Source organism: Arachis stenosperma, chromosome 1, assembly GCF_014773155.1.
Source record: "Arachis stenosperma cultivar V10309 chromosome 1, arast.V10309.gnm1.PFL2, whole genome shotgun sequence".
Classification (NCBI taxonomy): domain Eukaryota; kingdom Viridiplantae; phylum Streptophyta; class Magnoliopsida; order Fabales; family Fabaceae; genus Arachis; species Arachis stenosperma.
Window position 1 is genome coordinate 97542296 of NC_080377.1, and position 72089 is coordinate 97614384.

Consider the following 72089-nt stretch of genomic DNA (forward strand, 5'->3'; position numbering starts at 1 on the left):
CAAGTTTTGATCCGGCAACAACACCAAGTTTTTGGCGCCGTTGCCGGGGATTGTTTGAGTTTAGACAACTGACGGTTCATCTTGTTGCTTAGATTAGGTATTTTTCTTCATAATTTTTAAGAATGAATTCTAGAGTTTCAAGGTGATGTTTTCATCATCACCAAAGCTGATTGATTCTCATCAATTTAGCTCTTGAATGCAATGTCCTGCTGATCTTTAAATTCTTTAGAGTTGTTCTTGATGATTTCCTTGCTCTGATCTTTAAATTCTCTTGTCTTGAGTGTTTTGTTGTTTCTCATATGCATTCTCAATTTGTTAGTGTCAATAGTATACAAACTTCTAAGTTTGGTGTCTTGCATGCATTGTTTATTTGATCTTAGTGGCATTTTGATTATTCCTCATCATTAAAAATTCAAAAAAAAATTTTATTTGTGTCTTTTCAAGTCAATAATACAGAGAATTGAAGATTCAGAACAAACAGCAGAGGAATCACACAGAAAAAGCTGGGCGTTCAAAACGCCCAGTGAAGAAGGAAAACTGGCATTTAAACGCCAGCCAGGGTACCTGGCTGGGCGTTTAACGCCCAAAAGGGTAGCATTTTGGGCGTTAAACGCCAGAATGGATACCATTCTGGGCGTTTAACGCCAGGATGGCACAAGAGGGAAGATTTTGTTTTTAATTCAAATTTTTTTTTCAAGTTTTCATAATTTTTCAAAATCAAATCTTTTTCAAATCATATCTTTTCAATCATATCTTTTCAAAATCAATTTCTTTCCATTTTTCAAAAATACTTGCTAACAATTAATGATTTGATTCAACATTTCAAGTATGTTTCCTTTTCTGTTGAGAAAGGTTTAATGTCTGAATGATATCTTTTAAATTTCTTGTTAGCCAAGTCATTAATTTTAAAAATCAAATCTTTTTAAATTGTTTTTCAATCATATTTTTTCAATCATATCTTTTTAAAACCATAACTTTTTAATCATATCTTCTTAATCACATCTTTTTCAAAATAGTCTTCACTCATATCTTTTTCATTTCCACTTTCAAAAATCTTTTTCAAAAATCACTTTATTTCTTTTCCAACTTTAATTTTTGAAAATCATTCTTCAATTTTTCAAAATTTCTTCAAAATCTTTTACTTTATTTTCGAAAAATTCTTCCCCTCTTCTCACATCCTTCTATTTAAGGACTAACATTCCTCTATTATTAATAATTCGAATTCTATCCCTCTTGATAAGTTCGAATTCTTCTACCTTCTCCTTCTATTCTTCTTTTCCTCTGACACCTCAAGGAATCTCTATACTGTGACATAGAGGATTCCATATTTTCTTGTTCTCTTCTCTTTCATATGAGTAGGAACAAAGACAAAAGCATTCTTGTTGAGGCTGACCCTGAACCTGAAAGGACCTTGAAGCGAAAGCTAAGAGAAGCTAAAGCACTACTCTCTGTAGAGGACCTAACAGAAATCTTCAAACAAGAGGAAGACATGGCAGCCAAAAACAACAACAATGCCAACAATGCAAGGAAGGTGCTGGGTGACTTTACTGCACCTACTCCTGACTTCTATGGGAGAAGCATCTCTATCCCTGCCATTGTAGCAAACAACTTTGAGCTTAAGCCTCAATTAGTTTCTCTAATGCAACAGAATTGCAAGTTTCATGGACTTCCATTGGAAGATCCTCATCAGTTTTTAGCTGAATTCTTGCAAATCTATGACACTGTCAAGACCAATGGAGTTGACCCTGAGGTCTACAGACTTATGCTATTCCCTTTTGCTGTAAGAGACAGAGCTAGGATATGGTTGGATTCACAACCTAAAGAAAGCCTGAACTCTTGGAAAAAGCTAGTCAATGCCTTCTTGGCAAAGTTCTTTCCACCTCAAAAAGTGAGTAAGCTTAGAGTGGAAGTCCAAACCTTCAGACAGAAGGAAGGTGAATCCCTCTATGAAGCTTGGGAAAGATACAAACAATTGATCAGAAAGTGTCCTTCTGACATGTTTTCTGAATGGAGCATCATAGGTATCTTCTATGATGGTCTGTCTGAACTGTCCAAGATGTTATTGGACAGCTCTGCTGGAGGATCTCTTCATCTGAAGAAGACGCCTGCAGAAGCTCAAGAACTCATTGAAATGGTTGCAAATAACCAATTCATGTACACTTCTGAAAGGAATCCTGTGAACAATGGGACGAATCAGAAGAAATGTGTTCTTGAGATTGATACTCTGAATGCCATATTGGCTCAGAACAAAATATTGACTCAGCAAGTCAATATGATTTCTCAAAGTCTGTTTGGAATGCAAGCTGCACTAGGCAGTACTAAGGACGCTTCATCTGAAGAAGAAGCTTATGATCCTGAGAACCCATCAATGGAAGAGGTGAATTACATGGGAGAACCCTATGGAAACACCTATAATCCTTCATGGAGAAATCATCCAAATCTCTCATGGAAGGATCAACAGAGACCTCAACAAGGTTTCAACAACAATAATGGTGGAAGAAACAGGTTTAGCAATGGCAAGCTTTTTCCATCATCTTCTCAGCAATAGACGGAGAATTCTAAGCAGAGCCACTCTGACTTAGCAACCATGGTCTCTGATCTAATCAAAACCACTCAAAGTTTCATGACTAAAACAAGGTCCTCCATTAGAAACTTGGAGGCACAAGTGGGTCAGCTGAGTAAGAAAGTTACTGAACTCCCTCCTAGTACTCTTCCAAGCAATACAGAAGAGAATCCAAAAGGAGAGTGTAAGGCCATCAACATGGCCGAATTTGGAGAGGAGAAAGAGGCAGTGAGCGCCACTGAGGAAGACCTTAATGGACGTCCACTGGCCTCCAATGAGTTCCCTAATGAGGAACCATGGGAATCTGAGGCTCACACTGAGACCATAGATTTACTTCTGCCATTCATGAGCTCTGATGAGTATTCTTCCTCTGAAGAGGATGAAGATGTCACTGAAGAGCAAGTTGCTAAGTACCTTGGAGCAATCATGAAGCTGAATGACAAGTTATTTGGTAATGAGACTTGGGAGGATGAACCCCCTTTGCTCACCAAAGAACTGGATAACTTGACTAGGCAGAGATACCTCAAAAGAGACAGGACCTTGGGAAGTTCTCAATACCTTGTACCATAGGCACCATGACCTTTGAGAAGGCTCTGTGTGACCTAGGGTCAAGCATAAACCTCATGCCTCTCTCTGTAATGGAGAAGCTAGGGATCTTTGAGGTGCAAGCTGCAAGAATCTCACTAGAGATGGCAGACAATTCAAGAAAACAAGCTTATGGACTTGTAGAGGATGTTCTGGTAAAGGTTGAAGACCATTACATCCCTGTTGATTTCATAGTCCTAGAGACTGGGAAGTGCATGGATGAATCCATCATCCTTGGCAGACCCTTCCTAGCCACAGCAAAGGCTGTGATTGATGTTGACAGAGGAGAATTGATCATTCAAGTGAATGAAGAATCCTTTGTGTTTAAGGCTCAAGGATACCCCTCTGTAACCATGGAGAGGAAACATGAAGAGCTTCCCTCAAAACAGAGTCAAACAGAGCCCCCACAGTCAAACTCTAAGTTTGGTGTTGGGAGGCCACAACCAACTTCTAAGTTTGGTGTTGAACCCCCACATTCAAACTCTAAGTTTGGTGTTGGGAGGTTCCAACATTGCTCTGAACATCTGTGAGGCTCCATGAGAGCCCATTGTCAAGCTACTGACATTAAAGAAGCGCTTGTTGGGAGGCAACCCAATGTTATATTTATCTACTTTCCTTTGTTATTTTATGTTTTCTATAGGTTGATGATCATGGGAAGTCACAAAATTAATTGAAAAAGCAAAAACATCATGAAAAATAGAAAGAAAAATAGCACACCCTGGAGGAAAATTTGCTGGCGTTTAAACACCAGTGAAGTTAGCAAAATGGGCATTTAACGCCCAGTCTGGCACCATTCTGGGCGTTTAACGCCAGAAAGGGGCACCAGACTGGCGTTTAACGCCAGGAATGGGCACCAAGCTGGTGTTAAACGCCAGAAATGGGCAACAGCCCGGCTTTTAACGCCAGGATTGGCAGAAGGAGCATTTTTGCTCGCCACTTGGTGCAGGGATGAATTATCCTTGACACCTTAGGATCTGTGGATCCCACAAGATCCCCACCTACCCCACCACTCTCTCTCTTCTTCACCCATTCACCAATCACCTCAACACCTCTTCCCCAAAAACCCCTCACCTATCAAATCCCACCATTCTCTTCACCACTCACATCCATCCTTCATAAAACCCCACCTACCTCACCATTCAAATTCAAACCACTTTCCCTCCCAAACTTACCCATAATGGCCGAACCTTACCCCTCTCTCCACCCCTATATAAACCCATCTTCACCCCCTCATTTTCACACAACCTAAACACTACTTCTCCCCCTTGGCCGAACCACAAAGCCCCCTCCATCTCCTCTATTTCTTCTTCTTCTACTCTCTTCTTTCTTCTTTTGCTCGAGGACGAGCAAACCTTCTAAGTTTGGTGTGGTAAAAGCATTGCTTTTTGTTTTTCCATAACCATTTATGGCATCTAAGGCCGGAGAAACCTCTAGAAAGAGGAAAGGGAAGGCAAAAGCTTCCACCTCTGAGTCATGGGAGATGGAGAGATTCATCTCAAGGGTGCATCAAGACCACTTCTATGAAGTTGTGGACCTAGAAGGGTCAACTTTGATCAAAGGTTGGACCAAGTCCTCATAGACATTTGTGAAGAGGGCGCTCAATGGAAGAGAGGTTCAAGAGGGAAGCCGGTTCAACTGAGAAGGCATGACCTCAAGCCCGTGGCTAAGGGATGGTTGGAGTTTATCCAACGCTCAATCATTCCCACTAGTAACCGATCCGAAGCTACTATAGACCGGGCTATCATGATTCATAGCATCATGATTGGAGAGGAAGTAGAAGTTCATGAGGTTATATCCCAAGAACTTTATAAGGTGGCAGACAAGTCCTCTACCTTGGCAAGGTTAGCCTTCCCTCATCTCATTTGTCACCTCTGTAATTCAGTTGGAATTAACATAGAGGGAGACATCCTCATTGATGAGGACAAGCCCATCACTAAGAAGAGAATGGAGCAAACAAGAGATCCCACTCATGGACATGAGGAAATTCCTCATCATGAAATCCCTGAGATGCCTCAAGGGATGCACTTTCCTCCACAAAACTATTGGGAGCAAATCAACACCTCCCTAGGAGAATTGAGTTCCAACATGGGACAACTAAGGGTGGAGCACCAAGAACATTCCATCCTCCTCCATGAAATTAGAGAAGATCAAAGAATCATGAGAGAGAAGCAACAAAGGCAAGGAAGAGACATTGAGGAGCTCAAGCACTCCATAAGATCTTCAAGAGGAAGAACAAGCCGCCATCACTAAGGTGGACCCGTTCTTTAATTTCCTTGTTCGTTATTTTCCTGTTTTTCGATTTTTTATGCTTATGTTTATCTATGTTTGTGTCTTATTACATGATCATTAGTGTCTTAGTGTCTATGCCTTAAAGTTATGAATGTCCTATGAATCCATCACCTTTCTTAAATGAAAAATGTTCTTAATTAAAAAAAAGAGAAGAATTGCATGAATTTTGAATTTTATAACAGATTAATTATTTTGATGTGGTAGCAATACTTTGACTTCTGAATGTATGCTTGAACAGTGCATATGTCTTTTGAATTTGTTGTTCATGAATGTTGGCTCTTGAAAGAATGATGAAAAAAAGGAGACATGTTACTGAGGATCTGAAAAATCATAAAAATAATTCTTGAAGCAAGAAAAAGCAGTAAATACAAAAAAAAAGAGAGATTATATGCGAAAAAAAAAAGAGAGAAAGCAAGCAGAAAAAGCCAATAGCCCTTTAAACCAAAAGGCAAGGGTAAAAATAAAGTCGTGATCCAAGGCAAAAAGAGTGTGCTTAAGAACCCTGGACACCTCTAATTGGGGACTCTAGCAAAGCTGAGTCACAATCTAAAAAGGTTCACACAGTTATGTGTCTGTGGCATGTATGTATCCGGTGGTAATACTGGAAGACAGAGTGCTTTGGGCCACGGCCAAGACTCATAAAGTAGCTGTGTTCAAGAATCATCATACTTAACTAGGAGAATCAATAACACTATCTGGATTCTGTGATTTCAGGTATTTTCTGGCTGAAATTGAGGGACCTGAGCAAAAATCTGATTCAGAGGCTGAAAAGGACTGCAGATGTTGTTGGATTCTGACCTCCCTGCACTCGAAGTAAATTTTCTGGAGCTACAGATTCCCAATTGGCGCGCTCTTAATTGCGCTGAAAAGTAGACATCCTGGGCTTTCCCGCAATGTATAATAGTCCATACTTTGCCCGAGATTTGACGGCCCAAACAGGCGTTCCAAGTCAGCTCAAGAATTCTGGCGTTTAACGCCGGAACTGGCACAAGAATGGGAGTTAAATGCCCAAACTGGCACAAAAGCTGGCGTTTAACTCCAAGAAAAGTCTCTACACATGAAAGCTTCAATGCTCAGCCCAAGCACACACCAAGTGGGCCCGGAAGTGGATTTTTATGTAATTTACTCATCTTTGTAAACCCTAAGCTACTAGTTATCTACAAATAGGACCTTTTGCTATTGTATTAGTATAATCTTTTGATCATGTGTTTATGATTGAACCCTCTTTGGGAGGCTGGCCATTCGGCCATGCCTAGACCTTGTTCTTATGTATTTTCAACGGTGGAGTTTCTACACACCATAGATTAAGGTGTGGAGCTCTGTTGTACCTCGAGTATCAATGCAATTACTATTGTTCTTCTATTCAATTCGGCTTATTCTTGTTCTAAGATATCACTTGTTCCTCAACTTGATGAATGTGATGATCCGTGACACTCATCATCATTCTCACCTATGAACGTGTGCCTAACAACCACCTCCGTTCTACCTTAGATTGAATGGATATCTCTTGGATCCCTTAATCGGAATCTTCGTGGTATAAGCTAGAATTGATGGCGGCATTCAAGAGAATCCGGAAGGTCTAAACCTTGTCTGTGGTATTCTGAGTAGGATTCAAGGATTGAATGACTGTGACGATCTTCAAACTCGTGATTGTGGGGCGTTAGTGACAGACGCAAAAGAATCACTGGATTCTATTCCGACATGATCGAGAACCGACAGATGAATAGCCGTGCTGTGACAGAGCGCGTTGAACATTTTTACTGAGAGGATGGGACTGTAGCCATTGACAACAGTGATTGTGTGTTTACTTCCACTTGACTAAAAGCATGTTTTGTCCCCTGCATCTTTAATTCAATAAAAGAAATGTTTGAATGTGAAGAAAGATAGTCCTTGTCTGGTAGAAGTATAATAGAAGTAAGTGGTGGTATGTGTGTAATTATATAATAGCTCACTTTTAGTGAATAAAGAGCTAGGATATCTCCTTCCAAGTGTAAAGTGACCTACTGTCTATGAATTTCAATTAAATAAAAATCCTTGGTTAGAAAGAAAAACAAAAAGAAAGGAAGAAAAGAGATAGCCAAAACGTGACAGAACAAAAAGAAACAAAGCTGGACACCAATAGCTTGAACCTTAAAATATATGCCTGTGGTGTCTTTGTACTAGGATCTGCTTGGATTAGTAAGCTCTTCGGAGTGCATCAACACTTGGTGACTTGGATTAACTAATCCGGGATCATCAGCTGAAAATCCACCATCAAGAGCAACCTAACTACAATGCATTTAGTAACCCAAAGAGGTGCTGGGCATCAATGTTTTAAGAAGAAATGTGAGCCAAGTGTCTATGGTGAATAATGTGTCAAGTATAAAGAAAAGAAAAAGAACTTGCTACACATGACACTCAAATAAAGCTTTTGAACAAAGTAATAGCCAAGGATAAAGGAATAATGAAAGGTCATAGCAGTATGGTACTTGAAGCTTGAAGGAGACTTTCTAAGCCTAAGAGTCAATAAGAAGTGAGTGTTTGCATATTCACACAAAACCCCATGAACTACCAATAACACTCTGCTAGCATGAACATCTTATTCCATTTCATTCTTTCTTCTTAATAGTTCATTTCTTGCTTGGGGACAAGCAAGCTTTAAGTTTGGTGTTGTGATGACAAGTCATCTTAGCCTAGTTTCACTAGTCTTTTTCTTTTGTTTTCACTTGAATTATGCACTTTCTTGAGGTCTAAGCAAGCCAATTTGGGTAGATTCTCATGCTTCCTTTGATTTAATCAACCATAGATGAATTAATGCAATTTCATGAGGTTTTATGCTATAATTGTTGCATATTATGATAGATTGAATATCTCATGATCTTGAGCATAGCTTTGATGTGTTTGGTTGATTAATGATAGGTGAAGAAAGCTTGGAGAAATGTTGAAGCAAGAAGGAATGGCTAGGAGCAAAGAGAGGGCAATGGAATAAGTGAAAATGAACCAGGAAGCAAAAAGCTGGACCAGAAGTTAGCCTCAAACTTTTGCACAAACTTTTGGGTGAAAAGTTAGCCCCAACGTTAGCCTCTAACTTTTGGGCTAACGTTGGCACATGAGAATTTCTCCCTGGGGCACCAAAAGTTTGCGCCAACGTTAGCCTCCAACTTTTGGGCTAACGTTGGCACATGAAGAATACACCCTTGGAGCAAAAGTTTGCGCCAACGTTAGCCTCTAACTTTTGGGCTAACGTTGGCGCATGAAAATCAAAAAGGGAGGAGCAAAAGTTTGCGCCAACGTTAGCCTCCAACTTTTGGGCTAACATTGGCGCCATAAGTATACATAAGGAGGCCAACGTTGGAGCAAAAGTTAGACCCCTAACTTTTGCCCCAACGTGGATAGCAGCAAAGCATGTCTACTGATATGAAAAGTTAGAGTAAAAGTTAGCCTCAAACTTTTACTCAAACTTTTACTCAAACTTTTGCAAAACTCCAACCCGGTTCAATTGGTTCACTTTGATTCCTCTCCAAACTCCAAGAGCAATCAACCAAGGCCTCTCTCAACCCAATTCCACCAAGAGCAAAGGCCCAATTCAAAGCTTGAAGATCATTTGAAGAAAGTGTATAAATAGGATAGAATTCAAGTTATTCGGGGAGCTTCCCTTTTTAGTTTTCATAGAGCTTTCTTTTCGGTTGGCATTGGGAGCTCACTTTTACATTCTAGCATTGTTGTTTTAATTCAAGAGAATTGGGGAGGAGAATTGATCTCTCTTCTTCCTTGTTCTTGCCAAGCACTCTTTACTTTCCTTGCTTCGGATCTTAGGGAGAGAATTGAAGAAATTCTGTTTCAATCTCACTTTGGGATCTTGCTTAATTTTCTGCTTAATTGAATTTTAGTTTCGGTTACTTGCTTCTTCATCTAATCTCTTTGCAATTTACAATTTCCTTGCAATTGTTCTTGTTGGATCTAGGAAGGCATTGAGATCTAGACTTGGTTTTCTAGTCTCTTGGGTCCTGAGATCCGGATTTCCCATTTACCACTCCCTGTTTAATGTTTCCATGCTCATTTACTTTTCTGTTTAAGATCCGGTTTGATCCAAGCCATTCTCTAATTCTCTGCTTGTTGCAATTTTACTTTTCCTTGTTTAATTCCTGCAAATCCAACTCCCAATTCCCTTTACAATTCACGCCATTTATATTTCTTGCATTTTAAGATTTTGCAATTTACATTTCTTGCGTTCTAAGTTTCTGCCATTTAATTTCTTGTTCTTTAAGATTGAGCACTTTAACTCCTGTTCTCTTTAATTTCATGCCAATTATCCATTCCCTTTACTTTCTATGCAATTTAAATTCTGCAAATCACAAATCACTCAACCAAATCTTGATTCGCTTGACTAAATCAACCACTAAACTAAAATTGCTTAATCCTTCAATCCCTGTGGGATCGACCTCACTCCCGTGAGTTATTATTACTTGATGCGACCCGGTGCACTTGCCGGTGAGTTTTGTGTCGGATCGTTTTCCGCACATCAAGTTTTTGGCACCGTTGCCGGGGATTGATTAGATTGACAATGATTAAGTAAGGTGGTAGTTTAGATCAAGCACTTTTTCTTAATTTTTGATTAACCCATTAACTGTTTGATTTTTTGCTTAAATTAACTAAAACTTCAATCCATCAGTAGATTGAAGTGTCACTAGCTGAGTGTGTTTCTTATGCTCTGCTTGTATGTCAGGTACAAGAAGAACCACACCCACTTTTCAGGAACAAGACGAAAGAACTCTTAGGAGGTTAAGAAGAGCTGAAAGAGGGAAAAATATTGTTGGAGAAGAGGAATCAGACGAAGAATTTCAAGAGATGGAGGAACATTCAACGAATCCACTAGGTGGAGCAGACAACAACAATGACAACCCACCCCAGAGGAGAGTTTTGGCCTCCTATACCTTTGCAAATCCTAGACATTGTGGAAGCAGCATTTTGGCTCCAAATGTCAATGCAAACAATTTTGAACTTAAGCCACAACTCATCACTTTGGTTCAGAACAATTGCTCTTTTGGTGGAGGATCACTTGAAGACCCGCACCAACACTTATCCACCTTCTTGAGGATATGTAACACTGTCAAAACTAATGGTGTGCCTCCTGACAGTTACAAACTGATGCTATTCCCATTCTCTCTCAGGGACAAGGCCACTCAATGGTTGGAATCGTTTCCAAGGGACAGCATCAACAACTGGGATGATTTGGTAACCAAGTTCCTTGCCAAGTTTTATCCACCTCAGAGGATTATAAGGCTGAAGGCTGAGGTACAAACATTTACACAAATGGAGGCTGAACCCATTTATGAGGCATGGGAGAGGTACAAGGCTCTAGTCAGAAAATGCCCCCCTGCCATGTTTAATGAATGGGAGAAGCTGCAAAACTTCTATGAAGGCTTAACATTAAAATCCCAGGAAGCTTTGGATCACTCAGCTGGAGGTTCCTTGCAACTCATGAAAACTGCAGAGGAGGCTCAAGAACTCAATGATATGGTGGCTAACAACCAATATTTCTTTGCTCATCAAAGAAACCGCCAACCATCACAAAGAAGAGGAGTAATGGAGCTAGAAGGAGTGGATTCAATCCTGGCTCAAAACAAATTAATGCAGCAGCAAATTCAACAACAATTTGAGCAAATGACCAAGAGGATTGATGGCCTCCAAGTTGCGGCAGTTAACACTAGCCAACCAGCAATCACATGGGGGCAAAATAAAGAAATTCAAGAAGAGCAACAGCAAGAACAAGTCCAGTACATGCATTCTAGTTCAAATGAAGTCTATGGTGATACTTACAACCCCTCATGGAAGAATCACCCCAACCTCAGATGGGGAGACACTCACAACCAAAACCAACAACCATGGCAGAGGAACTCAAACCAAAACAACCCAAGAAACAACCAAAATTACAACCAGCATCAAACCAACCAAAACACTTACAGAAAACCTCAAAACAACTACCCCAACCTCAACCAGTACCAATCCAATAACCAACCCATTAACCAAAATGCCCACCATCCACCACCCACAGCTCACAACCCACCATAAGCACCACCTAAATCCCAAAGACTCACAAACCTGGAGACCTTGATAGACAAAATGATGAAATACCAGGAAATGACAACCAAAAACCATGAGGCTTCCATGAAGAGCCTAGAGAGGCAGATCGGGCAAATCTCCAAGCAAATTTCTGTTGAGAGACCTTCAAGCTCACTGCCCAGTGACACAATCCCAAATCCCAAGGAGGAATGCAAGGCAATACAATTAAGGAGTGGGAGAACATTGATGAGCAACAATGACACTACAAAGAAGCAAGCAGAGAGCATCAAAGAACCAACAGAGGACAAAAAGCAAACAAAGGCAGATGAAGCCAAGGATCAAGAGGTGATGCCAACCAAAAGCACTGAAAAACTTAAAGAGAAGGGCAACCAACAAAGTCAACAGCAAGTAGGGAAAAGCATCACAACTCCACTGCCTTATCCCCAGAGGTTCAACAAGGAAGTTAAGGACCAGCATTTCCACAAGTTCCTTGAGTCCTTCAAGAAGCTGGAAATCAATCTTCCCTTGGCTGAAGCACTGGAGCAAATGCCTCTGTATGCCAAGTTCCTGAAGGAGCTTATCAATAAGAAAAGAAGTTGGGATGAGAAAGAACCCATACTGCTTACTGAGGAATGCAGGACCTTGATTCAAAGAGAGCTTCCTCCCAAGCTTGAGGACCCAGGGAGCTTCCTGTTGCCCTGCACCATTGGGGAAGTGACCATCACTAAAGCAATGTGCGATTTCGGAGCAAGCATTAATTTGATACCATCTTCCCTGGTGAAAAAGCTGCATATAGAGGAAGTCAAACCAGTACAAATATCTCTGGAGCTGGTAGGTAAGTCAATGGTATACCCCAGGGGCATAATTGAAAATCTTTTGGTCAAGGTGGATAGTTTTATATACCCTGCTGATTTTGTGGTTCTGGATTCAAATGAGGATGATGGTGACTCTGTTATACTGGGAAGGCCATTCTTGGCCACTGCTAGAGCTATCATAGATGTAGAGGAAGGGGAATTAACTCTCAGGATGCACGATCAGAGTGTCACTCTAAAGGTATTACCAGAGGCACAATTTAGCAAGGAGAATAAAGACTATATGAAAAGTGACAAGGGAGAATCACAGTTGAAGGAAGAAAATGACAAGGAGAGTCATAGCAACATCCCAAAGATAAGAGTTGTGCAGACTGATGAAGGAGCCCAAGAGGATATTGGAGTATTAGCCACTGAGAAGAGAGGTCCCCAAGGGAAACCTACGGCCAGAAAAGAAAGGTCAACAAAAGGAAAGATGAAACGCAGAAACAAAACAAAAAGGGGTTGGAAGAACAGGAAGATCCCAACAGAGGGGCTTTCCAAAGGTGACAAAGTGCAACTGATATATCAACAGCTGGGGGCAAACCAACAAACTAAGGACTACTACACTGTCAGCAACATACTCTCATTAGAGCATGCTGAAATTGAACACCAGAGAACAAAGAAGAGGATCACAGTCAAGGGAGACAAATTGAGGCTCTACAAGCACCAACCACCATAAAAGAAAGCCTCAATGTCAAGCTAATGACAATAAAAGAGCGCTCCATGGGAGGCAACCCATGATTTAAGATTCATGTCATTTTAAATTCAATAAGTTATGATCATTTGAGCATGAATTCTTTTCCCTTTCATGAACATGTCCATTAACTGCATGCACTGTTTTGAAACATATGCTGAGAATTCTAAGTTTGGTGTGCCTTCAAGCACATATGTTACAAACAATTCCGTTTTACATGCTCAAAGTATCTTGACAAAGCATATGGCCAAACACTAAGTTTGGTGTACACACAGGTTCATGAAAATTAGAAATTCATGCATCAATAATCATACAATTGTTATTTTTTTTTCAAAACCTTAAAAATGGAAAAATTCTTTTTCGATAATGAAGGTATCAATTGTGATGTACCCCTTGACAAGAAACAAGTTTGGTGTTCACCAAACTTTGATGCACCGATTTAGGGACACAATTAATTCTTCATGAAAAAAAAAAGGGGGAAAAAGAAAGTGTGATGAAAACAATTCTTATAAACATTTAACTAAGTGTGACATTGAGATTTCACTAATTGGAGGAAGGGACACAATTTTCTTATTGACCAAACATTAAGTTTGGTGTCCTCCAAGGAAAGTCAGGGTTTAAATGAATATAAGGATTGATGATTAGTATAATGTTAATAAAAGAAACACTCTAGCCACGGTTGGATAAGCTAATGTATGTTGTCTTGTTGTGATGACTAGGTAGTCAAAGAATCTTCAATGAAAGAGACAAGACAAAGGAAAGCATAGCATGAGGACAAAATCTCATCACATCAAAAAGAGAATCTACCACTCCATGAGATGATCACGGCAAAGACAATTGAGGAAGCAAGCTTTGTCTTCATTCATCCTTACATGCACACCTTTGATTCACATAGTATCTAATTGCATCCTAGCCCTTCATTGTTCATTTAAATAACACACCACCTTCAAGCCATGCACATGACCGAATCCTTGCACTCCAACCTTTTAAACTTCATTCCCTTAATCACTTCTCAACATAATAAGCTCAGCCTCGAACTTTCTCTTGCTCCATACACACATCAAAATCTCCAACACTCTTCACTCCTTCTAAAAGCTCAATCGATCAAGTGATCATGGCCTCTTCTTCAAGAACCAAACGAAGAAAAGGAAAAGAGCCTGTGGTGGAGGAGAGCACCCCTGAATATGACCGATGGAGATTCAAATCTTCGTACCATCAAATGCAAATTAAATGGATGAACGAGAAAAAGATCTATCCTGAAATTCCACTCTTATTGCCGGATGATGGATGCCAAGAAATGAAGAACAAAATTCAAAAGAGGAGGTGGGAGGAACTTGCATCACCAGCCACCCGAATCAATGCTAATATCATAAGAGAGTTTTATGCAAATGTCTCAAGGCTTGTCATGCGTGAGCCCCCAACGTACAAGAGCTATGTGAGGGGAGTGGAAGTAGACTTTAGCTCGGATGCGATCAAGAAAGTCTTGGGACTAAAGTCAGTCCGCTTTAGTGAACCAGGATACCAACAAACATTGAATGAAGATCAGGATTATGATGAGATTGCTAGAGATATTTGTATGGAGAACTCAGAGTGGGAAGGAGATGACAAGAAAAAATATAAGTATCTGAAGAGATGTAACCTCACCCCGGAAGCAAAAGGATGGTATGAGTTGATGAAAAGATCAATTCTGGGCACAGTGAACACCTCAGAAGTTAACAGGGAGAGAGCTGTGATGTTGCATTGCATCATTGTGGGAGGAGAGATAAAAGTTCATGAAATCCTTGCAAAAGATATCCAAAGGCTTGCTGAGAAGAATTCGGCCGGGTCTTGGTTATACTACCCAAGTACCATTTGGAGGTTGTGTGCAAAGGCTAAAGTGCCAATGGAAGATGAGAATCCAATGTGGTTAAACCAAGGCTTGCCCATAACCATTGAAAGAATGACAATGGCTCCCGAAGCACATCAAGGCCGAAGGCCACATGAAAGAAGGGAAAGAGAAGAACCAATGGAAGAAGATGAGCTACACTTAGAAGAAGAACCACAAGAGGAGGAGGAACAGTCGCATTTTTTCCCACATGGCAATATGGATATGACTCAAATGCAAGAAGCAATTGGAAGATTGTCACAACAATACACAAGAATTCAAGAAAGGCAAGAAGAGTACCATTCACAATACTTGAAGCATCAACAAGAGCAAAAAGAATGGCAGCTGAAAATGATGAACCAACAAAGTGAGTTTGAGTCAAAATTCCTTGTGATGCAAGAAGAACATGCCTTCCAATCTCACGAAGCATTTGGGAAGTTGGCACAAATGCAGGCCGAAACTATGAGAGCTCTCAATGAGTTTACAACCCTCCAAGATGCAAGATATGAAGTCCAAGCCGATTACAACATTAATAGTCAAATCAAACTGAACTATATTGGAGAACATCTGCACAACATGGATCCAGCATTCCCAATTTTTGATGAGTTCTTCAAAAAGAAAAGTGAGGTAGAAGTAAACAAAGCTATGAGCCTTGAAGATAGAGTAGAGGAAGCGATGAATAAAGCTGGGTTCTGGCGGGGTCAACAGACAACAAACATGGACACAGGGAATGCCAGCAACCAAGTATATGAAAGAAGAAAGAAAAAGCATGACAAATGAAAGGTGGACTTGCTCCTTAATCATCACTACAAAGAAAAAGCATGCATTCTATCTGTTTGAAGTGTCTTTGCATCTTTAAGAAGTTATTTTAATTAATAGTCTTTGCATTATGTTTGTTTATCTTAAAATAAGTAAGCTAGTTTAAGTTTGTGCTTGTGTGTTTACTTCCACTTGACTAAAAGCATGTTTTGTCCCCTGCATCTTTAATTCAATAAAAGAAATGTTTGAATGTGAAGAAAGATAGTCCTTGTCTGGTAGAAGTATAATAGAAGTAAGTGGTGGTATGTGTGTAATTATATAATAGCTCACTTTTAGTGAATAAAGAGCTAGGATATCTCCTTCCAAGTGTAAAGTGACCTACTGTCTATGAATTTCAATTAAATAAAAATCCTTGGTTAGAAAGAAAAACAAAAAGAAAGGAAGAAAAGAGATAGCCAAAACGTGACAGAACAAAAAGAAACAAAGCTGGACACCAATAGCTTGAACCTTAAAATATATGCCTGTGGTGTCTTTGTACTAGGATCTGCTTGGATTAGTAAGCTCTTCGGAGTGCATCAACACTTGGTGACTTGGATTAACTAATCCGGGATCATCAGCTGAAAATCCACCATCAAGAGCAACCTAACTACAATGCATTTAGTAACCCAAAGAGGTGCTGGGCATCAATGTTTTAAGAAGAAATGTGAGCCAAGTGTCTATGGTGAATAATGTGTCAAGTATAAAGAAAAGAAAAAGAACTTGCTACACATGACACTCAAATAAAGCTTTTGAACAAAGTAATAGCCAAGGATAAAGGAATAATGAAAGGTCATAGCAGTATGGTACTTGAAGCTTGAAGGAGACTTTCTAAGCCTAAGAGTCAATAAGAAGTGAGTGTTTGCATATTCACACAAAACCCCATGAACTACCAATAACACTCTGCTAGCATGAACATCTTATTCCATTTCATTCTTTCTTCTTAATAGTTCATTTCTTGCTTGGGGACAAGCAAGCTTTAAGTTTGGTGTTGTGATGACAAGTCATCTTAGCCTAGTTTCACTAGTCTTTTTCTTTTGTTTTCACTTGAATTATGCACTTTCTTGAGGTCTAAGCAAGCCAATTTGGGTAGATTCTCATGCTTCCTTTGATTTAATCAACCATAGATGAATTAATGCAATTTCATGAGGTTTTATGCTATAATTGTTGCATATTATGATAGATTGAATATCTCATGATCTTGAGCATAGCTTTGATGTGTTTGGTTGATTAATGATAGGTGAAGAAAGCTTGGAGAAATGTTGAAGCAAGAAGGAATGGCTAGGAGCAAAGAGAGGGCAATGGAATAAGTGAAAATGAACCAGGAAGCAAAAAGCTGGACCAGAAGTTAGCCTCAAACTTTTGCACAAACTTTTGGGTGAAAAGTTAGCCCCAACGTTAGCCTCTAACTTTTGGGCTAACGTTGGCACATGAGAATTTCTCCCTGGGGCACCAAAAGTTTGCGCCAACGTTAGCCTCCAACTTTTGGGCTAATGTTGGCGCATGAAAAGAACACCCTGGCACCAAAAGTTTGCGCCAACGTTAGCCTCCAACTTTTGGGCTAACGTTGGCACATGAAGAATACACCCTTGGAGCAAAAGTTTGCGCCAACGTTAGCCTCTAACTTTTGGGCTAACGTTGGCGCATGAAAATCAAAGAGGGAGGAGCAAAAGTTTGCGCCAACGTTAGCCTCCAACTTTTGGGCTAACGTTGGCGCCATAAGCATACATAAGGAGGCCAACGTTGGAGCAAAAGTTAGACCCCTAACTTTTGCCCCAACGTGGATAGCAGCAAAGCATGTCTACTGATATGAAAAGTTAGAGTAAAAGTTAGCCTCAAACTTTTACTCAAACTTTTACTCAAACTTTTGCAAAACTCCAACCCGGTTCAATTGGTTCACTTTGATTCCTCTCCAAACTCCAAGAGCAATCAACCAAGGCCTCTCTCAACCCAATTCCACCAAGAGCAAAGGCCCAATTCAAAGCTTGAAGATCATTTGAAGAAAGTGTATAAATAGGATAGAATTCAAGTTATTCGGGGAGCTTCCCTTTTTAGTTTTCATAGAGCTTTCTTTTCGGTTGGCATTGGGAGCTCACTTTTACATTCTAGCATTGTTGTTTTAATTCAAGAGAATTGGGGAGGAGAATTGATCTCTCTTCTTCCTTGTTCTTGCCAAGCACTCTTTACTTTCCTTGCTTCGGATCTTAGGGAGAGAATTGAAGAAATTCTGTTTCAATCTCACCTTGGGATCTTGCTTAATTTTCTGCTTAATTGAATTTTAGTTTCGGTTACTTACTTCTTCATCTAATCTCTTTGCAATTTACAATTTCCTTGCAATTGTTCTTGTTGGATCTAGGAAGGCATTGAGATCTAGACTTGGTTTTCTAGTCTCTTGGGTCCTGAGATCCAGATTTCCCATTTACCACTCCCTGTTTAATGTTTCCATGCTCATTTACTTTTCTGTTTAAGATCCGGTTTGATCCAAGCCATTCTCTAATTCTCTGCTTGTTGCAATTTTACTTTTCCTTGTTTAATTCCTGCAAATCCAACTCCCAATTCCCTTTACAATTCACGCCATTTACATTTCTTGCATTTTAAGATTTTGCAATTTACATTTCTTGCGTTCTAAGTTTCCGCCATTTAATTTCTTGTTCTTTAAGATTCAGCACTTTAACTCCTGTTCTCTTTAATTTCATGCCAATTACCCATTCCCTTTACTTTCTATGCAATTTAAATTCTGCAAATCACAAATCACTCAACCAAATCTTGATTCGCTTGACTAAATCAACCACTAAACTAAAATTGCTTAATCCTTCAATCCCTGTGGGATCGACCTCACTCCCGTGAGTTATTATTACTTGATGCGACCCGGTGCACTTGCCGGTGAGTTTTGTGTCGGATCGTTTTCCGCACATCATCAAGTAGAGGATATGGTAACTAAAGCTGGTGGATATAACAGAGTAGTAGAAGAGAATAGGAAATTATTTAACATGGTTCAAGATCTGAAAGGTTGAATTTTTAATTGCTTATTTAATTAATGGCCACTTTCTCTTTATATATTATTGACCAAAGTTAATTTTGTCAAACTTTTCAAATCCAAATGATAGGTAATATTTGAGTTTACTGCAGAATCAGACCCACATTCCAGGCTGAATCCAAGAATATTATTGATTTCATTGGGGAGGATGGTTCTATATTCATTTTAGATCCATCCAAAACATTGAAAGATGGAAGGAAACTTTTTCAGTTCAATTGGGTTTTTGGTGCAAAGGCTGGCTAAGGTAGAGTTTCATATGCTGATTACATAAATTTTTGCTCCCCTTCCCTCTCTTATACATCATTTTATTGAAATTTATTTTAACTTTGTACACAGATGAGGTTTTTAAGGACACAGAGCTGTTAATTAGATCCATGATGGATGGATATAATATTTGTATTTTCATATATGGTAAAACTAGATCTGGGAAAACCTACACCATGGTAAGATAAAAGAAGTATAATACACATTACATTCGTTCTTCCATATATTAATTAATGCAAACACAGACCAATGAAATAACACTGCTTACTATATATGCAAACTTAAACCAATTATATATCCATCTAATATTTTTTGTTTCTTCTTTCTTTTGGCAGAGTGGTCCATCAGGTGGAACGTCTAAGGATATGGGGATCAATTATCTCGCTCTTAACGATTTGTTTCGAATGTCTACTGACATGAAAGACATTATGACATATGACATTTATGTTAAAATGGTCGAGGTTTACAATGAACAAGTTAGAGACCTACTTGCTGAGGACAAAACAGATAATAAATTAGAGATTAGGAGCTACAATGATGATGGATTGAGTCTTCCTGATGCTACATTGTGTCCGGTGACATCTACAAGTGATGTTTTGACCCTCATGAAACTCGGTGAGGTCAACCGTGCTATCAGTTGCACTGCACTGAACAATAGGAGTGGACATTCCCACAGGTAATTTTTAAAATTTGTTCAGACCCTATAACTTGAATTTAAATGTTTAATGCAGACACTAATAATAAAGGTTGTTTAATTCAGTGTACTCACCGTGCATGTTCACAAAAAAGATACATCCGATAACACCATTTGCAGTTGTCTGCATTTGATAGACCTTGCTAGAAGTGATTGAGTAGACAAGTCTGAAGTCACAGGGGAAAGACTAAAGGAAGCACAATTCATTAACAAGTCTCTTTCTTGTTTGAGAGATTTGATCACAGCACTAGCTCAAAAGAATTCTCACATTCCATATACAAATAGCAAACTCAAACTTCTTTTGCAGGACTCCTTAAATACACACTATTGATGAACTGTTTGAATTTTTTGGTGAACTGTTTCACTTATAAATTCTAATTTAGGATAGAAAAAGATTGGAGCAATTTTACTCTGAGCCATTCCTGAGGTTAGTTTATGATTGCAATCTTATGGATGCTGAAAGGGGTATTGGCTGTCATTTCTGATATTAAAGGAAGCATTGCTATTTTATGTTCAGATAATTTTGAAGGTTAGCCTTCTTTTAAACCAGCTTCTCCTTAATGATTTTCTATCACATCCTTTGATGGAGTTTGTTTTTTTTTAACTCCTAATTCTTATACCATTATTATAACTATATATTTTCTTTAGACTAAATTATAATTTTAGTTCTCATATGATTCAATTTATTTATAAAATTATTTTTGGAAAATGGATATTTTAAGTTTTCAAATGTCATCTTAATTTGATAGAAGTTTTAAATTTTATTTTGTACTTGAAGATAATTGATATATTTAATATTTAATTTTCTTTTTTTTTTCTTTTTGGTTTGTGGGTTAATTAGAAACTTTATTCTAGAGTACATATAAACAATTATTATCTACATAAAGTTTATTTTTTTTATGTTATAAAAGTTATTCATTCGGCCGATATAAGAAAAAAGGAAAGATTAGTTTAAAAAAATATTAGGAAGATTTTATTATTAAAAAGAATTTTTAATAATAAAATTATTAACAATAATTAATTTTTCTTTTAACAAGTATCATATTTAAGGGGAAGAACCATATTTTTTTATAAAAAATAAATACATTCTTAATTATTTTTTTTACTTATTTTTGTTAATTTGTATGTTAATCTCTTTTATATTTCGTAAAATTTTCGTTGATTAATTATTTCATTAGTTTTTTATTTTTTCTGTGATTTTCCATCATTTTTTCTCTAATTATCAATAGAAAATAAAAATCAAAAAAATATTGTGAAAATTAGTTAAATTTTGGGACAGATAAAATTTATTGATATCAAAAACTCTGAAATGAATAAAAAAATTATATTATGATATATTTTTTTCAATATTTAGTTATTTTTAGCTATCATAAATATTAAAAAAATTTGTGATTAATAATTGTGAAATTAATTGTATTGTCTAATGATTAATTTCTGATAACCGTTTTTTTAGTGTCATTTATTTTAAAGAAATTATCTAGATTATTTTATTTATAATCTTATATCTTCTATTAGTATTTTTACCTCTTTAACATTACCAACGAAACATTAAAAAACCAAAGGTCACTCTTTGTTCTCCCACCCCCTCCCTACCCCCACACACACACGATAAAAAAACAAAGGTCACAAACAAGACACACACACGCAATAAAAAAAAGAAGGTTACAAAGAAGACCTAACGCAGTGACCATCCATCTTCTGTCTCTGGGGTCTCAGCTCACTCAACCCAAAAAGACACCGCCTAACTTTTTGCAGGGTTAAACCCCAAATCATCCTACAAGATACAAACTTGTCGTCATCTCCAGTGGTCCCGGCGTCTCTATTTCATTCAACAGGTAAATTCTCTGACAATCGAATAACAAGTTAAGATTTTGCCCTAACTGTTGCAGTCCCAACATAATCTTCTCTTCACTCTTTTTTCTTTTGCTTTTCTTCTCATTTTTCGTAGCTTTCCTTTCGGTCATTTCATCAACTAAAGTTTTGTCTTTTAAAAATATCTAGTTAATACCTTTATGTGAATAGGCTCAGTTCAAGTATCTTTTGTGATTATTTTTTTGACTAATACTAAAATTTTTGTTGCTCTCGCATGTTGCTGAGTCTTAATTTGAACCAATATAAGAGATTGTCATATATTTTGGCATGCATATATCATTCAAGGATATGTCCAACATCTTATTCTTATTAAGTTCTTTTTTTTATGCTTTTTGTTAGTAGGTTGTAACACGTGGGTAGCTACTACTTTTGTTAATCATCTTGATTAGGAAGCTACATTAAGGTAACATATATACTAAAATGTAAGTTATTAACATGAGAGAAGTTCAAAGGATAATAATAAGAAGCTATTTTTTATTAATTTCTTTTTAGCAAGTTAATTAATTCAGTTTCACTGTGGTTGTATTGGCCGTATGAAATTCGGTAATTTTGGTATTACTATATTGTATCCAATAAGAAAAAATATTAAGAAGATAATTTAAAATATTTTTAAGAGTAAAAAAAAGAAAATCATATTTATAATTTTTGAATATTGATTCTGGTCTTTTATATTTTAATATTGATCTAATTTTTTATATTTTCTTTTTTTCATATCGTTTGTAATGCATATTTCAATTAACAAATTCATAATTTATGATTGTTTGTTTAAATTATTATTAGTAATAGTGGTTAGCTTTCTGAAACTTCTCAACATTATAATTAGCATTAGTAGACATTTAATTTACTAGAATAAATAACGATATTTTTGTTCATCTATTTCTTCTTTTATTTATCAATGGTTGCTGCTCCTTTTTTATGTTTGTTCTTTATGTTTCTGGATTCAATTTTATCACCCATTTTTCTTGAATTTGTTGAAATCTCCTATTAGGGTTTACTTTATTATAATGTTCTTTTTTGCAGTAAGAGACAGGATCTTTTCTTTCTTCTTGAATCTTTATACCAAGTCTCTCTATCTGATAAGGCTGAATGGTGATGGATGCCAATAAAGAAGATCCAAATAGGTATGGTGCTGAGCATTAGAGAAGATGTTTTCTTTGCTGCATTTTCAATTCCATTGAAGTCTCATTTACTTTTTCGTTGAATATATTTCAAATTAACTTTTGAAAATTTTAATGTCGATTAAATATCGATGTTATGACATCTATAGTTTTTTTTAAATTCTTTCTTAGATATTTTTCATGTTGTAATTTAATTTTATTGGCTTCTCATTTATATGTAGGCCAGATTTCAGAAGTTGTCGTAATCTGTAAAATATGTTGTATAGTAGTTTTCCAAAGTGGTTTCTTGGGTATTTTTCATTAATATGCTTTTAATTTGTTACTTTTTTTGTGTACTTAGTTAGTTGGTTTCTTAGTTAAAAGTCTCAGTCTTAGATTCTAATCGTACCATTATGTGCTAATAGGAGGTTTTTGGCAACCCAACAATATTGGCCCAATGGAAAAGAACTAATTTTTAGATTTCGCCTTTTCAATAACCAGGTAACGAAATATATTATGAAATATTATATCATGCATGTTAACCGATTAAAGCAATGGGTTAAATCTTTAACTTTGAATGGTTTATTTTTAATTTATATTCAGTTAGTGGTCTTTTCTATCCTCCTCTTGATAGTTTCTTTTTTCTGTTAGATGAGTTTGATTAGCTAATTCTGAGTTCCTGATCTTTCTAATCTCAAATGAGTATAGACTATAACAACTCTAAAAAGATTATTTTTGATAAATTATCAATGTCCATTCAAAATAAATAATATAATCTTTACTAATCATACATATATTGATATTGACTTTAAAAATTCAGTATTTATTAATACGTAAAAAGATGATTCAAAGTTCATGTACATGATTTGGTTTCAGAATCCATCAAGATAACAACAATTTCTTTTTCATTGTTTCATTCAAAACTTCAGTATTTTTTCTTGGACATTCAAAAAGACCTCATATGTGTTAGTTATTTAGTTACCTATTTTTGTGATGCTCATTATAATGTCAGTTCATTTACGTGATTATTGTTCTCTTGTGTTACTCAGTTGGTAATAATGGTAGATTTAAAGGTATATATACCTCTCTTTGCTAAATAATTAGGTAAAATTATGTGAAGCATTTTTAGCATATTTTGTTACACATGAATTAACTTTGGAAAGAAATTTGAATATAGGGTGAGAGACCTCTTCCCTCAAGTTTTGTTTCAACTCACGGCGAAGAATTAGGGCCAATGTTCTATGTCATTGACGAGCTAGATAATTGTTTAGTGCTGGAGGTGATAAGAAAGAATGATTAGTTGCTCATAACTGACTACTCATTTGAACAGATTAGAACTTTCTATTTTATTGATAGAGGGGCATCTGTTCAATTTAGGTATGTCGGTTTTAGAAATTTTTTTCTTTTATTGTGGAATCACGACAACCAACCCATCCAAGTTCTCCTTGATCCTGACTGCTATGTGCCTGAGCTAATGGACCCAGAGACACTTGATAATGTATCAAGAGTGTTCCACATAAAGTATACCAGGATTGATGAGGACTCATCAGCTGATGTGATGGTTCTATCTGGGTCTGAACTATCTGATTATCAGTTTTCATCAGATGGTGATGAAAACAATGACCAAGATGGGATACTGGTTGGGGATAATCCGCATAATCTGATAGATTTGTCTAGTGGAAGCACTTTATCATTGGAGGTCAACAAACAAAGTAAAGCGACAAACGAATTGTCTGATCATAGGTAATGCAAAATGTAACTTTTTTTCCTTGTGTTTTGGATTTTAATATCATGGGATAGCATGCTATTTTTTAGTGTGGTGACTAATATATTTATATTATCCTGAATAAGATACACTCCAGAGGTTTGTTATGAAAAGATCATCACAGCTTCGGATCTGGGTCAATCTAGATTGGTAACTTGATCTCAAAAGAGTAGTTTCTTTTATTTTTTTCTTGCAAGCTTATTGAATATTCTTCCTAAATCTGTTATTCATTGTGTATGAAAAAATTATGTTTATCTTAACTGTGAATTATTCGTTGCAGTATTTGGCTTCGAAATTTGCTGCGTATCTTAAACTATCTGGAGATGGTTCGATTTGGACGATCACTGGTCCAAATTTCAATGTAGAGAAGAATGTGTTCTTTTTCCACTTACTGAAAAGTGGAGGAAGAGGTGGAGAACGGAAGTTTGGGGTCGGGTGGAATGAATGTTGTAGAGTATATAATTTAAAGGAGGGGGACATCATTACCTTGAAACTCGGCTCGATAGCTAACCGCCAGATAGAGTTGTCGATTCAGCGATGTTAAGCCTCCTATGTATAACTCTATTTGATACATATTTTGAATTATATGTTAAGTTGTTTTGGACATTTTTTTTATTAATGAACAAATTTATATATGTTGAAAATATTTTGTTTTGGTATCAATAGGTATCTTGACGTTATGTGTTTTTAAGATTATACGTAATAGTAAACTACATCTCTGTTGGACTTTTTTTTCTGTTTTTTTTTTAGTGTCTAATAATTATTATTATATTTTATTATCTTTTATTATTTTAAAAAATATGTTATACCATTTATTGATATATTGAGTAATTATTGTATTCTATTGTTTTATTTTAATGTAGTGATAATTTTGTAATTATTCAAAGTTAATACAACATATTTATTTTTATAGAATATATTTTAGTTATATTCTTAGTATTTTTTTTTTAAAATTTAAATTTTGTGAACCCCGCACGTGTTATCACGCTAGTATATTTGAGAAAATAAGGGGAGTGAACTGTTAATAAAACTTGTCTAACGAGTATGTTAGTACGATGACATGGCCATTAAGTGTTATGCTAGAAGGGATACAATTAGCATTAGGTAATGCAATGAGATTTAGCCTTTATTAAACCAATGACTATATTAAGATCCATCCAAATAAATACAAGAAACACATCTTTAGATTTAATGACTCATATTTTCTCATTCTTACATTTAATAAACTACAAAATCCATTTTTGTAAAAATCAAAACATTTAAGTTTAAAATAAAGCATAATATAAACAAAATAACAAATTTTAAATTTTAAAGTTTAAATTCTAAATTTTAAACTCTAAATATTAAATCTTTTTTTATTCTAACATTTACTTTTTAATAGTGTGTGATGGAATAATGATAATGATAATGATATAAAACATTCATTAATTAATAATTCTATTCATATTAGTAATTTTAAAAAGTTTGTAGCTCCGCTCCTCAAGCAAAGGCCGAATTAACACAACTAGAAAATGGATAAATACAGACAGATTTACAGACAGATTTAGTTTTTATTACAGACGGATTTTTGGTTACCGACGAAATTACCGACGGATTTTGTCCCTCTGTAAAAGTCCCGTCGGAAATTATTTACCGACGGATTTTTTTCCGTCGGAAAATTACCGACGGATTTTTACTAGTTATCGATGGATTTTTCCTCTGTAAATTCTCCCTCCATTTCCTAAAGGCGACAAACTTATAGACGGATTTTTCGTCTGTAATTACAGGCGGATTTTCAGACGGATTTTCCGTCTATAATTACAGACGGATTTTCCGACAGATTTTTCGTCTGTAATTTAAACTTTCGAAAATCATGATTACAGACAGAAAATCCGTCTGTAAATTCGTCTGTAAAGTAAAATAGAATTTTTTTTTTACTTTTTCTAATTACAAAATAAACTTGTTTTCATACAAAATAAATATAAATTTAATACAAATTTTTATCTAATTTATATTCGAATATTTACAACATTTCAAAAAATAAACAAATTTATCATATTAAAAATAAACAATATTTACAATAAATTATTCAATATGAATTGAAGATACAGCTGAAGTGATTTCATTTGTTCTAGGGTCAGCACTTTCTAAAGAAAACGCCACAAGGATCTTCTTTAACCAGAAGGGCAAGAACATTGAGTGAGCTCCATGTTTTTGTCACATTGCTGCTTGAATCTCCCAAAGTAACAGCAAAGACAACATCAAATCCTTCTGCTCCTGGAACTCCAGCCAACAACACTCCTTCCAAGTTCAGTGTAGCATCTAAAAGTTTTGTTTGTGATTCTGGTTCAATCTGCATGAATTGCAAGGAAAGAGTAGTGATATTCTACCAGCAGATATAATTTATAATCAACATCATTCAAACAGAAGAAGCATGTGTAAAGATATAATTTATATTCTATCAAAGGTGGTAAAGAGAACTCAGTCCTGTGTGATTAAAAAGGTGTGTTGTATTGATCCAGCAAATAAAGTGATATAAAATATACATATTAGTCATATTTCTTTATTCATTTTAATTTCCTCTTCATACCAAAAAGCTGATCAATCATCATAAAATAAAGTATTGTGGTCTATATCGACTAAGTTTTTCTTTGTAATGCTATCTACAAATTTGAATTCTTAGGCAAATAAAGAAGGCTTATGAATGTTCCAGTTAAAGAAAATTGTATTCAAAAGTAATAAAGAAAATGTGTGAAAATTGTTCACCTACTTGTATTCAAAAGTTGAAACAGCTTATGAATGTTCCAGTTAAATTAAATTATGGACTACTAGACTAGCAACGTAATACTAATAATAAATTACCTCCCTGCATCCAGATAAGAGAAATTCATCTCTTAGGTAGTAGGCATACATAATATATATATATACTAAAAAACACAATAAAATGACATATGAACTCCTTTAGTTAAGGATAGATGTAAGAAAAATTGGCATACTTGAATTTCATTGTCATCCACAAAAAGACGTATAGCATCATCGGCAGCTCCACTAGCAAAGATACCTTCTCTGTTACATGAAAACAAAAAATCAAATATGACTCACCAAGGTTCTATTATTACACCACTTTATTAATTAAGGAATTCTATATTGGTAAAGAAAGCATATAAAGGCAAAAAAGGGGAAAAGGTTGACTTACCAACCAGTGATCCAAGAAGCAAAGGGTGCCCATGATGGACCAGCAACCTGAGGAAGCTCAATTGACGAACAGGAACAAGTGGCGAAAGCAATTGAATCTCTGTTTGCATTTGAAAAGCATTATTATTTGACCCTCCTATCAGTCATCAGTTCCAGCCAAACAGGAAAGAAACAAACATTCAGAATAGAGACATACCACTTGCAAAATATCATAAAAAATTGCAATAGAAAACAAAATAGATTCAACTAAAAGTCCAACAGGACAACAATGCATAATCAACCCACGAAGATCACATATGCAAGTGATCTAACTATGTTCTTCATTTAAATCAGTCAGACATTGAAATAATAGTCAATCCTGTATGTCATAGTGAAACATAACAGATAACACCATGGTTCTTGCACTCTAACCATGACCATCTACTTCTCATTCCAAATTTTAAAAACCATCTTGCTTATACAGAACACTGAACACACACACACTCATAAATTAACATGCAATACATGGTAATGATAACTTAGCACAACCTAAACACCTTACCGGGTGGTCATGAGATATAGATGCCTTGGGGACAGTACCAACATTCACCCCATTCCTTGCTACCTCCCAACACCAAACCTACAAGAAAAAGATTCACAAAGTAGCACTATATCATAAGCCTGTTGAACTGAGACCTTTTCAAAATGTTGCATTCAAATGCAAGCGGAGAAAAAAAAAGGTGAAATTCACGCTACACGAGTAAACAATTAAGAGAATGATGATGATTCACCTGGTTGTCCCACGAAGTGGCAACGAGGAAATTAGCTTTGGGACTGAAACTGAGACTTGAGACTGAATCAGTTGGAGGTTGATTCACCTGACAAAAATTAAATCCCCAAAAACACAAGTTCAGAAGCTGCTTCTGATGAAGAAGAAAAGAGGAAGAGATAGAGAATTCTATGATACCTCAATGGACTTGTTAGGGTTATGATTTGTGCTTGTCAAGAAATTGCTTCATGAGTTTCTCTTGAAATAGCAGCAATCAAAGTAGTTCAATTTAATGGAAACCTGGATTTTGTTCAGCCTTATTGCTTAATATTCCTGTAAAAGGTATCTCCTTTTCCATGAATGCTGAAGATCCTTGCCGAGTTTTCTTGCGATAAATGCATGTCCTGACAATATATTCAAACAAAAAATTCTGTTTCAAATTTAAATTATACAAAAATAAAATTTGAATTTCGACACTTAATTAAAGAAACAAAAGAAACTTCCTAGTACACTTTCATAACAGGCAAGTTCATTGTTGATTCTTTGAGGACTCAAATCAGTTTATTTGTGAATTTGGTTAAGAATATAAGGACTTGCTAACCAGGCATTTGAGATAGATGCATTAAGAATTCCATTTGGAGCTGTTCCTAACACAGTTTCTTCCAATTCTTCCACGGAAGGCCGTTAGAAACAGGCACTTAACATGCACTAATGACATTGCGTTTAGATTCTCTTTTTAAGATAGTAAACACATTAATTCGTTTATTTCATTTACATAAACAAAATTCTTGACAAAGTTATTCTTAACCCAAAAAAAAGGAAAGAAAGGAGCATGATAAGGCCCTCAGAGACATTGCGTCGAACACATGATAGACGTGAATATTGGTGGACGAAATTGTGATCCTCTTTGTATTTACATGAGATTTAAAAATTGGCTCTATTGGAATTTATGATCACAACTTCATTCAACTTAACCAGCAAGTGTACTGGGTCATCCAAGTAATACCTTACGTGAGTAAGGGTCGATCCCACAGAGATTGTTGGTATGAAGCAAGCTATGGTCACCTTGTAAATCTCAGTTAGGTAGATTAAATGGTTATGGGTTTCGAAAATTAATAATAAATAGAAAATAAGATGGGATAGAAATACTTATGTAAATCAATAGTGGGAATTTCAGATAGGGGTGTGAAGATGCTAGAATCCTTTCGAATCTCTACTTTCTTATTGCTTTCATCCAATCCTTCTTTCTCCTTTCCATGGCAAGCTGTATGTAGGGCATCACCATCATCAATGGCTACTTTTAATCCTCTCGGGAAAATGGTCCTATGCACTGTCACTGCACGGCTAATCGTCTGGAGGCATCACCCTTGTTGATGGCTACATCCCATCCTCTCAATGAAAATGGTCCAAATGCTCTGTCACGGCACGGCTAATCATCTGTCGGTTCTCAATCAGGTTGGAGTAGAATCCATTGATTCTTTTGCATTTGTCATCACGCCCAGCCTTCAGGAGTTTGAAGCTCGTCACAGTCATTCAATACCGGAATCCTACTCGGAATACCACAGACAAGGTTAGACTTTCTGGATTCCCGGGATCCTACTCGGAATACCACAGACAAGGTTAGACTTTTCGGATCCCCATGAATGCTGCCATCTATCTAGCTTATACCACGAAGATTCTGTTGGGGAATCTAAGAGATATGCGCCCGGCCTAAGGTAGAACGGAAGTGGTTGTCAATCACGCGCGTTCATAAGTGAGAATGATAATGAGTGTCACGGATCATCACATTCATCAAAGTGTTGTGCAACGTATATCTTGGAATAAGAATAAAAGAGAATTGAAGAGAAAGTAATAGTAATTGTATTGAAACTTGAGGTACAGCAGAGCTCCACACCCTTAATCTATGGTGTGCAGAAACTCCACCGTTGAAAATACATAAGTGAAAGGTTCAGGCATGGCCGAATGGCCAGCCCCCTGAATGATCAAAAGACCGAATGATCAAAGACTAAACAGTCAAAAGATTAAACTGTCAAAAGATGTCTAATACAATAGTAAATTATCCTATTTATACTAGACTAGCTACTAGGGTTTACATGAGTAAGTAATTGATGCATAAATCCACTTCCGGGGCCCACTTGGTGTATGCTTGAGCTGAGCTTGATCTATCCACAAGCTGAGGCTTCTCTTGGAGCTGAACTCCAAGTTATAACGTGTTTTGGGCGTTTAACTCCAGATCATGACGTGTTTCTGGCGTTTAACTCCAGACAGCAGCATGAACTTGGCGTTCAACGCCAGGTTACGTCGTAAATTTCTGAATAAAGTATGGACTATTATATATTGCTGGAAAGCGCTGGATGTCTACTTTCCAACGCCATTGAGAGCGCGCCATTTGGAGTTCTGTAGCTCCAGAAAATCCATTTCGAGTGCAGGGAGGTCAGATTCCAACAACATCAGCAGTCCTTTTGTCAGCCTTTTTCAGAGTTTTGCTCAAGTCCCTCAATTTCAGCCAGAAATTACCTGAAATCACAGAAAAACACACAAACTCATAGTAAAGTCCAGAAATGTGAATTTAACATAAAAACTAATGAAAACATCCCTAAAAGTAGCTTGAACTTACTAAAAACTACCTAAAAACAATGCCAAAAAGTGTATAAATTATCCGCTCATCACAACACCAAACTTAAATTGTTGCTTGTCCCCAAGCAACTGAAAATCAATTAGGATAAAAAGAAGAGAATATACTGTGAATTTCAAAATATCAATGAATATTAATTCTACTTAGATGAGCGGGACTTGTAGCTTTTTGCTTCTGAATAGTTTTGGCATCTCACTTTTTCCTTTGAAGTTTAGAATGATTGGCTTCTCTAGGAACTTAGATTTTCGGATAGTGTTATTGACTTTCCTAGTTAAGCATGTTGATTCTTGAACACAGCTACTTATGAGTCTTGGCCGTGGCCCTAAGCACTTTGTTTTCCAGTATTACCACCGGATACATAAACGCCACAGACACATAACTGGGTGAACCTTTTCAGATTGTGACTCAGCTTTGCTAAAGTCCCCAGTTAGAGGTGTCCAGAGCTCTTAAGCACACTCTTTTTGCTTTGGATCACGACTTTAACCACTCAGTCTCAAGCTTTTCACTTGGACCTTCATGACACAAGCACATGGTTAGGGACAGCTTGATTTAGCCGCTTAGGCCTGGATTTTATTTCCTTGGGCCCTCCTATCCATTGATGCTCAAAGCCTTGGATCCTTTTTACCCTTGCCTTTTGGTTTTAAGGGCTATTGGCTTTTTCTGCTTGCTTTTTCTTTTTCTTTCTATTTTTTTCGCCATTTTTTTTTATTTTTTTTCGCAAGCTTTTGTTTTTCACTGCTTTTTCTTGCTTCAAGAATCAATTTCATGATTTTTCAGATTATCAATAACATTTCTCTTTGTTCATCATTCTTTCAAGAGCCAACAGTTTTAACATTCATAAACAACAAGATCAAAAATATGCACTGTTCAAGCATTCATTCAGAAAACAAAAAGTATTGTCACCACATCAATATAATTAAACTAAATTCAAGGATAAATTCGAAATTCATGTACTTCTTGTTATTTTGAATTAAAACATTTTTCATTTAAGAGAGGTGAAGGATTCATGGAATTATTCATAACTTTTAAGACATAGTTACTAACTACTAATGATCATGAAGTAGAGACACAAAACATAGATAAACACAACATAAAAACCAAAAAGCAGAAAGAAATAAGAACAAGGAATGAATCCACCTTTAGTGGCGTCTTCTTCTTGAAGGACCAACAATGTCCTTAAACTCTTCTATGTCCCTTCCTTGCCTTTGTTGCTCCTCCTTCATTGCTCTTTGATCTTCTCTTATTTCTTGGAGAATGATGGAGTGCTCATGATGTTCCACCCTTAATTGTTCCACATTGTGGCTCAAATCTTCTAAGGAAGTGTTGAGTTGTTCCCAATAGTTGTTGGGAGGAAAGTGCATTCCTTGAGGCATCTCAGGGATTTCTTGATGATGAGCTTCCTCATGCATCTCTTGAGAACCGTGAAGGGTCTCTCTTGCTTGCTCCATCCTCTTCTTAGTGATGGGCTTATCCTCTTCAATGGAGATGTCTCCTTCTATGATAACTCCAGTTGAGTAACATAGATGGCAAATAAGGTGAGGAAAAGCTAGCCGTGCTATGGTGGAGGGCTTGTCGGCTATTTTGTAGATTTCATTGGAGATGACTTCATGAATTTCTACTTCCTCCCCAATCATGATGCTATGAATCATGATGGCCCGATCCACAGTAACTTCAGATCGGTTGCTAGTGGGAATGATGGAGCGTTGAATGAACTCCAACCATCCTCTAACCACAGGCTTGAGGTCCAGTCTTCTTAGTTGGACTGGCTTGCCTTTGGAGTCTCTTTTCCATTGAGCTCCTTCCACATATATGTCCGTAAGGACTTGGTTCAACCTTTGATTAAAGTTGACCCTTCTAGTGTAGGGGCGTTCATCTCCTTGTATCATGGGCAAGTGGAATGCCAATCTCACATTCTCCGGACTAAAATCTAAGTATTTCCCCCGAACCATTGTGAGATAATTCTTTGGACTCGGGTTCATACTTTGATCATGGTTCCTAGTGATCCATGCATTGGCATAGAACTCTTGAACCATTAAGATTCCGACTTGTTGCATGGGGTTGGTTAGGACTTCCCAACCTCTTCTTCGGATTTCATGTCGGATCTCCGGATACTCATTTTTCTTGAGCTTGAAAGGGACCTCAGGGATCACCTTCTTCTTTGCCACAACATCATAGAAGTGGTCTTGATGGCTCTTGGAGATGAATCTTTCCATCTCCCATGACTCGGAGGTGAAAGCTTTTGTCTTCCCTTTTCTTTTTCTAGAGGATTCTCCGGCCTTAGGTGCCATTGATGGTAATGGAAAAACAAAAATCTTATGCTTTTACCACACCAAACTTAAAATATTGCTTGCCCTCGAGCAAGAGAAGAAAGAAGAGAAGAAGAAGAAGGAGAAAATGGAGGAGAGTGAGGGGAGATGGATTCGGCCAATGTATAGTAGAGGGGGTAGTGTTGTGTGAAAATGAAGTAGAATGGAAGGGTATATATAGGGAGAGGGGAGAGGGTAGGTTCGGCCATTTAGGGTGGGATTGGGTGGGAAAATGATTTTGAATTTTGAAGGTAGGTGGGGTTTATGGGGAAGAGTGGATGGATGTGAGTGGTGAATAGGTGATTGGGAAGAGAGAGATTGAGGTGATTGGTGAAGGGTTTTTGGGAAGTGTGACATGGGGAAGAGTAAAATAGGATTAGGAGGTAAGGTGGGAATATAGTAGGTGGGGATCCTGTGAGGTCCACAGATCTTGAGGTGATCCTGTGGGGTCCACAGATCCTGAGGTGATCCTGTGGGGTCCACAGATCCTGAGGTGTCAAGGAATTCCATCCCTGCACCAAATAGGCATGTAAAATGCCTTTGCACACCATTCTGACATTTAAACGCCGAGTGGTGCACATTCTGGGCGTTCAACGCCCATATGTAACATGTTTCTGGCGTTGAACGCCAGTTTCATGCTTGTTACTGGCGTTCAGCGCCAGCTTTTTTTCTAGACACATTCCTGGTGTTCAAACGCCAGAATGTTGCTTATTTCTGGCGTTCAGCGCTAGATTCATGCTCTGTTCTGGCGTTGAACGCCAGCCAGATGCTCCTTACTGGCGTTGAACGCCAGTTTGTGCTTCCTCCAGGGGTGTGATTTTTCTTCTACTGTTTTTGATTCTGTTTTTAATTTTTATATTTTTTTCGTGACTCCACATGATCATGTACCTAATAAAACACAAAATAAAAATAAAATAAAATAGAAATTAGATAAATAAAATTAGGTTGCCTCCCAACAAGCGCTTCTTTAATGTCAATAGCTTGACAGTGGGCTCTCATAGAGCCACAAGGTGATCAGGTCAATGTTGTATAGTCCCAACACCAAACTTAGAGTTTGGATATGGGGTCTTAACACCAAACTTAGAGTTTGGTTGTGGCCTCCCAACACCAAACTTAGAGTTTGACTGTGGGGGCTCTTCTTGACTCTGAACTGAGAGAAGCTCTTCATGCTTACTCTCTTTTGTCACAGAGGGATGGCCATGTGCCTTAAACACAAGGTAGTCCCCATTCAATTGAAGGACTAATTCACCTCTGTTGACATCTATCACAGCTCCTGCTGTAGCTAGGAAAGGTCTTCCAAGGATGATGCATTCATCCTCTTCCTTCCTAGTGTCTAAGATTATGAAATCAGCAAGGATGTAAAGGCCTTCAACCTTTACTAACACGTCCTCCACTATTCCATAAGCTTGTCTCAATGACTTATCTGCCAATTGTAATGAGAACAAGGCAGGTTGTACCTCAATGATCCCCAGCTTCTCCATTACAGAGAGTGGCATAAGATTTATCCCTGACACCAGATCACACAGAGCTTTTGCAAAGGTCATGGTGCCTATGGTACAAGGTATCAAAAACTTGCCAGGATCTTGTTTCTTTTGAGGTAGAGTTTGCTGAATCCAGGTATCTAGTTCATTAATGAGCAAGGGAGGTTCACTTTTCCAAGTCTCATTACCAAATAACTTGGTATTCAGCTTCATGATAGCTCCTAAATATTGAGCAACTTGCTCTCCAGTCACATCTTCATCCTCTTCAGAGGAAGAATAGTCTTTAGAGCTCATGAATGGCAGAAAGAGATTTAATAGAATCTCTATGGTCTCTATATGAGCCTCAGATTCCTGTGGATCCTTAATAGGAAACTCCTTCTTGCTTGAGGGACGTCCCAGGAGGTCTTCCTCACTAGGATTTTCGTCCTCCTCCTCCCTTGTGCATTCGGCCATATTGATTATATCAATGGCCTTGCACTCTCCTTTTGGATTCTCTTCTGTATTGCTTGGGAGAATACTGGGAGGAGTTTCAATGACTTTTTTACTCAGCTGGCCCACTTGTGCCTCCAGATTTCTGATGGACGATCTTGTTTCACTTATGAAACTGAAAGTGGCCTTTGATAGATCAGAGACTAGATTGGCTAAATTAGAGTTGTTTTGTTCAGAATTCTCTATCTGTTGCTGAGAAGATGATGGAAAAGGCTTGCCATTGCTCAGCCTATTGCGTCCACCATTGTTAAAGCCTTGTTGAGGCTTTTGTTGATCCTTCCATGAGAAATTTGGATGATTTCTCCATGATGAGTTATAGGTGTTTCCATAGGGTTCACCCATGTAATTAACATCTACCATGGCAGGGTTCTCAGGATCATAAGCTTCTTCAGAAGTTGCCTCTTTAGTACTGTTGGATGCATGTTGCCATCCATTCAGATTTTGAGAGATCATGTTGACCTGTTGAGTCAACACTTTGTTCTGAGCCAATATGGCATTCAAAGCATCAATTTCAAGAACTCATTTCTTTTGAGGTATCCCATTATTCACGGAATTCCTCTCAGAAGTGTACATGAATTGGTTGTTTGCAACCATATCAATGAGTTCTTGAGCCTCTTCAGGCATTTTCTTTAGGTGAATAGATCCACCTGCAGAATGGTCCAATGACATTTTTGAAAATTCAGAGAGACCATAATAGAATATATCTAATATGGTCCATTCTGAAAATATGTCAGATGGACATCTTTTGGTCAGCTGCTTGTATCTTTCCCAAGCTTCATAGAGGGATTCACCATCTTTTTGTTTGAAAGTTTGAACATCCAGTCTCAGCTTGCTCAGCTTTTGAGGAGGAAAGAATTTATCCAAGAAGGCTGTGACTAGCTTATCCCAGGAGTCCAGGCTATCCTTAGGTTGTGAATCCAACCATATTCTAGCTCTGTCTCTTACAGCAAAAGGGAAAAGCATGAGTCTGTAGACTTCAGAATCAACTCCATTCGTCTTTACAGTCTCACAGATCTGCAAGAACTCAGTTAAAAACTGATAAGGATCTTCGGATGGAAGTCCATAAAACTTGCAGTTTTGTTGCATTAAAGCAACTAGTTGAGGCTTAAGCTCAAAATTATTGGCTCCAATGGCAGGAATGGAGATGCTTCTTCCATCAAATTTGGACGTTGGCTTTGTGAAGTCACCAAGAACTCTCCTTGCATTATTATTATTTTCGGCTGCCATCTCCTTCTCTTGTTCGAAAATTTCTGAAAGGTTATTTCTGGATTGTTGTAATTTAGTTTCTCTTAGTTTCCTTTTCAGAGTCCTTTCAGGTTCAGGATCAATTTCAACAAGAGTGCCTTTTTCCCTGTTCCTGCTCATATGAAAGAGAAGAAAACAAGAAAAGAAGAGGAATCCTCAATGTCACAGTATAGAGATTCCTTTATGTTAGTAGAAGAAGAAAGGGGAGAAGAATGAAGAAAAATGAATAGTCTGTATAAAGAGTAAGGATAGGGGAGGTGAAGAGAAGTGTTAGTAAATAAATAATTAAATAGAATAAGAAAAGAGAGGGAAATTTCAAAAATAATTTTGAAAAAGGGGTTAGTAATTTTTGAAAATTAAAGATAAGATGTAATTAAAATTAAAACATGAAACAATTAGTTAATTAAAAAGAATTTTTGAAAAAGGGGTGAGATATTTTCGAAAATTAGAGAGGAAAAAGTAGTTAGGTGGTTTTGAAAAAGATAAAAAACAAACAAAGAGTTAAATAGTTAGTTGAAAAAGATTTTAAAATCAAATTTTAAAAAGATAAGAAGATAAGAAGTTAGATAAGATATTTTAAAATCAAATTTTGAAAAAGATAAGATATAAAAGATAAGATAAGATATGTTTGAAAAAGATTTAATTTTAAAATTAAAATTAATTACTAACAAGAAACTAAAAGATAAGATTCTAGAACTTAAAGATTGAACCTTTCTTAACAAGCAAGTAACAAACTTCAAATTTTTGAATCAATCACATTAATTGTTAGCTAATTTTCGAAAATATGGTATAAAAGATAAGAAAAAGATTTTGAAAAATAATTTTTTAAAATTTTCGAAAATAAGAAAAAAATGGAAAAGATATGATTTTTGAAAAAGATTTTGAAAAGATAAGATTTTTAAAATTGAAATTTTGACTTGACTTGTAAGAAACAACTAATTTTGAAAATTTTTGACCAAGTCAACCCAAAATTTCGAAAATTTGGAGGGAAATAAGAAAAAGATATTTTTTATTTTTGAATTTTTAATGAGGAGAGAGAAAAACACAAACATGACCCAAAACATAAAAATTTTGGATCAAAACACAAGATGCATGCAAGAACACTATGAATGTCAAGATGAACACCAAGAACACTTTGAAGATCATGATGAACATCAAGAATATATTTTTGAAAAATTTTTGATGCAAAGAAAACATGCAAGACACCAAACTTAGAAATCTTTAATGCATGGACTCTAACAAACAAAAAATGCATATGAAAAACAACAAACAACACAAAACAAGAAAACATCAAGATCAAACAAGAGGACTTATCAAGAACAACTTGAAGATCATGAAGAACACTATGAATGCATGGAATTTTTGAAAAATGCAAGAAAAATTTTTAAAGCATGCAATTAACACCAAACTTAAAAATTGACTCAAGACTCAAACAAGAAACACAAAATATTTTTGATTTTTATGATTTTCTAATTTTTTTGGATTTTTATTATTTTTTTCGAAAATAAAGTTTGGAAAAACGAAAAAGAAAAGAAAAATTTTGAAAAAGATTTTTGAAAAGAAAATTACCTAATCTGAGCAATAAGATGAACCGTCAGTTGTCCATACTCGAACAATCCCCGGCAACGGCGCCAAAAACTTGGTGGACGAAATTGTGATCCTCTTTGTATTTGCATGAGATTTAAAAATTGGCTCTATTGGAATTTATGATCACAACTTCATTCAACTTAACCAGCAAGTGTACTGGGTCATCCAAGTAATACCTTACGTGAGTAAGGGTCGATCCCACAGAGATTGTTGGTATGAAGCAAGCTATGGTCACCTTGTAAATCTCAGTTAGGCAGATTAAATAGTTATGGGTTTCAAAAATTAATAATAAATAGAAAATAAGATGGGATAGAAATACTTATGTAAATCAATAGTGGGAATTTCAGATAGGCGTGTGAAGATGCTAGAATCCTTTCGAATCTCTACTTTCTTATTGCTTTCATCCAATCCTTCTTACTCCTTTCCATGGCAAGCTGTATGTAGGGCATCACCATCATCAATGGCTACTTTTAATCCTCTCGGGAAAATGGTCCTATGCGCTGTCACTGCACGGCTAATCGTCTGGAGGCATCACCCTTGTTGATGGCTACATCCCATCCTCTCAGTGAAAATGGTCCAAATGCTCTGTCACGGCACGGCTAATCATCTGTCGGTTCTCAATCAGGTTGGAGTAGAATCCATTGATTCTTTTGCGTTTGTCATCACGCCCAGCCTTCAGGAGTTTGAAACTCATCACAGTCATTCAATACCGGAATCCTACTCGGAATACCACAGACAAGGTTAGACTTTCTGGATTCCCGGGATCCTACTCGGAATACCACAGACAAGGTTAGACTTTCCGGATCCCCATGAATGCTGCCATCTAGCTAGCTTATACCACGAAGATTCTGTTGGGGAATCTAAGAGATATGCGCCCGGCCTAAGGTAGAACGGAAGTGGTTGTCAGTCACGCGCGTTCATAAGTGAGAATGATAATGAGTGTCACGGATCATCACATTCATCAAAGTGTTGTGCAACGTATATCTTGGAATAAGAATAAAAGAGAATTGAAGAGAAAGTAATAGTAATTGTATTGAAACTTGAGGTACAGCAGAGCTCCACACCCTTAATCTATGGTGTGCAGAAACTCCACCGTTGAAAATACATAAGTGAAAGGTTCAGGCATGGCCGAATGGCCAGCCCCCTGAATGATCAAAAGACCGAATGATCAAAGACTAAACATTCAAAAGATTAAACTGTCAAAAGATGTCTAATACAATAGTAAATTATCCTATTTATACTAGACTAGCTACTAGGGTTTACATGAGTAAGTAATTGATGCATAAATCCACTTCCGGGGCCCACTTGGTGTATGCTTGGGCTGAGCATGATCTATCCACGAGCTGAGGCTTCTCTTGGAGTTTAACTCCAAGTTATAACGTGTTTTGGGCGTTCAACTCCAGATCATGACGTGTTTCTGGCGTTTAACTCCAGACAGCATCATGAACTTGGCGTTCAACGACAAGTTATGTCATCAATTTCTGAATAAAGTATGAACTATTATATATTGCTGGAAAGCCCTGGATGTCTACTTTCCAACGCCGTTGAGAGCGCGCCATTTGGAGTTCTGTAGCTCCAGAAAATCCATTTCGAGTGCAGGGAGGTCAGATTCCAATAGCATCAGCAGTCCTTTTGTCAGCCTTTTTCAGAGTTTTGCTCAAGTCCCTCAATTTCAGCCAGAAATTACCTGAAATCACAGAAAAACACACAAACTCATAGTAAAGTCCAGAAATGTGAATTTAACATAAAAACTAATGAAAACATCCCTAAAAGTAGCTTGAACTTACTAAAAACTACCTAAAAACAATGCCAAAAAGCGTATAAATTATCCGCTCATCAAATATATTATAACATTATCTCCAACATTAACATGAAAGTTAACACCATCAAAATAATTAGAAGCCATGCAGGTGCACACATTACAACTAACAAGTATTTATTTGAAGGAATGATATATCGATCACAAATAGTAAACGGGAAAAGATGGAGATTTTGAAGCACAATGAAGCAAAACCACCACAAATGTACAAATATAAGACTTTATATCCATGAAAAACCAAATCCTATGGGGATGACAAATATCAAACTAAGCAATTGAAATTAAGTATGTCCATTAGAAAGGAGTGTTTCGTCAGAGAGACAAGAATTTGTAGCCTAATCTCAAGCCAAAAATATAACCAATTGAGTCTTACATGATCAAGTAAGAAAGTGCATGAAAAATTGAAAGTGCTTGAACATTACCTCACCAAGGAAGAGGGAGGAAAGAACAACAGTGAAAAATGGCTCCATAGCTTTAATTGTGTGTGTGAAAGATATAGCAACCTTTCCAAGACTAATGTTGGTTAGAAGATTCCCCATGGTGTGAGCTACAACCAGTGGAAGAATTGCTACAAGCTAAGATTGAATACAAACAAAACCAACCAATAAGCACTTTTGAAATCAAAGTGGTACCACACTATATGGATTAAGAGAAATACTTGCATGTTTCGGAATTTCTGGAACACATTTAATGTGTTTCATGAGCATTCACATCCACTCATTTTCTATTTTACTTTTTATATAACTTCTAACTATTATAAATGAAAATGAGTGATTGTAAATGTTTCTCGAACATGAACTAGACTTGCTCCAAGAACATGCATGTATTTCTCTATGAGCCAATAATCTAGTTTGATCCAAAATTACCTGTGAACGAGTTATGTTTGGTCTGGGATGAAGATTTAAGACTCCAGATTAAGTTAATCATCGTGAAGCAAAGCCAAATTGAAATGCTGTAACTGTTGCTGAAAATGGATAGACTTTTAGAACCTAATAATCAACTAGTGTATTGTAATTGAGAACAGAACACCAAAAAAAAAAGAATTAAAAAATAAGAAATAAAAACATAATAAACAAAAAAAATCCCTAAACCCCATAATTCTTTTCATGAAACAGTCTATGTTTGACTTTAAAGATTCAAAATTTAACATAAAAATGTCCCATTCAATTTCACTACTACTACCACTACTACACAATTTCACTAGTATTATACATTGGCAATAACTAACTAAAAGGCAAAATCTTTTTTGAGTGAGAAAATGAATGAACCTGTTTGTTGTAGATGTTGAAGTAAATGTTCAAGAGGTACCAAGTTCCCGAACATGGCTCCAAGCTGAAGGGTTTGAATTAAACCAGCTGGTTTGATAGGTTCATCACTCTTAGCTTCAGGAACAGAATTTTTTATCTTGTCACCCTGTATTCTGGATCAAGCACAATGTCTATGTAAAACCCGGTTAATTAACGGCTAATTAATCCGTAAATGAGAATTTATTCTAGAAAGCCCTAAATGTGATTTTTATGGCTAAATGTGATAGAGGAGATTGAGATGAGTATTTTGGTACCAATTTTATAGAATTCGGACCAAGATTGGACCGAACGGGCCAAACCGGGCCAACCGGACCCAAAATGGGCCCTTGGCCCAACATAACTAAACCAAAACCCTAGTTTTCAGCATTCTCTCTCCTCATAAACACACTCACATGCTGAAATTGGAGGCACAAGAGGGAAGACCACTCTCTCAAGTTCTTTCTCTCACTTGATCTTCAAACCACCATAACTTTTGATCTAGAGCTCCGATTGCCGCACCGTTTGCAGCCACGCGTTCACCGCGAAGAGCTCTACAAAACCCATACAATCAATTTTGAGGTAAGCTACGTTTTGCTCTTCGAATTTCCAGCCTTGTTTTCGAGTTTCATGAGCAAAAATGTTGAGATTTTGGGCTCTTTGATGTTATAGGACCCAACTCTCTTGAAGGAGAAGGTTAATCTTGTCTCCTTGGACCTTGGGTGTGGTAAGATTCTCAACCCTATTGTAATTTGTTGTTCTATGATGTTTGGATATTGAGATGTTGTGTATGGGTATGATGATTGTGGCTTAGATTATGTATATGTGAATATTGGAGCTTGATTTGGTGATATTGAAAAGCTTGAAAAGGGTTTGGTGGTGAAAAATCTGTTCTTGGAGGTGTTGAGGCCTTGAGATCTTGAGGAAAAGTGGTTTGGAAGTGCTCCGGTTGATCTTGGGAAATCGGCTAAGGTATGGTTCGGTTTCTCGTATCTAATATGTAATGTGGTAAGAAATACTTAGGCTAGAGGCCCTAAGATAGGCATTGAATTGTTGATGTTGTTGAATGGTTGATACATATGATGTGGTCATATATGTGATGATGATTAATGATGCCTTGATGGTATGATGTATGAGAAATATGCATGTTGTGATATATGCTTGATGATTGGTTATGGTTGAATTGTGGGTTGAACCATGTTGATGGTGAGTATGATATTAATTGGGTACAATGATGATTTATTGGAATTGGTATTGTTGAGAATTGGCATGAGGAAGAGTATATGATATGTCAATGTGTTTGAGTTTGAGCCACTTGAGTGAAGTGGGTTAAAATGATGGGAAAGTGATTTTGTAAATTGTGGTAAAGTGTCAAAGTGTGAGTTGAGGAGGCTTGATGTTGAATTTGATATATTTTGATTGATTTCAAAGAAAGGGCATGAAATTGGCATGTTTTGATTGATTTTGAAAAGAGTTGAAAATGGCTTGTTTGAAAATGGCACCTTGTGGTTTTGTATGAAAATATGGTTTTTGGGCATACTTTGATGGGACATAACTTAGACTACGGATCTCCGTTTTGTACCAAATCTGTTTAGAAATGAAATTGGATCCGGGATGTCCATGCCGTTCGAAGAACGGGTGAAAAACGATTTAAAATGAGGAAGTTATGTCCGTTGGAAGATTGGGGTTTAAATCTGTGAATTCTGCAGCTTTTAACTTAGAAAATTTTTAGCAGAATGACCCCTTGCGCGTAGGCGCACTTGGCGCGTACGCGCCGTTCTTCCGGAAAACGCCATACACGCGTGCGCGTGGTGTGCGCGGGCGCACCGATGTGCTGCACCCAATGCCCAACCATATTGCCCGAGAGTTATGCCAGAATTGTGCCAGCTTTGTGCTAGGGGCACGAGAGCACCCACGCGTACGCGTGGCTGACGCGTGCGCGTCACTTGGGTATTTTTCAATCCACGCGTTAGCATGCATGACGCATACGCGTCGATGAGTTTTTGAGGCCATCCACGCGTGCACGTGGAGTGCGCGTACGCGTGGCCCTGTTTTCATCCCAAAGTTGATTTTTGAGTTTTAAAAGCCAAATCTCATACTTCTAAGCCTCCGATCTCACCACTTATGTCTTAAATCATTATGATATGCCTAGCTATTAGAAAAGGAGCTAGTGAATGTGGTAACTTACGAGTGAAGCAAGGGAAAAATGAATGATCAATGAGGATCAAGCATGATTATGTGAGATGCGGAGGATGGTAGTGGAAGTGCTTGTTAGGCCATGGGCCGAAGGGCCGTAATTGTTAATGAATTGGCTGGTTATGGATTTAACCGTGAGCCGGATGGCTAGATTATTACCGTGTTACAGCGGAGCCATGATTACGGCTATGTATAAATGCATATATGCTGTTGAATGAATTGTGAATGTTGCACTTCCACTGTTGGAGATGAGAGTTTCCCTGGGAGGAAGCAGTGGCTAGCCACCACGTGCTCCAGGTTGAGACTCGAAGCTCTTTTGACCCTATGTCATAAGTGTGGCCGGGCACTGTGAAAGACCCAGATGAGCTCGCCCCCGTAAATATTCACCAGTGAAGGTGATGGATATAGATTGTGATTATGATCAAGTTTATGATGAGTATAACTCGAGTTGGGGATGCGTGACAAAGGGACAGTCCAATGGTTAACTACCAGGACTTGTCGGGTTGGCTCTATAACTGACAGATGATATCATCAGCCACTAGGGACAGGCATTCATCATATGCATACTATATGAATTATTTGAGATTGCCTATTTGTCTGCATATTACTTGCTAATTGTCTAAATGCCCTATTTGCTCCTATTTGTATATTTCTTGTTTGATATAATTGTGTTTGCTACATTATACTCCTGCTGGTGGTTGGGAGGTCTGAAGGAATTGGAAAGGGAAGTATTAGTTAGACTGAAGGATCTTTAGTCATATGCCCTTTTATGGTTTAGCTTGTTTATAAGCTTTGAATTATCTGGAGGAAGTTCTAGGATTGCCTTTGGCTTTCCTCTATTATTATGTATTATATATGTGGAAGCTGTTACCATGCTGGGAACATCTGGTTCTCACCCATGCAGATTTTGTGGTTTTCAGATGCAGGACGTGAGGTTTCCCGCTGAGGCATGCTGGAGACTTCTAGATTTGCGAAGATCCTTTGTTCTCGGGACTATGTTTTGGTTTATATGCTTTGCTTAGATACTTTTATCTCCATTAAATAATACAAACATTGATGACTCCCCTTATGGGAGATTTTGGAGAATAGGTTTCTGTATTTGTGTCCCTTTGGGTTTCCTTTGGGGTTTTCCTTATTTTATCATATGTATATATTGCTATGCTCGAACCGGTTATCTTCGCAGCCGGATTTTGAGTCTTGATATTCCTGTTTTTGACACTCTTTTGTATATATATAATCTCGCGTTGGTTTATCCTTGTTCGTTACGTTATCGATCGGAGTGTTGCGCTCTTGAGTTGCGATTTTTTTGTTTACCCCTTTTTCTACAAAGGCTCCTAGTTATAATCAATCATTCACACTACTATATGTACTAAATTTTTATTTTAGAGGTTGTAATACCTTGCCACCTCTGAATTATGACTTAAGCATAAGACTCTGTATGGTAGGGTGTTACAGTCTACATGTAATGTTGAGCAAAGAAAGCCATAAGTCTTTTTTGTTTCCTTCAACAGAATTTCTAGTTTTAAGATTCAGACAGCCCAATACCTAATATCTTAATATCAAAATGATAAAAGAATATTATTGACAGGAAATTATTTATGCTTAGGGAAGTTAAACAATCAAAGCATCCAACAGAAATAACCCCAAATAAGGGATCTTTTTTCTCATCCTTAAGAGGATCAACTAGTCACTATCAGTCAACAGCAGGTTTCTCTATAGTAACCATTGAAATAGGAAAGCATAGAGAAGCTTAGCTTAAATAAAACTAGAATGACCCCATGTCTATGATGCATTATCCCTTATGCCCCACATTCATTGCTTTTCTTCCATCTGTGTCAACATATAGAAGCAGAAAAGTATTATTGTTCGCCAAAATCCAAAACAACAGAGACACACACAAAACGAAGATTTGAATAAGATGCGCAAGTACTCACTGTGTGGATTTGGCGAGTATGCAAAATCAAGAATCTGCAAAAAATAAATAAAAATGAATTTCAAAATAGAATATTAATAATGCCAAACAGGGCCTTAAACTTTACCATGATATAAAAAATAAAAATAAAAAAGGGTCCAAGAAAGACCTGATGATGCCCGTTTTGGGTGGTTTTCAGCTGTGGAGAGTCCCCATCAGCTGCAAATGTAAATGCAACGCCAACAATTATCATCAAACACTTGGATTTCTAATTCCTTAACTAAGAAAAATGTCCCAAAACATTTGAGTTGAGGTTTGGTTTTACCCATGAGAGAAGCTGTTCCACCCGGTTGATTCAACCTCACCCACTCATCCACAATTTCCTTCCACTTCCTGCAAATAAAACAGCTCAATCAAGTACACTGAAATTATGATAAGTTTAATTCAATTTTAAAAATAAAAAGAAAAGTAGTGTTTAATCAACAACCTCACAAGTAGCTTCATCAATCTGCGAACGTCATTCGAGGAATGCTTTCGCAACTGATTCACATGCCTCCCAATGTCAGTCTCCTGCAAGGAAAAACCAAACACCATTATACAGGAAAATAAAATTAATTCAAAAAAAAAACCTCAGGTCACCAAGTTCAAATACAAGATCCACAAATTTTATACAGAATTTTATACCTTCAAAATAGAAGATCCATCAAATGTAGTATTCTTCAGGGACCTTCCAAGTCATAATTAAGAAAACCTCAGGTCACCAAGTTCAAATAGAACAACAAGGCAACACACAATAAACAAGTTTCAAGAGCACAATAACAAAAAAAATATTAAAAACTATAGAAAGCAATGGCCTACCATGAATTTTAGGTCAAAAAAGTTTCGATTGCAGAAAATAATTCATCAAGTAAACCTGCAGATTCAAACAAAGCACAAAAGTAGAGTATGAAAAATCTAAAAATGGCACAGAAAAATTGAGCCTAAGATTTATCACGAAGAACAGAATCACAAAATCAGGATATATATACCTGAAATTTGAGATGGTTACAAGAAGAACTGAGAGAGCGAGTTGAGATTAGATGGAAGAGGAGCCAGAAGGAGCAGATGCGATGAGAGCGGCGGCAGAGAGAGCTTTGCGACGATGGGAGTAGATGCGACGAGAGCGGCGGCGGAGGGATCTCGTGCGACACAAATGATGACAGAGAGAGATTGTGCAACGCAACGGTGGCAGCTGCAGCGGCGGAAGAAGCAGCCACGGAGAGAAGAAGTAGCTCGTGCTACGGAGAGAAGAAGAAGCTCTTGGTTGATTTGGAAGAAGCTCATGTTTCATTTAGGTTTAATTGAATATTTTCCGATGGAAAATTTAAATTACAGATGAATTTTTCGTCTGTAATAATTTAATAAAACGCAACATTTTGTTTATTTAATTACAGATGGAAAATCCGTCTGTAACCATTTCTCACGGAAAAAAATTAATTTTATCGACAGAATTATCGACGGATTTTATTTTCCATCTATAATTTATGCTAATTTATTTTTTTTGTTTTCTGATAAAAAAATCTCTCTGAAATTCCATCTGTATTTCCGTGGGATAAAATTCGTCAAAAATATCCTTCTGTAATAACTAGTTTTCTAGTAGTGTAAGTACTTAGTTAAAACATTTATTTTCAAAAATTAAATAAACAAGAAGAATAATATCGAATTATATGAGTATATCTCTATCAAATTATCCAATACACAACCAAACAAAAGCTTATCTTAGAATAATAAGAATAATAATGATAACTAATAATAAAACCCTTCCCTTATACGTCCATGTCCTGATGTCCATCCCACACACAAAGGCACATGCATCCAATTTTCCTAATTAGTGGAGGGACATGTAACATGAAGTGGGAGCCAATTAGAGAGATTTGCAAATATATATATATATATAAGCACCGACCCCAACGTTCCTTCTTTTTACTCACTCACTCACTTGGATTTGTTCTCCTTTTGGGACTGAAGACAAGCAGCTAGTCTACATGAGAGATGTGACTATATGAGAGATAATGAGATTATTATACTTAATTTGCTCTTTTACTTTTTGTTTTATGATTTATTTAGTATATAAGTTGTTAAAAAGGATAATTTAATCTTGCAAATCTCAGGTTAGTCTTATTATATACATTTTGTCCCATATTAAGTTTGTAATTTGGAAACATTTTAGCAGTTTCAATCAACATCTCATTAAACAAAAATAAAAATCAATAATATTAAAGATACAATAATAACTCAAAATTATCTTATTTAATTTAATATATTTATAATTTTATTTATATAATATTTATAGTCACATATTTATTATATCTAATATTATTTAATTATTTTAACAAAAATTAAAGAATATAAAATAACATAAACAATAATTAAAAATACAAAATATTTTCAGCTGCATCATTTAGTTAATTTTTTAGTATCTCATAAATATTTTTGAATAAAAATTTAGGATCAAATTAATTGTTATATCCTACGTATGAATTTATTGAACTGGTATATATATATATATAGTAATAAGCTCGCATTAAATAATCGGGGAGACATAGCAATTGGCTTCATGAACATCTAAACCAAATCAACAATGCTAGGAAACCAATTCTATATAAGCTAAGAATCAGCCAATTGGTAAATCAGAGGTACTGGTAATTTTAACTAAATGTTACTACTGATAGGCATACGAATATTTTTTTTTCTTGTAAATTGGATGGTTTTCGATATGATTTATATGTTTCATGTGTTAGGTATTAATAAAATATAATTAATTATATGGAACCAACTAATGAATGATCAAAGCATCTGTTCCGTGATTCTCTCTTATCACTAGCATATCTTCCCTCATGTTTTGAACGTGGTCAACAATAATTTAAAAAACAAATTAAATTATAAATTAATAAAACTAATTATAATTAATTATGTTGTTCCATTCTTGACTGATTATTAGTTGGTTCCATATACTTTTCCAAACAAAATTAAATGTTCTTTTGTTTTCCCTTCCATGGCGTCATTTAAAACTACCTTTCTTTTATTGAGACTCATTGACTATATATTACCAATAAACATGAGTAGCGACAGTGAGACTCCTCATACTATGGGGCGAGCCCCGTAAAGATTTCATTTCAATGACTTTTTTTTTATAAATTTTATTTTTTCTCGCAGATTTCAATAGTTATATGTATTACTCTTGGTCCTGGCCCATAAAAAAAATTCCTAATCTGACATTCGAATTAGCCTAACAAAATTATACGATTTATAATTTTACGATGAATCTATTCCAAAAGTAAAAGACTACAACACAAAATCTATACTAAACTAAAAAGTTCCCAAGACATACTATCAAGCTCAAACTATCAGTTGTTTATTGCTATTTGAAAATAAAATTTTTATCATATTTGGGTACTCTTTATGATCCTCATCATCGTCAAAAATTTCTATAACCTCTGGAATCTTTCTAATACTGTTATCACCGTTTAGATCCATATGCACAGGCTCATCAGTGAATACAGGTCAATCTGCAAGTGTTGTATTAGAAGTATCCACAAAAGGTCCAAACAACTCTCCGGTCTGTGCATCAGATGAGGGTGATGAAATCAGTTCAAGAGGAATATCCTACTCAGGTACAAGCTTTGATACAAGCTCAAGCACCTACGCTCAACTGGGTCTGGCGGAGGAACAACCTGGTCCTCGAGACTGTACAAGATAAGGGTGTCCAGATCCATTAGAAAATGGATGATGTGGAGCGTCCGGATGAAGCCAAGATAAAGGAAACTCATAGGGAGCATCAGGATCAAAGAAAGGAGTGTCGATCGGATGCTGGAAGGACCGGGATGGTCTCGTAACACATATAGTCGTGTACTCGAGGCTCGGCGGCTACAACGTAGAAACTATGATGCACTGGGTTCTCTTAGATATATAAGTGATCTAACTCATAAAACGGAATCCCTGTCTCCATCTGAAGGGGAAGCTAAAGGGGTAAGAACTGAGAAGTCCTTAGTAGGGTCAGGGTAGTTAGTTAAGTCCGTTTTAATACTATACCAAGTCAACAGCAACAACCAATAAACACAACAAAGCATAATAATTAAAGAACATAGAAAATCAAGCACAGGACACATACAATCACAGAAAACAAAATTCACAGGAAATATGCACAAACAATTATGATACATGTCTACTCCTAGTGTAGGTAATGAGCTCATCTATCAGTTTCTACCCGCTCCCAACACTATCAGATACTAGTCCCGAATATGGCTCTCCAGTTGGCATTAACCTCTGTAAGCGACCTCGCCTTACAGGTGTGACTCTTCCTGTAATACCCCACCACACAGAGCTTTACGCTTAGGACGTAAATCAGAGGTGGTGAGGTGCTACGACCTCTAAAAATAATAAATATTATGAATTTAGGCACCATGATAAAAGGGCCTTCCATATGCACACTGCATCAGCCATGCCTAACTTCACAAATGTGAAGTTAGGCGCAATAAAAGGATCCATACGTGCTCAAAGGCGGAAAACTATTACTTGGAAAATTTTTCAAAAAAGTCTGTATTCGTCCCTTTTTTTGAATAAAATTGAGAAACCCCCATTTTTTTTTTTTTGAAAAATTTTGAACCAATGAGACAAATGCTTTTTCTGTTCCAAAGGAGGCTGCGGACAAAAACAGGATTAGAAAATCCGTATTATACAGAAGAAGAGACAAAAGAAAGTAAGGAGGAGGACAAAAGAACAAAAAAAGAACAAGAGGAAAAAAAGCCAGTCAAATTTCAAGCCGTGGTTCCCATTCATCCATCAAGCAGTGGCACGAGTGTTTTAATTTATTTTTTTATTAGAACTTTAATTTTAATTATAAATAGGAAAAGATATTATTTAGTTTTAGAAAATATATTTTACATTAACTAAGATTAGATATAAAAGGAAAAAGAATCAGCCCTTCGGGCTCTTCTTTTCTCTCTTATCTCATTCTGTAATTTACAGTTCTTCAGAATTCTTGTTTTCTCTCTGAACCATGAGCAACTAAGCCTCCACTGTTAAGGTTAGGAACTCTGTTTATTATATGGATTGATACTATTACTCTTCTATTTTAACAACTGCTTTGAATTCAATTTCAAGAATTTGTTTTCATTATCTTATGAATCTGGGTGGAACAGAAGTATGACCCTTATTCTATTTGAGTTCTTGTAAACCTTGGAAAAGCAATTTACTTGAACAACAGTTTGAAAACAATTTCTCCTAAATTTCTAATTATCTGGACTTAACATGATACATGACATATAATCCTTTTATATTTGGATAATTAGGGTTTCTGTGGCACATAACTAGTTTTGAACTTAACCCTCTAATTGGAATCAAGTGACCAAGGAATTAGCGGTTGATAAAGGTTAGAGGAGACTAAAAAGGTCTAAGGAATTAGGGTTTAGTCACATATAGTTTGCCATGAATTGAATCTTGCATGATTAAAATAGTTGGTAAGAAAAGTTAATCTGGAAAATAAACATCCATGAAACCTTAACTGTTTTACTCATACATTCTTCACACCAATTTACTGCTTGCTTTATTAATTCTCTGAATTTATTATTTAATGCAATTGAAATAAAAATACCATTTTCTGCTTCTCTGACTAAGCCAATCACTCAATCATTGTTGCTTAATCCACCAATCCTCGTTGGATCGACCCTCACTCACCTGAGGTATTACTTGGTACCAATGTTCTGAAAACTAGACCGGACCTGCCGGTCGGACCGGTTTAACCGCGAATCAGCGACATTAACAGTCCCATCAGGCATGTAAAACCGGTAATCAGAAAACCGGAAAAAAACTATTGAACCAGACGAGAACCGGTCAGTCAGACCGAACCGAAACCCGGCCGGTTCAAACAAAAAAGGGAAGCTCCTTCATTTCTTTCTCCCTTTCTCCCTTTCTTTCTTTCATTTAGAAAGAAATCACACAAACCCTAGCACTATAAGCCTAAACCACCGCCGCAAGGAGTGGAATACTGCCGCCGTCCGTCACACTCAAAATTCGCCATCCGTCATCTAGCTTCCCTCGTGCTCCAAGTCTTCAACCCATGTTCGCTGTCACGGATCGCAAATGCTTCGTTGAGCTTGGTGTCTGACGTCTTTGCCTGCTCAGCCATCCTTCCATCGTCGTTTGTTTGCCATTCATGTTCACATCTTCGTTCAGCTGTCGTCTTTATTCGCGTTCTTCACCATTCACGTTCGCTCGGCGTTCACCGTTTGCGTTCGCTCGCTGTTCACCGTTCGAGTTCACATTCGTCTGGAAGCCATGTTGCTCTGCTTCAAACTCTGCGACCAATACGTGCACTCTACCCAGCTATCAAATTGCTCTCTTTTTTTGCCTCTATGAGTTCCCTGAACCCGGCACCAGACAATACACTCACACAACACCAATACTCTTCTTCAAACTCTGCATCTTCTGATTTCTATTACAATAAGTAATTATTTGATTTGGAAGTGGTTTGGATTTTTTCATAAACTGAATTAAAGTTACAATAGTTTTGTTCTCTTCTCTGTCACATTGAAATTAAGCTTTGAATTCTCTTATTTTGTTTTAATTTTACCACATTCAACATGTTTGATGAAAAGCTTTAACCATATTTCTGGTTGGTTTTATAATTTCTAGCTTTTAGAAACTTAGTAAGTTGATTGCATGTGAAATTAGAATAATTGGATCATAGTAATTAGGAAATTTTAGCTGCACAAATAACATCTTTGCAGAAAACATATTAGCATGATGATTCCCCTTGCATTAGTGTTCTTCTGGTAGATTTTAATTGTTATTGTGAACTTGTTAATTTGCTAATTATTCTTCTGTTCTTCTGTTACTTTTAATTTTTTTTTGTTGTGATTTTTTGTTCTTGAACTTGTTAAGTTTATAATTTGCTAAATTGTTGGGCTGCTGTTGTTTTAATTTGCCAAATTGTTAGGTTGCTGTGACTTAATTTGTTGGATTTTCTATTTAGGTCATGTTCTTGTTTATTTGCTAAATTGTTGTTATGCATTTATTGTTTATTTGCTGGATATTGGTAATCATTGTCTTTGAGATTATTTATTATGCAGGTTTAGTGTCATCACTGTTTTGGAATATTTTATAATGTGCTAATGTTTGTTGCTATCTTGTAATTGCTGGTTGCAGGTTTAGTGTGAATATTGGTTAATTTTTTATAATGTTTGGTGCTAAATGCTGATTGTTGAGTTCAGATATAGTTGTTTATTTTGACTTGGGTAAAGAGACTTATGGTCATTTTTTCCTGCCTTATACCAATTCAGATGATTATTTTCAGAGGGTGAGCACTTATTTATGTATCTTGAGAAATTGTCTTTGTGTGTTATGAGCATTTGGTGAAGCCTGTATTGTACCAATTCAAAGTTTAGTTTCACCAAATGGCCTTCAAAGCAACTCATCCAAAATGCTGCTGCACAAATCTAAGTCTATTGTCTCTTAAAGCCTGTATGCACCTTCATTTGGTGAAAGCCTTTCTAGTACTAGTCCACTACCAACTTTATTATTAATAATGTTATCAAATTTATTTATCCAAGTACTATGTTTATTTTTCAGTTGGATTTATGATAATTCATTTGATATTCTTTCTATTCTTGTCAGATATTTCTTTTAACATTTTGTGTACTGATGAGGAATTATACTTCATTAGAAAAATTTCATACTACCCTATACCCTCAACTTAATACTTGCATATTTATAATTTATTATTCTATTCTAAAATGGTTTTTTCGGTTGAACCACCGGTTAGACCAGTTGGACCAGTAAATCAGTGAACCAGTGACTAGAACGGTTTGATGATCGGTCTGGTTTTCAGAACCTTGCTTGGTATGACCTGGTGCAGTTGCCGGTTTAGTTATGGTATTCTAATTCCGTACCAAGTTTTTGGTACAGTTGCCGGGGATTGACTGCGATTGACAATTATTAGTTGTTTGATTGCTTAGGTTAGGCGTTTTAGCTTTAATTTTATTTAATTTTACCCTTTAATTTTCAAAATTTTTAGCTACTATTTTTTCTTAATTTCTGAAATTAAGTTTGGTGTTACCTAGTTATTTTTATTTTAATTTCCATGTTCATTTTTTTATATAAAATTCAAAATTTGCACTCTAATTTTATTTATAATTTTCGAAATTTTTCTGCTTTAATTATTTAGTTGTTCTATTTTATTTTTTTTACACAGGTTATTTCACTGGAAATTTTTTGCACTTTGACGTAGAGATTCCCATATTTTTTTCTTGTTTTTTATTTGTTTATAAGCAGGAACAAGAACAAAGAACCTCTTATAGATTTTGATCCTGAACTTGAGAGGATCTTGAGACGGCGGTTCCAACAAACTAGACTCTATAAATCTGGTGAAATTATCAGTGACACTCTTGCAAAAGAAACTGAGGAGCTCACAATGGATCCTAACCACAGCAATGCTGTCAATGCCAATGTGGTAAATTAGAATGAGAATGAACAACCTAAAAGGATGCTTGGCTCATACACTACTCCCAAACCTAATTTCTATGGGAATAATATTGTGGTGCCTCCTATAGCTGCAAACAACTTTGAGCTAAAGTCTCAGTTAGTCACTCTGGTACAGCAAAACTGTTAGTATCATGGACTCCCACAGGAATATCCAAACCAATTCATATTTAACTTCCTGCAGATTTGTGACACTGTGAAATCAAATGGAGTGAATCCTAAGGTTTACAAGTTCATGCTCTTTCCATTTGCTGTGAGGGATAGATCAAACCAGTGGCTTGATTCTCATCCCAAAGAGAGCCTGGACACTTGGGATAAGGTAGTCAATGGATTTTTGTCCAAATTCTTCCCACCACAGAAGCTGACTAAGCTAAGGATAGATGTTCAGACCTTCAAGAAGAGAGATGGTGAAACCCTCTATGAAGCCTGGGAGAGGTACAAGCTGATGACCAGGAAATGTCCTCCTGACATGTTTTCTGAATGGACCAAGCTGGAGATCTTTTATGATGGCCTCTTTGAAATGGCCAAAATGTGTTTAGACAACTCTGCAGGTGGTTCATTGCACATGAAGAAGACGTCTGAAGAGACTGCTGAGCTTATTGAGTTGGTTGCTAACAACCAATATCTTTACTCCTCTGATAGGAATCCTATGAACTCTGGAGCTCCTCAGAAAAAAGGAGTCTTGGAAGTAGATACCTTGGATGCTATTCTTGCTCAGAACAAGGTTGTCTCAACAGATCAATATGCTCACCCAACACTTGAGTAGGATGCAGGTTTTAGCTGTTAGTTTTAGAATGCTCCTTAAGAGGCTCCATATGGCATGAATGGTGACTTCATTCAAGGTGAGAATTATGAATTTTCTCCTGAACAGGTCAACTTTACGGGAAATACTCCTAGAAAATCCAACAATGATCCATATGCCAAGACTTTTAATCAGGGGTGGAGAAATCACCCAAGTTTTGGGTGGAGAGAGCAATCTCAGAGGCCACAGAATTTTAATAATCCTCAAGACGGTTTTCAGCAGAATAATTTCAATAACCGCCAGTTTCACTAATCTCAACCACAAAATCCTCAGCAAGCAACTTCTCAACCTCAGAAAAACACTGATCTAGAATCACTACTTGCAAGTTTTGTACAGGAAACCAGAGCATCACTCAAGAACTTGAAGGTTCAGATGAGTCAAATAGCCATAAAAGTTGCTGAAATTGATCAGAGGACCACTAATAGCCTTCCTGGTAACACAATTCCAAATCCAAGAGAGGAGTGCAAGGCTATCACCGTAATAAGTGAACAAGTGGCAAGTATGGAAGCACAAGTTACTGAGGAGCCAATTGAAAAAGAAGTTCCATAGGAGAAAAAGGAGGAGGTTGAAAATGCCCCACCTAGGCGTGCAGAAAATCCTTTTCCAGTCACTCTTGACACACATTCAACATTACCTAAAGCTCCTGAATACAAGCCTAAGATGCCATATCCTCAGAGACTTCAAAAGGAGATCAAGGGCAAGCGGTTTTCAAAGTTCTTAGAAGTTTTCAGAAAGTTACAAATTAATATTCCTTTGCTAAGGTTTTAGAGCAAATGCCTCTCTATGTCAAGTTCATGAAGGAGTTGTTGTCAAAGAAGAAGTCTTTAAAGGGAGATGATACAGTGGTCTTGACCAAGGTATGTAGTGCCATAATCCAAAGTAATCTGCCAAGAAAAATGCCTAATCCAGTGAGCTTTCAAATGCCATGTACCATTGGAAATACAACCTTTGAGAAAGCCTTATGTGATATGGGAGCAAGTATCAATTTAATGCCCTATTCTATGATGAAAAAGCTATAAATCAAAGAGGAACAACCAACAAGGATAGCATTACAAATAGCAGACAAATCTTTGAAGCATGCACATGGAATAGTAGAGAACATTTTGGTCAAGGTGGGTAAGTTCTTCCCCCCAGTAGATTTTGTGATTCTTGACATGGGGGAGGATGAAAATGCCTCTATAATCCTAGGAAGACCATTCCTAGCCACTAGGAGAGGTCTGATTGATGTGGAAGAAGGTGAATTAGTTCTTAGAGTGCATAATGAGCAACTGGTCTTTCATGTCTTTAAAAATATGCACTCATCAGGTGAAGAAGAGAGGTGTGATGAGCGGATAATTTATACGCTTTTTGGCATTATTTTTAGGTAGTTTTTAGTAAGTTCAAGCTACTTTTAGGGATGTTTTCATTAGTTTTTATGTTAAATTCACATTTCTGGAGTTTACTATGAGTTTTTGTGTTTTTCTGTGATTTCAGGTAATTTCTGGCTGAAATTGAGGGACTTGAGCAAAACTCTGAAAAAGGCTGACAAAAGGACTGCTGATGCTGTTGGAATCTGACCTCCCTACACTCAAAATGGATTTTCTGGAGCTACAGAACTCCAAATGGCGCGCTCTTAACGGCGTTGCAAAGTAGACATCCAGAGCTTTCCAGCAATGTATAATAGTCCATACTTTATTCGGAGATTGACGACGTAACTTGGCGTTGAACGCCAAGTACATGCTGCTGTCTGGAGTTAAACGCCAGAAAAACGTCATGATCTGGAGTTGAATGCCCAAAACACGTCATAACTCAGAGTTCAACTCCAAGAGAAGCCTCAGCTCGTGGATAGATCAAGCTCAGCCCAAACATACACCAAGTGGGCCCTGGAAGTGAATTTATGCATCAATTACTTACTCATGTAAACCCTAGGAGCTAGTTTATTATAAATAGAATATTTAACTAATGTATTTGACATCTCTTGACCATTCGGTCTTCTGATCACTTTGGGGGCTGGCCATTCGGCCATGCCTGAACCTCGGCCATGCCTGAACCTTTTACTTATGTATTTTCAACGGTGGAGTTTCTGCACACCATAGATTAAGGGTGTGGAGCTCTGCTGTACCTCAAGTATTAATGCAATTCTATTTTCTTCCATTCAATTCAACTTGTTCTTATTCCAAGATATTCATTCGTACCCAAGAACATGATGAATGTGATGATTATGTGACGCTCATCATCATTCTCACCTATGAACGCGTGTGATTGACAACCACCTCCGTTCTACATGCAACCGAGCTTGAATGTGTATCTCTTAGATTCCCCAACAGAATCTTTGTGGTATAAGCTAGATAGATGGCGGCATTCATGAGGATCCAGAAAGTCTAACCTTGTCTGTGGTATTCCGAGTAGGATCCTTGGAATTCGGAAAGTCTAACCTTGTCTGTGGTATACCGAGTAGGATTCCGGTAATGAATGACTGTGACGTGCTTCAGACTTGCAAGTGCTGGGCGTTAGTGACAGACGCAAAAGAATCAAGGGATTCTATTCCAGCAGGAGCGGGAACCAACCAGTGATTAGCCGTGCTGTGACAGAGCGCGTGAGCGTAGTTTTCACTGCGAGGATGGGATGTAACCTTCGGCCAGTGTGATGCCTCCAGACGATTAGCCATGCGAGTGACAGCGCAGAGGACCATTTTCCAGAGAGGATACAAAGTAGCCATCGTCGAACGGTGAACCCCTATACACAGCTTGCCATGGAAAGGAGTAAGAAGGATTGAGTTGAAGCAGTAGGAAAGCAGGCGTCCTCGAGCCATACAGTATCTCCATTCGCCTATCTGAAATTCCTACTATTGATTTACATAAGTATTCTATCCCTTTTATTATTTCTATTTTATTATTAATTTTCGAAAACCAAAACTCTTTAATCCGCCTAACTGAGATTTACAAGGTGACCATAGCTTGCTTCATACCAACAATCTCTGTGGGATCGACCCTTACTCGCGTAAGGTTTATTACTTGGACGACCCAGTACACTTGCTGGTTAGTTGAACGGAGTTGTGAATTCAACCAGTGCCATAATAATGATTTCATACAAATACAAAAGAATATGGATCACAATTTCGTCCACCAAGGTGCATGCAAACTGAGCTTATTGATCCAAACCATTAAGAACCCACTAATGATGCACCACAGGATCTGTAGCTCAAACCTCCTTTGTTGACAATCAATAAAATTCCTCCTGACATCAAATCTAAGTTTGATGACGGAAATGCATCATCCACCAAGGAGAAGATTCCCAAAAAGAAGAAAGTACACAGAGGATGGGGAAACAAAAAGATTACCACTGAAGACTTCTCTCCAGTAATTAAGGTGGTATTTACTGCAAGCCCAATCATGTCTCATACAAGTGAATATGATCCTGTCTCTTGAGCAGGTATAGTTGATCCATGAGAGCACAGGAAAGAAGTTAATAGTGAGGGGCGAAAATTTGAGCCCCTATGATCCTCCTCCTTAGAGGAGCTGACCGTCAAGCTAGTGACAGTAAAGAAGCGCTTGTTGGGAGGCAACCCAACCATAATATCTTTTTGAATTTATGCTCAATTTACTTTTCTTTTTATCTATATTTATCTTCTAGTAATATTTCTATAGTTTTCCTTTGTTTTATGTGTATTTTGATCATGCAAAATATTTAGAAAAAAAAAGTGTAATCAGACAAAATTTCAAATACCCTAAAAGAACTGGATTTGGACTGGGTGGCGCGCCTAACTTAGTCTTATAAAGTTAGGCGCCACAATTGAAGCAATATTAGCCACATGAAGACCAATTTGAAAGAAGACTTTTGGAGGGATGGTGCCCAACTTCATTTTTTTTAAAATTAGGCACCGTTTATGCGTGCAAAGTTGAGGATGTCACTGAGTGGGTGGCGTCTAACTTGGCCTCATGAAGTTAGGCGCCACCAATGATGCATAAAAGTGAAGTTAGATGCCACCAAAAAAAAAAGAAAAAACAGAAAAAAGGGTGGCGCCTAACTTAGGTTGCGCAAAGAAGGATTATGCTACGGGGTGGTCCTTTGAAGTTAGGCGCCAACTTGTTTTCATTATATCATTCTAAACCAAATCACAAAATTTTCTTGAACCATATCTCATTATATCATTCCCCACCTCCTGCACAGATTCCCTTTTCATTTTTTTTCCTGTCCTTCAAATCCCATCAAAACCCCTTTGACTCAATCAACATAAAGCCCTCCCCTTGACCAATCTGCAAACCCCCTCGTCCCTTAATATATATATATATATATATATATATATATATAATCCTGACCCCACTCCCTCTCATATCTATAACTATATAACCCCCAACCGTGACCCACCTTGTCACTACAAAAAATTTGGGTAAAAACAGCGGTTTTTTTGGGTAATTACGGCGGTTTGAACCGCCATTATTACCAAGTACGGCGGTTTCAAAAAACGCCGTAATTCAGAGCGCCATTTTGATTATTACGGCGGTTTTTTAAAAACCGCCACAATTTCCTAGGGTTAAAACGGCGATTTTTTTTGGGTTAAAACGGCGGTTCAAACCGCCGTTATTTCCAAGTTAAAACGGCGGTTTTTTTACTAGGTTAAAATGGCAGTTCAAACCGCCGTTATTTCCAGGTTAAAACGGCGGTTTAAGAGTTGGTTAAAACGGCAATTTAAACCGTCATTATTACCCTCACAGAATGACATTTTAGTCGGTTAAAATGGCATTTTTGAACCGCCATTTTTACCCTAATAGTGACATTTCAATCGGTTAAAACGGCATTTTTGAACCGCCATTTTTACCCTAACAGAATGACTTTTGATTGGTTAAAATGTCATTTTTGAGCCGCTGTTTTAACCCTAACAGTGACACTTTTTTATCGTTTAAAAATGCAATTTTTACCCTCATTTTTATCGTGTTAAACAAATAATATTTATTATTAGAAATCAATACTCATAAACAAAATATTAAATAACTCATAAACAAAGTATTAAACATAATATATTATCTTAGTATTAAAAATCAAAAGTAATAGCCCCCTATATAAATAAAGTATCCAACATAACATAGTTTTTTAATTATAAATGTCTTAACATGTAGCTCTTAATATATAAAATCTCCATCATAGCTTTTGGTGTACTTTGTCATGATAATCTCTATCCTCGCTCCAATCCTTCTTTTGTCTTGATTATTTGCTTTTAGAGTGCTTATTTTCACACCAAACTTTTGCCTGAAAAAAAAATCATGTTCATTTTAATTAATTTTCGTTTCACAGCTTGGTTTATTATTATTATTATTATTATTATTATTATTATTATTATATATTGGAACCTGTTCCATTTTGTTATATATATATATATATAACCAGTGAAAAATCTTCCCAAGTCAAGTATGAAAGAGTCCTGCATTATATTATCAATAGTACAATAGTATAAGTGATATTTTTAATTTATAGATATCAATAATAATATTGTATTTCATTATATTTCTTTATTATTTCTCAAGATTATCAATTATTATATTCCATATTACAAACCTAGCAAGAAAAAACACTTGCCTTATCAAGATCAGGAGGAAAATGTACTTTTTCAAGTGTACTTATAGATTTCGTCATTTCCACCAGATGCTTCGATTCCTTAACCCTATGCTTCGATTCCATATTATAAACCTAGCAAGAAAAAACACTTATAACAAGCTGCATAATCAGCAGCAAAACATTAAAATAATCAATCCATACAATCGAAATTTAATTCATCTAAAAGGGAGATATATGCAATTCAGTTTTTGATCAAATATTTTGATCAACCTTTGATATAAGTAGAACGAAGAAAAAAGTATGCAACATAGCATGACTTTTGCTTGATGGTTATAACAAATATCAGACAGAGTCAGAAAGGCTAGATCAAAGAATTATAGGATTGTCTAGGCACTATTTAATCTTTCAAGCTAAAGTTACATTATAATTCATCTTCCAAGCTTACTCCTTGTATTAGTTCCATTTAATGAACTCCAAAAAGTATAAAATTATAGAAAAAGACGAAGGACTTCATCAATCTGCTAGGTAACAGATAATGTACAGACCACAATAAGCAAAATCAATAAATTTCTTTTGATACAGCGAAGCCAAGTTTTATTCAATAATTACCTTAATGAAGTTAATGAAGGTATTCAACACGGCCATTGACCTCTCAACCTTATTATATGAAGCACTGCCAACTACAGTTTTTATTGCTTTATCATCTGCAGTATTGACAGAGGATTATAAATTGTAAAAACAGTGACAAATGCAACACCATCCTCCAAAGCTGATCTTCTGTTAGAACCGTGCGTTCTGTTAAGAGCCTTTGTTCCTGTAAATTGTTAACATGTAAAAGACAACATAAGAATTATGAACATCTGAAGTAATGTAACCAAGTTAATAAATGATATGAAGGTAGTGAATATAATCTTGACTTGTAAGCATGCAAAAATCAGCAAAAGGAAATTGTAAATATCAATATATCATTACATATATCATTAAACCATAAAAGTGATTATTACCCACCTGAAAATAGATGAATAAGCAATAAAATTAGAGGAAGACCAAAAAGAAAACGGTGCCATCCCCTCATCCTTTTCACGACCGATAGATGTAGAATACAATTTTAAGGGAAACAGAAACAAGGAAGAAACTAAGATAGGTCTTGCAACACTTGCGTCTTAGCTGCATAAATGATAAAAAAAAGAATACAAGTTCTTAGAAATATATTCTTCTGTCAAAAGTGATGTATAGTTGTTCATTTTGATAGAGAAACAAGTTAAGTGAGGCTGTGGTCCCCTAGTTGAGAATTTAGTATATACTCTTGTTGGGAAGAGGTTTCTTTATTGATACATAGACTCCATCATCTGGCTTGACAACTCTGCAATCATATATTACCAAAAAGAATGAAATGCATGCTTGCAAGGACTTCCAGTTGTTTGAAGAGGAACTTTCAGTTCTAATGCATGATAAGTTGATTCTTTCTAACTTGCTTGTTGGTTGTATCAATTCAATGTAAATACAAAATTCCAAAGTTTAAGTGTCTAATGGATCTAACTTGGGAGAAACCAAGAGATGCCAAGAGAGTTAATGGTTAGTAGGCCACAGGGAAGACAAATTTAAGGTCTTTATAGTTATTATTCCTATTCCTATAATGGTAAGAACATCTACATAGACCATTTTATAATTGTCTTTGTCATTGAGATTGTACCTTGAGAAAGTTTAAATCATCCTAGAACATACATCAAATGAAATAGTTTTGCATAAAGCATTGATAGAAAAGGTATTTTGCACACGTGTTGCTCTTCTGGATCATTCTACGAAATTTTCATCAACTGGCATAAAATTGCATAGGACAAGTAATCAACATACAACCTTCCACCTAAAGACCCTAAGCCATTCCACTAAACTAATTCTTCTCTCATTTAGAAATAGAAAATACCTAGGCATCAGTATCTCACGAAGCTTTAATCTTGCCATAAATTCAGCATTACCGTCAAGAATTATATCTGTCCCACGACCAGCCATGTTGGTAGCAATTGTCACGGCCCCAAGCCGACCACTCTGAACTACAATCTCTGCTTCTCTCTCAACATTTTCTGGTTTTGCATTAAGAACCTTAAACAATACAGGGACAGGGTACATTATATTATATCCAAAAAACTATCGGATTAGAAAGAACAGTTAGAAGAACAATTATTAATAACGGCATCCGGTCTTGGGCAAAGAATACACTACCCTTCTCCATTAAACACATTCAACACAGGTAAGATTAAGAAAATAATGTGCGCTCACATCTTCCAAGATCCCCATTAAAACGAAAAAGACTTTACCTCATGTGGAATTCCAGCTTCTTTCAATTGCTTTGACAAAGAATCACTCTGCTCCACACTGGTGGTGCCAACAAGTACTGGATGACCAGTTTTATGCATTCTAGAGATTTCTACTACAACTGCTCGCCATTTCCCACTAGTTGCCCTAAAAACTACATCAGATTCATCCTGAGAAGAAAATAAAGGCTCATTAGACATGATAAAACTCTTCAATTTTTTTATCAAGAAATATATTGCTAACATGAAGAGAAGAGTGGCAGTACATGGGAGGGTAAGTGATACTCCTTACAAAAGGGGAAAACAAGCATACTATCAAATAAACAGTTGAGAGGACAAGATACTCCTTAAATAAGCAAAAAGCAAGCAAACAAAAAATACTATCAATGAAGCATAACTTGATTAAAAAGGGGAATGAATCTCGCATGGTTGATTAACTTGATTTAGACCTTTGATGCTGAAATAGTGAATTGCAGGGGACTACAGTGGCTAACTAGCTCTCTTTTTTGGTATTGATAGTGGCTAAGGAGTGCAGAACAAAGCTTTCCACTCTTCTTGCTATGGACTTAACCCTGCATTCAGTGTTGATCACCTGATAAAGTTGAAGTTGGTGAAGGAAATTTCATTAATGAGTGAGGTTTTCAAGGAGGCCATAGTCAACATTGAAGTGGAAGAGAAATTCTTAGCAGAATTTGAGGCAAAGAAGCTTAAGGTTTCTTGTCTCAAAAAAGATTACAGAGAACATAAGGAGGACAAAGTAGCTCAGACAAACAATCGATGGATGATCAAATCATGCAACTTCAGTTAAAAAGTAGCTCAGACACACATTTTAATAGGTATGCGAATGGTTATTTTATTTTAATAGGAACCCCTGAAGAATCAGCCCATCATATAGAGCCAAATTATCAGAGGCAGCAGTTACCTGCCAGTTGCTTCTCCAACTTTGATAATCCCTTTGATCTGAAATCCAGATAAGCAATTGACACAACAGGTAATTATAATTATAATTATCAAATTAGCTCAATTAAATTTCACTAACCTTATAATTGAATCTGTCTTTTCTTTTGGCTTTCTCATTTAAGAGTGCTTCCACATCCTCTCTTGTGAACTCTATTATGCTAGATAAAACAGACTTTGCTAGATCTTTTGGAGAAATGATCTGATAATTTACAGAATCCTTCATTCCATTTTTTGAAACCCTGCAATGATACAAGAACATATAAATTATTTGTCGAATTGATGTACTATACAATGCAAACATTAGTTGAAACCTAGAATAAAATCAAGAACAAGTTACAACCCTTTTCCTACATGTAGCGGCTAAATCAACATGTATATGATATGTATATTTTAAAGTTTGCATTTAACCTTGTTCAGCATTTTTTGCTTACCTGCTAAGCTGTTCTACAACTTCAAATTTCAGTAAGTTTACATTCATCAACCTAGTTTAGTTTATTATTCATTAAGTTATACGTAAGTTACCATCAAGAATCCTAACACTTTAATGTTACAAATGGATGAAAACCTTAAGGTTTTATATAGATCTAAGAGAAATACCAGACCTAAGAGGAAACTAACAGCCAAAACAAAATTCAAACACCAACAGCAACATAAATGAGACCTTATACTAAAAAAATCAATAAATCAATCACTGTCGACAGAAATAAATTCAAAAACTAAGAAGAAAATAATATCAGAAACAAAAAATAAAATCCCTAACAAAAACGGAACATAAATGAGACCTTTGGAAGAGTGAGGGACAGCGGCAAAGGCACCAAGCAGAGAAATGGAGGAACATCAGCGGCGGCAGAGCAGCGTAACACAAATTGCTATTGATCTTACTGCGCAAATGGCGGAATCGACTTCTCCACTCGCGATGAATCCTCGCAAACAGCCTTAAAAGAGAGACTTATCACAGAGGAAGGAAATTAAAGGAAAGGAAAGGAAGGAAAGAAGGAAGGAAAAGAAGCTGACCTAGATCGTTGCAGAGGAAGGAAAGGAAGGTGTTGATGATTTTGGTGGAGAAGACACATAGGTCGATAAGGAGAGGAAGCTGGAGGAGACATCACCGGAGGAGATCGCCGCTGTAGGAGATGTCGCCGAAGGAGATCGACGCCGAATGAGATGCCACTGGAGAAGATCGTTGGAGAACGCAAGAAGATCGAAGATCGTTGCACAGGCCAGGAGCAACAGCGTCACGCGCGTGGTGTTTCGACTTTCATGTTTCAACCAATGGTTTCTGAAATGTAGGATTACTAATTCTGCTTTTATACTACGTGATAACTGCGGTTCAAAACCGCCATAATTACAAAAAACGCCACAAATCCAAAAATCAATTACGGCAGTAGCAGAAAACGCCGGAATATCAAAATATTATGGCGGTTCTTGAAAGCTGCCATAATATAAATGTCATTTTAACCTCTTTTTTTGTAGTGTGTTCCCTATATATATATATATATATATATATATATATATATATATATATATATATATACCCCTCCCCTTCCTATATATATACCCCCCTCAATAAAATAAAATAAAATAAAATAAAATAAAATAAATACCTATATATATATATATAAAGTTTTAGTTTTTATTTTTTTTATTCTTTTATCATTTTCAATTTTTTTATATTAATATTTGTTTTTATTCTTCCATATATTTTTTTATATTTTTCTATTTTCAGTTTTTCTTTACTTGAGAATAAGCAAACTTAAAAGTTTAGTGTTGAGTCGAACAAGCTCTCTGTTATCCTATCATCAATGGTACTAAAGGGAGGAGAATCATCTTCACGAAAGAGCACAGCCTGAAGAATGAGATGGCCACCATGATAACTGAGGTGGTTTAGTTCCCTTTTTACTTCTTATTTCCTTCCGTTCTTATTATGTTATATTCCAGTCTTTTACTATTTTAATTGAATGTCTGAATGATCTCTAGTAATTTCAATTCCTAGGTTCTAGTTTAATTCTGTTATTTTTAATTCTGTTGTTTGTTTTAGTTTGAAAAAGATGTCTCATGTGTTGCTCACTGAACTTGAAAAATCAAAAGAAGAAGAAAAGAAGTGATGTATTGCATGAGAAATTGAGTTATGTTTAAGAGTAGTCTTATTTATTTAAATGTGGTGGTATTATCTATGATTCTAAATGTATGATATAAACAGTGCATATTTGATTTTGAATCAAAGGATATTGATGCATGAGGAACACGAATTTAGAGAACTATTATGAATTCTCCAAATTAAACAAAAGCTTAATCCTTGAAGCAAAAGAAACAGCAAAAAGAAAATAAAGAAAAGTAAGGTCTAAGACTCTGAGCATCAATGACTAGGAAGGTCAAATATGATTAAAAGCTCAAAGAGTTGTTTTCCTAGCTATATGCTTGTGGTGTGAATGTGTCAAGTAATCCTCGATGACAGAGCACTAAGAGTCGAGGCCAACCGCAATTATAGAGTATGCCAAAGGCTTTGAGCACCACTGTCTGGGAGTAACTGAAAGAAAAATCAAAACTAAAAGAGAGCTCCCCAATTAAGTGCTTGTGGTATTTTTGTGTCAAGTATAGTTTGAGACCAAGCATTTAAAGTCACAGCTAGGCCGAAGGTGCAAGGCACCAAAGAAAAGAAAATGAAAGAAAATTTGTTGTGTTCAAGGATTAACCCAAGGTAAAAAGGCCAGAGAATTCATAATATTATCTGGATTCTAATTTCAAATGACAGTGACATTCCTCATATTCAAAAGATAGTGAGATGTCAAAAATATTCAAAACTACAGTGTATAAACCCCACTTTGAGAAGAGACAGGAGCTTAATTGAGCACTCACTTCTCATGCAAATTCACATCCTAAGTTATATTAGTTTTGGTTGCTTGAGGACAAACAATAATTCAAGTTTGGCGTTGTGATGCATGAGCATCTTTCCTATCTTTTCCTAGTAAATTTGTATTTGAATTTGTATGTTTAATCAATATTTAAATACTTTTTAGCCATTATGAATGCTACTTTGAGTTGTGTGCAATTCTGTTTATTTCAGGTAGCATTCGGATGGATTTGATAGAGTTTTATAGAAGAAGAGAAGAAAGTGAATGATGTTGTCAACCCTGACCTTCTTGCACTCCAACAAGAATAACTTGAGCTATAGAGGTTCAATTGATGTGATTATAGTGGCATTAGAAAGCTAACTTTCAGATCTTTCCAACGATGTATAATAGTATACACTTCTTTTTCAACATGCACGGCCATATTGGCGCCTAACTTGGCTTTTCCCAAGTTTGGCGCCGAAAGAAGAACTTGCGCTTCAATTGCTTGCTGAAGTTAGGTGCCATGATAAAAGGGCCTTCCATATGCACGCTGCATCAGCTACGCCTAACTTAGTGAAGTTAGATGCCAGTCAAATTTCAAGCCGTGGTCCCCATTATCCATTAAGCAGTGGCACGAGTGATTTAATTTCTTTTTTTATTAGAACTTTTATTTTAATTATAAATAGTAAAAGATATTATTTAGTTTTAGAAAATATATTCTATATTAATTTGGATTAGATATAAAAAGGAAAAGAATCAGTTCTTTGGGCTCTTCTCTTCTCTCTTACCTTATTCCGTGATTTACAATTTTTCAGAATCCCTGTTTTATCTCTGGACCATGAGCAACTAAGCCTCCACTGTTAAGGTTAGGAGCTTTGTTTATTATATGGATTGATACTATTACTCTTCTATTTTAATTACTGCTTTTAATTCAATTTCAAGAATTTATTTTTGTTCTTCATCTTATGAATCTGGGTGGAACGAAAGTATGACCCTTATTCTATTTGAGTTCTTGTAAACCTTGGAAAAGCAATTTACTTGAATAATAGCTTGAAAACAATTTTTTCTAAATTTCTAATTATCTTGACTTAACTGGATACGTGACATATAATCCTCTTATATTTGGATAATTAAAGTTTCTGTGGCACATAAACTAGTTTTGAACTTAATCCTCTAATCGGAATCAAGTGACCAAGGAATTGGCAGTTGATAAAGGTTAGATGAGACTAAAAAAGTCTAAGGAATTAGGGTTTAGTCACATATAGTTTGCCATGAATTGAATCTTGCATGATTAAAATAGTTGGTAAGGAAAGTTAATCCGAAAAATAAACATCTCTGAAACCTTAACTGTTTTACTCATACATTCTTCACACCAATTTACTACTTGCTTTATTAATTCTCTGAATTTACTGTTTAATGCAATTCAAACCCAAATACCATTTTCTGCTTGTCTGACTAAGCCAATTACTCAATCATTGTTGCTTAATCCATCAATCCTCGTAGGATCGACCCTCACTCACTTGAGGTATTACTTGGTACGACTTGGTGTACTTGCCGGTTCAGTTTTGGTATTCTAATTCCATACCAATAAACTTCTGTAAGGACACCACCTTACAAGTACGACCATCACTACAAACTGGTCATTGTATCCTTGGATAGCAAATTTCTTTGTAGAATTACCATCATATCTCTTCTTACTTCCAGTGACAGACAGTCAACTCAGCTCGTATTTAGCTCCAAACATTTATTTCTTTTCATGTCCTCTTTATTCTCTTTATTTTCTTTTCTTTCTTCAGTCTTTTACTTTATAAATATTAAAATATCAAATCATGTTCATACTATTCTCTTGCCTTTTTCTAAATGTCTTATGAAAAGAGAATTATAAAATTCTTAATATAACCCTGTGTTTCTAATACTTTTAGAAAGTCTTATTATTTTATTTTTCTATCTTATTTAATAAAAATATTGGTTTTAGTTAAAATAAATAAATAAAAATATATATTAATTAAATTGGTATAAGTAAAATAATATTAAGGGAGTATTAATATTTAGGGTAAAGTACTAAATTGATCCCTATGTTTGGGCCTAATCCTATTTCGGTCCCTAAGGTTAAAAGAGTCCTATTTGAATCTAAAATGGTTTTATTTAGCTAAAAGAGTCCTATCATGAAGTCAATGTTCAATATTAGCTAAACTTAGTTTTCAGATATATAACTAAACTTTTTGGCTGCCGAGGGGAGTCCCCCGCAGTAGAGGTGACAATGGCCTTGTCTTCGTCACCACTGACGAATTTTTCCGCAAAAGGTGAGTTATGAAGATGTTCTCCATGTGCTTGAACCAAGGCCAGTGGCTTTGTGGTGATGTATTCGTTGTTGATCCTATGCCTCCAAGTTTGTACCTCTTCTTTAGGGAATAACATTAAGGTTTGGTGTAACGATGACGTTAATAAAATGCCAATGACCAATGAAATACATCAAACCCATGAGGCTTGAAACACGAAAAACGCCAGAAGATCCACGACTAAAGGAGCTACAATGGACCAGCCAACTTTACAACGTTTCTATTGGCCACACGACACATACATCGATAAAACCACGCAAGAACAACTGACCTCCAACTATATCTGCCCATGTCCTCTAGCCTAGTAATGTATGGTAGCGAACTAGCCACCGGATGTGAATACGTGTACCATACTTGTCCCCAAAGAGTTGAGTCAATAATAACATCATGATGTAAGTCCTCGCATACTTCCTCACTATATCCTCGTCTGCATCTTGAGGAAGCTCACTGAATGTATCCTGAATTCAAGTGCACTTCACAGTGAACTTGTCAATACAGTCCGCAGGAGGTAAGACACCCAGTAGCTCCTCAAACCTAGTCCATGCAGGTCGGCCACCTTTAATATACCTCTCAAAGTCCATCAAACATCCACTAACATACTCACCATCGATTGATAGACCTAACTAGTACGCTACATCCTGTAGCATAATTGTGCACTCCCCGAACGACATATGAAAAGTATGCATCTCCGGACGTCATCTCTCCACGAATGCATTGACTAGTGGCTCATCCAACCTAAAGTAGTGGCCGTTAAGCCTTGCAAGATGGTATAACCCAACCATCTACAAATACGGTATAATCCTATCGTCTAGAAACATATCATGCTATCTCCTCATGCTAGTAATACATCAGGTGGATACACAATGATAAAAAATATGTTCTAAGGACCATAATTATTAACATCACAAAACATTAAACAAATTTTAAGTTATGCATTTTCTATTGAAATAAATATCAATAGCCAACGTTATAATCTTAGAATATATTAAGCATATTCAAAAAAATCGAATTCCCGCTAAATCTAAATTCACCAAACATGATTCTAAAAAAATATAAAATATAAAACAATTATCACTGACATTTTTAACTTAGAATAACTTTTAAGAAAATTTCTAGTCACTAGTCATTCTAAAATTTTTAATTACTACTCTAACTAACATTTGTAGTCTCAAAATTCTAAGTCACTACTCTAACTAACATTTATACCTAAGTTTAAAAATTCTAACTAACAATTATAATTAAATATTCTAAACGACTTAATATTTCTAACATACATTTCTAATCTATATTGAAGAAAAAAATTTTATTTACTAATCTTTTTATTGATGCTACTACCAATATGGACAACTCTGTCTAAGCGGTAGATACGATTTGGGTCGTCTTCCATATCCGCAGTTTTAAATCTTGTCATGTTGGGACCTTACTTTTCTCTCTCGCGTGGGTTGTTGGAAGAGGAGGATATTGTGACTGTAATTCAGAACAAGCTAATTCGAATTTTAATATATAATATACGAAGGCTAAATTGAATCTACTTAATTTGATTTACCTAAGGCTTCATCAACTGTAAATCGAATTTAATTGTGGGTCATAAATCGAACTCATTTGCTTTGATTTATTATGAGTTGGGTTCTTCATAAGCGTATTACTAATAAATCGAATCTAGTTATTTCGATTTAGTACTGAGCTTGATAATTCGAATCAAATGAATTCGATATACATAGATATGGAAACAAGACATGCATGTAACTAGTTTTACTTATGACATTTGTGTAATTTTTTCCTCAATTGATTTATCTATGTGAATTACTCTTAATTTTATATATGTATTCAATTGTATAACGACATATTAAAAAAATAATTATCTTTTTTATTAATTATGTAGATAATTATTCAAAAAATAAATATTATTAAATAATTAAATAAAATATTTTATATTATTAATACATCAAAATTAAATTTTTTATTTAATATAAAAATTATTAAAAAATAATGCATAATTTAAAACAAATACAAAAAGAAGCATATCATAGGGCATGTCAAGTCATGCAAGGGCAATAACATCGCGGGAAGGATAAAGAAACACTATATTTGCACAAATGCAATTCGATTTATTATGGCTGTCACGTATAATTTATGCATAAATTGTTGGAAACTGATTCGATTTATTTGTTTTCACTATTCAAACATAAATCAACTCAATGCAATTCTATTTATATGTGAATGGTGGATTCGAATTTATTTAATACGATTTACATGAATGAGATAAAGGACACACGTATTGAAATAAAAAATAGGACATTAATGTAAAATTTTTCTACCATAATTTTATTAATGTAATTTAACCTAAAATAATTCGAACACTATTGTCGGTAAAAAATACTACACAATTATTAAATTATTATTATTTATTGTGCACAATCATAGTTTTAGAATCAAATCAGTAATTATAGTATTGGGTTATTAGGTTACTAATTCAATTATGGAATTATTGGTCGAACCGTTTAACCTAAATTTAATTGCCAATGAGCCATAATTCACACGATATTCCATTCTCTTTTCATTTTAAAGATCTCAGGTTCGAGTCCTACCAACTGCAACCGAGAAAGAAAAATTTGATAAGTATGTGAGGAGTGTGTAGGTGTGTATTGTGTACTTAGAATTGGGGTTGTCCAATCCATTGTGGTACCTAGGATTGGGTTGTCCAATCCACCGACCAAAAAAAAATCTAAATTTAATTAATTAATTATATAAATTTATATACCTTTTTTTATAATAAGTTTTTTATTTTAAATTTTAATTAAATTAACTATTATTTTTTTATAATAATTAATTAATTAGTTTATATTTCTTATATATTTCAAGTATCTATTAAAAATATTATATAATCATAAAAAATATATTATAAAAAAAGATTATTTTTGTTAGACAAAATAAGAGTATTTTTTATTTTTTTAGTTTGTAAATATTTAATGAAATTTTATATTTATTTTGATAGCTGTTTATAATTAAAAAAAATGGTTATTTTGAGAAAAAATAAATATAAAACAAAAATTAAATAAATATAAAATGATTTAATTAAAGATGTTTTAAATATATAATTTAACTAATACACTATGAATTAAATTGAAGCTTAGCTCAGTGGCAAAGTATTAGCTTTTGTAGTTTTAAGTTCGGAACCAAAGTTTTATTATTTTGGAAATTCTAAAAACTCTCATTAGGGATCGGGGAGGCAAACGGGCCGAAACCTGCTGAACTGATTCGTCTAATTTGTCCAAAAAATATGAGTTAAGTTAGAATTTTAAAATTGCTATAATAAAAAAATTCGTCCAACCCATATCACCTAATCTATGAGTTTTGGTTAGCTTGCTTTAGTCCGCCATTTTCTTTCTTTTTTATCTTTTTAAACCAAAAAATTACTCAAACCTATAATCTCAATGCTCAACCCAATAAAGTGGTAAATACTGATTTACAATTTCAAATCAATCTCTAACCCTAGTAAAAAATAATCA

The 72089-nt window shown here is 36.0% G+C and overlaps 2 non-coding genes across 2 annotated transcripts; one reads left to right on the forward strand and one right to left on the reverse strand.

The window, feature by feature from the left end:
- Positions 1–1894: 1894 nt before the first annotated feature.
- LOC130953795 (small nucleolar RNA R71) lies at positions 1895–1998 on the reverse strand. Its single transcript, XR_009075960.1, has one exon. It is a non-coding gene; the product is annotated as a small nucleolar RNA R71 (small nucleolar RNA).
- Positions 1999–35972: 33974 nt separating this feature from the next.
- LOC130951798 (small nucleolar RNA R71) lies at positions 35973–36076 on the forward strand. Its single transcript, XR_009074107.1, has one exon. It is a non-coding gene; the product is annotated as a small nucleolar RNA R71 (small nucleolar RNA).
- The last annotated feature ends 36013 nt before the right edge of the window (positions 36077–72089 follow it).